The sequence below is a fragment of the Xenopus laevis genome, chromosome 3L (assembly GCF_017654675.1).
Source record: "Xenopus laevis strain J_2021 chromosome 3L, Xenopus_laevis_v10.1, whole genome shotgun sequence".
Taxonomy (NCBI): Eukaryota; Metazoa; Chordata; class Amphibia; order Anura; family Pipidae; genus Xenopus; species Xenopus laevis.
Window position 1 is genome coordinate 15779325 of NC_054375.1, and position 72089 is coordinate 15851413.

Consider the following 72089-nt stretch of genomic DNA (forward strand, 5'->3'; position numbering starts at 1 on the left):
TGCCCATGTGGTTTGGCTTATTTAAAAACAATGTACACATGTTTAAGCAGTTTTATGTGTAACTGAATGCAAACAATATGAAGACAGAGAGCTATACAAGGGGGCATAGCAGGAGGGCAAATTAGAGACCTAAAGAAAGAAGAAAGCTCATATGACTGGAGGACAAGTTAGCCATAGAGAAAAAAGGAAAGGTATTTACAAACATTTAAGTGGACAGATGTATGTGTTACTGAGGGCAAACAGACAAAAGACAAGTGGGAGAGTGGGAGACAAAGAGGCATGGCTAAAAAGGCAAGTTAAAGACAGAGAAAGTAGAAAAGCCACTTGATAGGGGGACAAGTTAGATACTTAGAGGATAAATTGCAAGGTATAAAATGGCAGAGGAGAGATATGACTTACGCTTCCTCCTGTTGGTCTGTTTCTGGCCGTCTTTTGGTTTGTGGCCAGGATGTCTGGGGTTCCTCAGTTCTTTAAGAACAATGTACAAATATTTAAGCAGGCTGTTTAATGTTCCTGTGTGTACACAATCATAGTGCAGACAGAAAAAAAAGTCAAAGGGGCATGACCATGACTAGAGGGCAAAATAGAGAGCATGGGAGAAGAAAAGTCACAAAGCAAGGAGGAGGATAGAAATAGGATGGATCAAAAAAAAAACATGCACGTACAAAGGACGAGACAGAGAAACAAAACATAAAAAAATAAACTTACTCTCCCTCCTGTTGGTGTCTTTCTGAATGGCTTCTGGTGGTGCGTGGTTCTTCAGCTCTTTTTTAAAAAGATAAAAGACATCTGAGCTGCCTTGTCTCACTGAGAATGTATGCAAAAAGAAAAAACAAAACAAAAACAAAACAAATAGAAGGAAGAGAAGCCAAGAGCGAGGAAGCAGAATAACAGGTAAAATTGAAATGGCAGAGAGAAGAGAACACTTACACTGATTCCATTCTGCATGTCTCCGCTAGTCTTCTTCTACTTGAATGGGAGGTGTACGGCTCATCACTACTACAAAAAGTTTCCTTCTCCTACAGACCTCACTACCTCTTGAAGGGTCCAGACTCCCTTTCTTCCCCACCTTGACCCACTCACCAAGGGTAGTCTTCACACTCCTTTCCACTCTCCTAATTCTCTCCTTGCTTGACAAACCACCAGTCACTGGAAAGGAGCCAGTCTTACCTACAACCTTTTTCTTTATCCTATTTGTGTCAGGCTGAGAGGATCCTGATCTCAAAGGACCCTGAGACCCTCTTTTCCACTGAGGAGTAGGCCTCCCTCTCTGACATCCTCCTCCTCTTCCTCTTTGAGGCACCCCGATAGGGTCCCGGCCTGAAAAAGAAGAAAATAGGGGAGAAAGAAGGGGTACAGGGGAGACAAAAGCCGGCCCTAGATCTTCCTCATCTGCCTCTGAGCCTGACTCCTTAGACAACTGTGTTTCTTCAACAACCTCAACTACCCCTGCTGATAGAACAACTTCTTCCACTTGAGCTTCATCCCCTTGAGCACGAAACTCCTTATCTTGTGCCAAGATGAGGGGCAAGAGCCGTAAGCATGGCCAAGTTCTCTGCACAAATTACAACGTATACTCTTGGGACAAGTCTTAGCCACATGGCCTACATCAAGGCACACTTAAGCACATCACAACTAATGCTTAAATGTTTGGTTGACCCGCATTTCCAGAACTCCAATGGCTGGCCTGGGTAAGAGCAACAGATCAAATCTCTGCCAATGTACGCAGAATTGGGGATATGCTGAGTTACATGTCCTACCACCTTAAGGCGCATTCGCGTCCACCATCCTCCAGTCCACACACCCTTATACCGTATGTATTTTTCAAGATCTTCTACCACTTTCCCATATCTACTTAGCCAAACCTTAAGGTCTGAGGGAGGGATCGACTCATTTTCTAAGATTATGTTGACCTTAACCACCGAGGGGCTAGACACTATCACTGCCTCAAACCCTTTAAAAGAACCGACTAACTCCATTTGCTTAAAAATGAACCAAAATTTATCTAACTCCTGTGGTCTAACAAAACTTATGGAGTAATCTCTAAATACACTGTTATGGACAAAGCCGTTGAGATCTTCGGCTGTAAAACCCATTTCCAGTACATTATCCATAACTACCATTGTATCAGGAGGCAAGCCTTCCCCTACCCACCTAAGCCGTACCGCATTCCTGTGCCTGCCAGGGTCAACTGGGTACACTCTACTTCTTCTCTGGGAACCAATTTGACCCACGCGACCATGATGAACTGTTGCGGAAGTCCCACATTCGCCCCCACATCATGGACTCCCACGATCCACATTCCCTATTACAGCCCCAGCATAGTCTAAATGCTGTACTTTATCTCTAGATACAGAGCCTGCTACCCTTCCGGGCAGAACTTCCACACCATCCACATTCTCTTTAATAGCATTCCCTTCTGCCAAGGCAGCAGCAGCATCTAAGGGGACTCCCCACACACTTTCTTGAGGCGCTTTTATACGGGACACTCTCACATCCACATCGCCCTCTCTACCACCACTGGCACATTCCTCATTCCCAGCAATTTTCAGCTGCGCACCAGCATTACCTCCTGCATTCTCCCCCCCCAAAGGATTCATAGCCACAGGCTGTTCAGACATAACCAAATTTACTCCAGAAACATAATTTACCAATCTCATATGAACTACAGTGTCCTCCAATGGACCACCCCCCTGATGCGTCTGAAATTCAACCTCCATACCCGCAAGCATACCCCCTTCCTACGCACTTGCCTCAGGCAAACATTCTATAACTTTAGGGAGCACATCCCCCCCCTTCCCACTTTCAAAAGACAATATTATTTCTGAATCAGGGGTTACAATATTAGCAACATTAACTACCACTTGATCAGCAGCATGCTCGGTAACATATGTCTTACCCGCCATATCGTTAGATGAAACAACAGTTTTAGACTTAGTGGGCTTAACAATCGGACTCTCAGATCTTCACAGACCCTCCTGCTCCTTAGCCTGCAACTCCTTATACTCCTCCGGACCCATATATGGCCTTCGCGGGCTCCCCTCTCCACATACCCACCTCTCCTTATACTCCGACCGACCCTGCAAAGAAAAAGATTCCTCCGCACCCTGAGCCGCGGCCGCGTCCACCACTGATGACGTCACTTCTGCCTTACTGCCGTTCTACCTCTCTCTGGTTCCGGTCGCGGAGGATGACAAGAATACTGAGCACCCATCATACTCTGACCCGCGACGAGTTTGCTTGACATGCAGGGGGCTGAGACGCACGCTGCATGATGCAATCTTGGAGGCTTCCCTTGCTCCAGACGCTTTGATCTCCTGCATCCCACTCTTTGCAATCACTTCACCATGAACAAACCTCAAACTGCCAGCCAACTTCTGCTGCTTTACTATCTTCTTTTCTTTGCATTTCTCTGCAGGATTAATTGCTTCAACCTCATCCATAGATAAGACCATCCTATCACCTCTAATAGAAGTCGGGGACTCCGCCTCACGGATCTCACGCAGAAGACCAGGACAGACCCGATGGCGTCGCATCCGAGTCTATCTCCTGCCAATCATTAGGCTCTCCCGACTCGCCTGAGGACACAGAAATCCAACATTCATCCGCACCTGTCCTGCTTCTCAACACATTTTCTTTCTCCCTTTTCCTTTTTTCTAGCAGAGAGAAGTGATCTGCATTAATATATCACTCGCGAATAGCCCCGACTCCTTAGCTTAGTACTTCCAAATCTTCCTCTTGTTCTTTTAGGTCGGCCTGGAGGTCAAGGATTTCCTGCTTTTTCCCAAGAATTTCCCGACTATTAAGGCGAGATATCACTTTTTTCTTGCTTTTAATAAAAGCTTTAAGTTTATCGATTTCTTTTCTTTTTTTATCCAACATTGTGATGCCTTTTGCCAGGTTATGAGCAAAACCCTACTCCCCTGGTTTTAAATCAGGAATAAAGACACTCATGGAGTTAATGGAATCCATAGGCCCCTTAGATGGAAAATGGGCCCCTTTGCTAGTTTCAACCAATGCCTCAGATGAAGGCAAATCCTCCTCCAGGCCTCCAGCCAAGGCCCCAGGCATATTTTCTGGGGGCCTCCCCAAGCTCGCACCCCGAGGAGGTACCCCCCCTCCTGGGCTACTCAGGCTCATTCCACCGCTCTGTCAAAAATAGGCCAGAAAGAGCACACTGCAGACACAACCTCAAACCGCGGCTGCTGGCACCAGACTTGCCCTACAATAGATCCTTGTTAAAGGATTTAAAGTGTACTCATTCCAATTACAGGGCTTCAAAAGAGTCCTGTATTGTTATTTTTAGTCACTACCTCCCCTCGTCGGGAGTGGGTAATTTGCGCGCCTGCTGCCTTCCTTGGATGTGGTAGCCGTTTCTCAGGCTCCCTCTCTGGAATCGAACCCTGATTCCCCGTTACCCGTGGTCACCATGGTAGGCACAGAAAGTACCATCGAAAGTTGATAGGGCAGACATCCGAATGTATTGTCGCCATCACGGGGACGTGCGATTGGCCCGAGGCTATCTAGAGTCACCAAAGCCCCGGGGCGCAGGGGCCACCGGATTGGTTTTGGTCTGATAAATGCACGCATCCCTGGGGGTCAGCGCTCGTTGGCATGTATTAGCTCTAGAATTACCACAGTTATCCAAGTAACAGATGGAGCAATCAAAGGAACTATAACTGATTTAATGAGCCATTCACAGGCACACAGGGAATGGTATAGAGTCTTTCAACTCTGCTAACTCAAAAGGAACATGGTGAATATGCACTTAAACATGTCCTCTCTTACAGTGCTCCAATAGGCCCTTCCATCCACTGCTTCTTTTGGTCCTAGTATTTCCCACAAGTTAAGGCCCTAACTAAGTACTTGGCCTCTCTGTGCTGGACATGCCAAGACCTTTACCAAGTGCCCTGTGTAGGCATCTATCTACTGAGAATAAGAAGACATAGGTATTAACATAAATATTTAATAGACACATATACCCATGCTCCAAAAAGTTAAAAATATAATCAAAATTTATTCCATGAAAATTAAACTGTAAACAAATAATTATTTTAGCAACAAATAAATAGTTCAGTTTTAAAATATCACTGTAAAGATGAGTGTTACTTAGGAATGGAACTGTTGTAAAGAGTGTAAAGTCTGTTTAGATACTTGAATGATGTGCCAAAAGTGCAAAGTTCGTGCACATGTACAAAGTTTTAACTTCAGAGGATCTACTCATCAATCCAGGGAAGATCTGCCCCCTCACCAGAGAATGACTTTCTGGTGACTCCGTAATCGAACAGGAGTTCTGTTCCAGCATCAATGTCCTCGTTTGCAGAAAACAATATGTACGGTCTGTCATCATTTGAGAAATATTTGACTGGTGGGTCTGAGGTTTGGCCTTTTACGGGAATGGTTAATTTTCCTCCCGTAAGTTGTCGGTAGGTCACTGTGACAGGAGCAAGGGACATTCTGGGCATAGATACAGAGTCTTTTATTCCCTCTGTCCAAGAAGAAATATAAGTATCCCATTTCATTCTGCTCCATCGACCTCATCAGCCGATCCCCTTCCTTTGCAGAAATGACCGGCCCATGGTAGTCACAAATGTAGTCACCTTTTTTAAAGTCCTGGAGAGTCACAACTTTTTCTCCTTTGACTGGGTCATCCACAACAGCCACTGCTGAGTGTTGATAAGACGTTGTATTCTTCTGTCTGTGGCATCACTTTTCGGCTTTTCACTGGCCTCCCAGTGCAGCAGGATGTCCTCCACAGTTGGGGTTTGTTTAAGCCACCTTTGCTGATTCAGGTAGCTCTGGACTTGGCTGGGGGTTGGCTTTTCATACTTCTAATGTGCTGAAATAAAATTAAAGAAAAAAGTTTAGTACCATTGCAGCAAAAAGACTCTTAGAAAATGACACAAAGACACTTGAATGAATCTTACCAATAATGACATCCATATGGATCTGTTTCTGCTGCCTCCTCCATCTGTTGTAGCAGTATCTCCCGTGTAATTCTGAAAATGCCTGGCATTGTTTCAGTGTTGGGCCATTGGTGTCAGGGCCCACTGGAAATTTGTCCTCTATGTACTTGTATGATAATTCTTTTTCTGATGGCTTGTTTTGGTGTGTTGGATGTTCTCCCTCTCTGAAAAGCAAAATCAAGTTTACGTTATAGAAGAATTATTATTATTATTATTAACATGTATTTCTATAGTGCCAACATATTTTGTAGCGCTGTAACGTAAATGTGATTATACAACTAAATCACATGAATTACATACATAGAACATATGGAGTAACATACATCACAATAAATACTGGCACAGAAGGTGTGGAAGGCTCTGTGCAGAAAGAGCTTTCAATATAAAGGGAAGGGAATGATACACAAGGTGTGGGAGTGGGCAAGATCAGAGTTAAGTGGGTGAGAGATGTGGTACTGTATGTGGTATTGCATTGGGTAGTTAATAGTGAAGATAGGCTTCTCTAAATATGTGCATTTTAAGAGGTTTCTTGAAAGCAGAAAGGTTGGGAGAGATTTGGACAGACCATGGGAGAGAATTCCCGAGGATGGGTGCAGCCCTTGAAAAGTCTTGAATGTGAGCTTGTGTAGAGGTAATGAGAGAAAAGTTGAGTAATAAGAACATCAACTTAACAAGTAAAAGAAGAAAACTGAAAAAAAATCTTCAATCCTCCAATTGTTTTTTGGGGGGGTCCCCATCACCCCAAAACCATGCCTGTCACAAAAGACCTGAAGTGGGCCCCCACACTTGTAGAATTTTGCCCACTTTCCTCCCTGGGTCTAGGGATGTAAAGTTAAAGGGATACTGTCATGGGAAAAAAAAAATTTTTTCAAAATGCATCAGTTAATAGTGCTGCTCCAGCAGAATTCTGCACTGAAATCCCTTTCTCAAAAGAGCAAACAGATTTTTTTATATTCAATTTTGAAATCTGACATGGGGCTAGACATATTGTCAATTTCCCAGCTGCCCCAAGTCATGTGACTTGTGCTCTGATAAACTTCAATCACTCTTTACTACTGTACTGCAAGTTAGAGTGATATCACCCCCCTCCCCAGCAGCCAAACAAAAGAACAATGGGAAGTTAACCAGATAGCAGCTCCCTAACACAAGATAACAGCTGCCTGGTAGATCTAAGAACAGCACTCAATAGTAAAAACCCATGTCCCACTGAGACACATTCAATTACATTGAGAAGGAAAAACAGCAGCCTGCCAGAAAGCATTTCTCTCCTGAAGTGCAGGCACACGTCACATGACTTGGGGCAGCTGGGAAATTGACAAAATGTCTAGCCCCATGTCAGATTTTAAAATGAAATATAAAAAAATCTGTTTGCTCTTTCGAGAAATGGATTTCAGCGCAGAATTCTGCTGGAACAGCACTATTAACTGATTCATTTTGAAAAAAATTTTTTTTCCCATGACAGTATCCCTTTAACATTGAAAATCCCATAGGCAGCCTCTCTGCTTTTAGCCATAGGAATACATTGTCCACTTTCCTCCCTGGGTCTAGGGATGAAAAGTTAACATTGAAAATCCCATAGGGAAGCCTGGTTGATGCAGCATTAGAAACCATTGAAGCCCATTGACATCCTATCCTTAACACTGAAAATCTCATCCCCTCATCAGAAACCTTCCCCCCACCAACCCCCCAGGTGAGCAGTTAGGAGGTGTACAGTCTATAAACTGTTTGACCATTGTGGAAAGCTACAGGTAAACTACAACTACCATGATGCCCACTGTCTTCATTATATCATGAATACTGCTGGCAGATACAGGCCAGCACCTCCAGAAAGCATGATGGGAGTTGTATTCTTTCAGATGGTTAATTGGGATAGAGCTGTGAAGGAATGGGTCTTTCAATTGCTAATGAGCTAAGCACAAGTCATTGTTCAGCTGTTGTCAGCAAGCAAGCCAGCCAGCCAGCCCCCTTCCCCCCCACCCACCCTCCAGGTGAGCAGCTAGGAGGTGTACATTCTGTGGACTGCTAACCACTGTTTATCTTGGTGTGGCAGTACCAGCCACACTGTTGTGACTGACTCAATATACTACCTATATTATGGCATGACAATTGCTAGCAGTAACAGACTGGCACCATGGAAAGTAGAACTCCCAGTGTGACTGGAGCTTGAGGCAGCCTATCTTGCTGCTTGTATAGGCCCTGGACCATATGTAATTTATGTAAATGGACCAATTTAGTAAAAAGGTTACGATCTGCCTGTTTGGTTATTTCCTATACCATAACACCTACAGTTAACAAAACTCACCTTCCCACAGATTTTTCCTTATTGAATGTTGACTTCTGGACCTCCGTCATACTCTTCGAGAATGATTTAATTGGCCCAAAGAGATGGATCCTCTTCCAACAGTTGAAGGTCTGAGGCGACTTATAACTTATAAATTTCTTGACTCCACCTATGTTATGTATGCAACTGACCAAAGCTTCGTTTGGGTTGACAAAATGCAGCCATCTTGATACATTATCAAGCTGAAAGTAGAAGGTTAAAATAAGGTTATTTTTCTGTGAATTCATCTGTCATTTAAAGCTAAAATCAGTAACAACATTTCAGTATTAATCAGAACCTCGTGTTTGGTTCCGGATTTTGCATATTTTTTCTCCAGGTACCCTCTGAATGCCTGGAGCAGTGGAGAATCAGTTGAATGTTTCTTGTGTATTCCTGCCTCCTTCATAATCTTTTTTGATGACATCTTGCTGGCAGATGTGCTATGAGAAAAAAAGAAAGAGGGAGCCATGTAAATGTGGAAGAATGCATGACCCTGACTAACTGCAAGAAAGAAGAACTGTTACAAACAGAGTCCACTAAGCCCTCTTACCTCAGCATAAGAAGTGGGTCCTCTATATCCATATCATCCTCATAATGATCCTCTTCATTCTCTTCACCATCAGGCACTGGGTTATCAATGTGATCCTCTGCTTCAACAGGCTTGTCACAAATCAAACAACCGTTGGACTCAAGAAAATTGATGAAAAAATGTAGTGACTTCTGTGAATCGGCTCCAGCCTTCAGCTGCTCATAATGGATGACGTTGAGGTTCTTCACCAACATCTTCATTTTGGACCTCGATTACTCTACAAGGGCCATGATCTCTGCATCACTTGCTCCTTTCCTGCAGACTTTGCGAAGATGTACAGACAGTTGGTCAGTGGTCTTGAAGCAATATTTGCAGGCCATAGGAATTCTGTTCTTTCTGAAAAAAAAGAGAATGTGATATGAGCAAAGGTGTTCATTGTTGTGCTTGAGAACAATTTAAAACTTGCCAACTGACTAGTCAGATACTGTAGTGACTTACTCGTCAGATGCCATGGCAAAAGTTTTTTCCTTTTCTGTTCTGTCCTAAAGAAATAAAAAACAACTGTTAATTTGCAACACAGGAGAAAACAAGGCAACAGTAAATAGTAGCAACAAGTATCCACAGTCACTGGAAAAGGAAATTATATACAAAACCAAAAGCAAGAAATGGCAGGGAAAGTATAGAAGTCAAAGGTCCCAAATCAGGCTTGCTCCAGCAGCTAGCACAACAAGTGAGTTCTAATTTGAATGTGAGCAAGGTCGTGATTTTATACTCAACTCCATATAATTCTAGCACCTTTGGCATCAAAGGTCTAGCCAATCAGTGGGTGGAGCTATGTCATAAGGTATTAAGTTTGTGAGCCCAACTTTACACAATAGCACTAGGTGTGAAGGAATTCCAAACAACTAACACCTTGGCATCAAAGTACATGATTCAGGTGACAAAATAAACTAGGCCAATTTGCTAAATTCCCTTTATTCCTGACTAAATATCAATCTATACATCTATCACCTATCTCAGATCTTAAAAAGTAAATATATATATATATATATATATATATATATATATATATATATATATATATATATATATATATAGTACCTGCACTCTTTCCTTTGCTTTACTTCGTGGGTGCTAAGATCAAAGTAATGTGTATCCTTCAAAATGGACCAGCACACCAAGTTTTCAAGTGTTCAAATTTCCTTTATTGCCATAACACTCGTGCATCCAATTGCAAGAGAGGTAGGGGTCATATAAATACAAAAAACTTTCAAAAAAAGGCACCAGGATGACATCACTAATTACATGATTGATGTGATTGGTGAAAAAAACAGCATTATGTGAACTTAAGAACATGTCATATTAAAATTTATCCACTAGATGTGTATCATAGTGTATATTATAAAAGTGCTTGTAATAAAATGGTTATCTTAACCTCCACAGTGAATAAAAAATACATATTCGTACAAAACATTAACATTCACATTTAAAAGTTCTGGTTGTTGCTTACTTTATCTTGAAAAACGACAGATACATTGTATTGTCTCCTAGAGAGAAAAAAATATATTATATGTTACTGTATGTTATAAACAATGTTTCTATTTATTCTTAAACACATTTATTACTTTGTTGTATTGTAAATACTCGTCTAGGTACTTTGCTGTCAAAAAAAGAGAAGAGGAAATCTTTAATTAAGAAACAGTTAAGCACTAACTGGCCATTGAGTCCTTTGGGTGCCACACAGTCTAATTTGTGAATCCAATATGCCTCCTTTTTCAATAGCATACTATCATAGTTTCCCCCTCTCGCTCTCTTGGGGATCTGATCTATGGGCATACATCTAAATGTTGCTGGACTGTGTTTGGCTTCCGCCCAATGTTTGGCCACTAACTGTTGAGAGAGATCTTGTTTTTTCTGCCTGCTTTTTTGCAATCTGTCTGGATCTAAAGCTGCCCTTATGCTCGATCAGTGCATAGCAATCCGTTCTTTTAATTGTCTGATGGTCTTCCCACAGTATACCACAAGGGCACTTGATTATGTATACCACCATCGAACTGTTACAAGTCAACCTCTGTCGGATGTCATATCTCTTGCCTGTGTGTGGATGTGTGAAACTAGTACCTTGTATTAACGTCCCACACATAACACAACCGGAGCATCTATAGAGCCCCGGCCGTTCTGATAGAAAGTGTGGTGTATTAACTTTTTGATACTTATTTACTGGATCAGAGGGACTTAGTATTTCTTTTAAATTTCTACCCCTTTTATAGCTGAATACAGGCTTTTTGGGGAGTTTTTTGGAAATGGACTCATCACTGGTTATTATGGGCCAATGCTGTATTACACTTTTCCTGACTTTCGAGCTATCTGGTCCATATTGACTTATGTAATAAAGATTATTTTCATTATTTTTGTTTTTGTTCGATCGCTCGGTTATGACCTGTTGCCTGTCTAGGGAAAGTGCCCATTCTTTTGTATCCGCCAGTAGTTTCTTAGGGTAACCTCTCTCTAAAAATGTATTTTGCATCCTAGTGAGATCCTGTTCCCTCTGAGTTGTGTCGCTATTTATTCTCACCACCCGTAACATTTGTGATTTAGGCAAAGAGTTCAATAAATGTCTGGGATGGTTGCTATGGTAATTTACAAGTGTATTCCTGTCTGTGGGTTTTGTATAAATACTGGTCTGTAATATCTCTTTATCCTTATACACTTTTACATCTAAGAACTCCATACTTTGTATATCGTGTTTCTCAGTAAACTTTACTGGACTCTCTAAGCCATTTAGATATTTTACAAAATCTTCCAGGCTGCTAGCTGGACCCAACCACAGGAAGAATACATCATCGATGTATCTCCTGTAGAAGGCCCCATTTCGCCTGAAGAGTTCATTGCTGAAAATATGGTATTTTTCAAATTTGTGCATAAATGCATTTGCGTATACTGGGGCCACTTTTGATCCCATGGCTGTTCCAGTATTCTGCACGTAATATTGTGTCTCAAACTTTAAATAATTCTTATACAGAATAAATTCAAGTAAGGTAAGTGCAAATTCAATGGGGGGACCTTCGTATAATGGATTATTGGTGACCAATTCGCGCACCGCCTCCACACCTGCATCATGTGGTATGCAGGTGTAGAGGCTCTGCGCATCCATAGTCACCAAGATTACATCAGTCAATTCAATATCAATGCTTTGTATTAATTCCAAAAAAATCCCCAGAATCCTTTAAGTACCCATAAATGTTCTGTACACAAGGCTGTAGTATAAAGTCCACATATTCTGCAATGCCTTCGTTAAGGGAGCCATTTGAAGATATTATGGGCCGTCCTGGCGTTCTCTGGGCATTCTTATGTATCTTAGGTAGCGTGTAAATTACTGGCCGGATCGGGTGATTTGGCATAAAATAGCGATACATATCCTTCGAGATCCACCCATTATTCATAGAAGTCATAAGAATTATATTCAATTCTTCGCCAAATTTGTTAGTCGGGTCATAGGTCAGTTTGTCATATTTAGAAAAATCCGCTAATTGTGACATAAGCTCTTGTTTATAATAGCTGTAGTCCATAATGACAATCCCCCCGCCTTTATCAGCGGACTTAATTATGATGTCCCTGTTTTGCTTCAAAGATTTAATGGCTTCTTTCTCTGCTGTTGTAAGGTTGCCCCTCCAAGTGTTGTCACTATTTTATCGAGCAGACATATCCATGTTCAACATACGATTAAAGGTTCTTATTGATGGGTTGGTGCTCACGGGGTCATATGTACTTTTTAATTTAAATCTGCCTGGAGTTGTGGTGATATCCTGTATATGCGTCCCAGGGGTACTAGCAGCAGGTTCATTTCTGACAGGATTCAAATTTCAAAGGAAAACCGGCGCTCACAGCACAAGGTCAGATCCACGGAAAACAGAGAAAAAAGGAATAAAAAGAGAAAAGAGAGATTTCCGCCAATATGGTGCAGTATTTTCCAAATGTGTACAAACACCTTTATGTGATTAGCATATATACTAAATAAATAAATAAAGTAAAAGTGTCCCTTGTATCCACTCCAACGTATTATCCCAGACTTTATCTCATACGAATTTGTATAGAGGGGTACTCACGAACGTTTAAGAAATACTGTGCAGAAAAGAGGCGTAGATATCAACAGCGGATTTTACATGCGGCTCCAAAGCTTCGTCCCACTATGGAAATTCATTGACATAGTGTAAACTTGTAAACATCTTTAATAAACAAATGTTAAAAATTGCACTCACAATGTTCCAGTAATAAAATCGCATTAAATATTTTTGTCTCCCACAATCACCACTTCAGCATCCCCAAGAGTCCACAAGTTGTTGGATTTTTGGTACGAAAATTCGCCGTCGTCTTTTCCCACTGCGTGTAAACCTCAGGCGCTTAACTGTGGCGTATTAGCCTTGACGCGTTTCGTCCTCCGACTTTTTCAAAAGGCTTCCTCCACAAGTTGTTGGATTTTCGGGGGGGAAAATTCGCCGGCGTCTTTTCCCACCGCGTGTAAACCTCAGGCGCTTAACCGTGGCGTATTAGCCTTGACGCATTTCGTCCTCCGACTTTTTCAAAAGGCTTCCTCCACAAGTTGTTGGATTTTCGGTGCGAAAATTCGCCGGCGTCTTTTCCCACCGTGTGTAAACCTCAGGCGATTAACTGTGTCATTTCTAACAGGGTCTGTATTATCAAATGAGAAGGGTGCCTCTGTTACCGTTTCCACGGTTTCTCCAATTATGCACTGACCATTCGCGCCCTCATTTGTGCCCATGTTTATGTGCCCCTGTGTATTCCCGAACACATGGGGCACATAAACAGACAAATATAGACAAATACAAGAGGTCCTCATTATCAATATATTTAAGACAGAGACATTTTGTGCATGCTGCTACTGAAAAATGCCTTACCCTTTAAACAAAACAGGGATTGTTTGTCCATATATTGCAATATATTCAAGCTGGCCAACTACGTCAAAGTCATCCGATATCTGGCCAGTCCTATGCTCAATTTTCATCTGATTCATTAAGAATTCAATTGCTTAATTATACATTTTACAAAGTTAAAAGTTAATGTTTTTAAAAAATTAGTGGTGAGCACAACTTTCCCTTGTTTGTTATAGTTATACAGGAGCAGTGACCAGCTCCTTGGTGTAGCTCCCACCCTTCACAGCTATAGTCAGTTGATCCCACTGGTGTCTAATAAAAGGGCAGCCAAGTTTGGGAGTTTTAATTTGAAAGCAGCTAGTAAGTTGCAGGTAAAACTTAGTCCCTTTGTAAAATGTATAATTTAGCAATTGAATTCTTAATGAATCAGATCAAAATTGAGCGTAGGACTGGCCAGATATGGGATGACTTTGACGTAGTTGGCCATCTTAAATATATTGCAAAATATGGACAATAATCCCGGTTTTGTTTAAAGGGTAAGGCATTTTTTAGTAGCAGTATGCACAAAATGTCTCTGTCTTAAATATATTGATAATGGGTTTAGTGCAGAGGACCTCTTCTATTTGTCTACACAACAACAAATCGTAATGTACCAGGTGCTGCTGCAGATCGAATATCTAGCAATCCACAGGTAGTTAGCAGCACACACTGGAATTTAAAAAATACTTAAATAAATTAAGTATTTTAAAATTCCAGTGTGTGCTGCTAACTACCTGTGGATTGCAATATATATATATATATATATATATATATATATATATATATTTTGTGGGGGAATGGCTCTTTAGGTAGTAGCAGCAGCAACTCCTTTCACACAGACAGTAGACAATAACACAGGTTTCCAGCTGATCTCACATGTGTATTTATTAACACAGCAGCTTAAACACCAATATAACAGTTCATACCCTTTGGGAAGGCAGTAAACAAAATAGTCCAACTGTACTGATAAATGAAAATGTCCTTTTACCAAAGGTCCCACAGTCTCCCACTTGGGCAATATAAGTCCAGCAAACAAAATTAACTGTTAACTCACAGTCCTTTGGAGATTCCTTGTGCTCTTCTCCTGGAAGCAGCCGCTCCCCAAACACTTAAGGCAGTAGCGGGTAGCCAATCCTTGCTACCAGATAACTTGTCTCTTTCTGTAAACTTGTGCCCAGCAATAAAAGTCCTTATGCTTTTGTAAGAAATAAGCCTCACAAGGAAGATTTTATATGTATATAATATTTTATGTGTGAATATAATGTCAAATGTTAATGCCAAAGAGACAGGTAAAAGGACACATGCTGGGACAGGGCGTTGCCAAAACAGTTATCTGATAAAACTGCAGTCTCTAGGATCAAAAGTATAGTCATAGACAAAGACAGACCCAGAGAAGAGCCTGAGGCGTCAGGGTATTCAACATAAACAGTTGGCCCTGAGGTGGTGATATGTGACTTAACAGTTTCGTCATAATGTGTAAATGAAGGCTAACTACAAATTCTTGTAATAGTATGCAAAGAGCCTGTCGTAAAAACCTGTTGTGAGATCAAGCGATTACAGGATCTCAAAAGCCTTCCTTTACATATGGTGCGGGAAAGTTATGTCATCTAACAAGAAACAAGAGTCCATCTGAGCTTCTGTTTAGCCAGTTGTCTTGTGGGGGGTGAGGCTCTAAAAACAGTATAAAAGATGTGTCCATAGTACATTCTGGAGTTCTGTTTTGGGGAACAGACCTCTGTGTACAGGGGTCCACCTCTGAACAGAAACTCTGCAGGCCCAGAGACTGACGTGCTGTCCAAGGACTGGTAACTATCTCAGTGTCTCTTTGTCATTGACAGTTATTACTTATGTGTATGTGGTTATAGGTGTAAGAGGGTTTAGAGCATATTGTTTGAATTAGTTGTTGTAACCTTTTTCTCCTTGTTTACATACTGTAGATATTGATTATTGTTTGTTAGAGTTGTTGATTTGTCTCACTGGTTGTTTTTATATGCATTGCAAATATCATTCTGAATTATAGATTATTGGTTTTTCCTTGTACCTTTCCTTATGTGCATATTATGGCTTATTATTTTCTGTAATTGTGTTAGTGTGTTTTGATTTCATACATAAATCTTCTTTTCAGTAATACAGTTGGTTGAATGTCATTTCTTTGCCAAACCTCCCCGTTAGAACCTACAGTTATTGTATTATTATGGACTAATATTAATATTTCATATTAATATTGATATTGTCCATATGAATATCTTACATATTTGGCGAGCCAGGTAGGAGGGGCAAGGCGTTGGTGGAAAGGATATTTCATTTAACTGCATAACTGTGCATCAAATCACATACTTTCCATTTACTGAAAATCTTGTTGTTACTAGCTGTTGTAGTGTTGTTAGTATAGTGTTGTTATTACAATAGCTATAATGGAAGCTTTGTTGAAAAAGATTGCTAAAGTAAAAAACACTGATGTTGTTGTTAAAATAATGCAGGGATCTACAGATCCATGGGTGCAGGCTCAAGACTATGTGAAAAATCAAATGAAAGCAAAATCAATGCAAGAAATGAGCGCCGATAAGAAATTTGCTGTGTCTCCAAGGTCAGTCACTCAGCATCTGAACTGTTTGGAGAGTTGACACAATCTGAGTTTTGGACTCCACCCTCATTCTTCACAGGGAATAATCCCATTGGCTAGAGTATATTTGACTTTATCCTACACAGCTAAACTGCCAATCATGCTGCAGCTTGCTGCAAGAAATAGTGTGAATTGAAACTGGAACAAGTCAGTAGTTAAACAAGCCCTGCTCTGCACCTCCGAACTGAAGTGTTGGGGGGTGGGAGTGACAAAAAACATTTTCAATTCTCTGAGATGCCTATACTATAGGAATAAGTGGCAGTGTGCAAAAACTCTACATATGACTTCCCCAACAGCACTGGCTCAAAGAGTTTGTTGCAGCCACACTTGGAGAGAGTTGCAATTGAAACGCTACAACTTTGCTGTCTGCTGCTTCCCCCTGCCAAAACACAAAAGCTCCAACTGTTAATGCGCATGATCTCCCGCATGAGTCAGAATATGCAGGATAGGCCACTGCATCATGATGCCATGAGAACTAGATACTTGATCCAGTGCTTCCAGGACTTGCCGGCCCGCGCCACTCAATTCTCTGAGATGCCTATACTATAGTAATAAGTGGCAGGGGACAGAGCACAGATTAGATTTACGCAAGAACTCTCAGCTATATATTAACTATTCACTACCATACTCTGTTCTTGTAAATATAACTCAGCCCAATATTCTTCCCAATAAGACCCTGGCAGTATAGTTGAGAAATATTGTGAAATATCCACCATGAAAATGACCAAGATAGGGGGTTTCTTGTTGTGGCCTATTTGTTTTAGTTGATTCAAGATCTGTTTTTTTCAAGCCAGCTGCAAATTAGTCAGATTACACAGCCTATCTACTTGTTTATTTTAGTTCAGAAATGTGTCCTGTGGGGCAGACCAATAGATTGCCACAGTATCTGATGCAGAGGTCCCCAACCTTTTTTTTTATCCATGAGCCACACATAAGGTGGACATAAACGGATAGATAAAGCTGTGTTTAAACCAATTTAGACCAAAGACTAGCAGTTCTGGCAATCTAAGGCTGTCCTCTATGCACTGGAGTGATAGAGCCTACAGAAGTCCTCAAAGGGGCAGCTATATGCTTTGTAAGTGCCTATTGAAGCAGTGAGAGGGAACACTAAGTACTAGGGCTCAGATAGCTGAGTTTAGCTCCTCTGTGGCTGTCCTAAGGCTGAATACCTCCTAGCAGATCCTCTAACTAGTTAGGGCCTACAGAAGCCTTCAAAGAGGAAATCATATGCTTTGGAAGTGCCTATTGAAGCAGTGTGAAGAAACAGTAAGTACTAGGGTTCAGATAGCTGTGTTTAGCTCCTCTTTGGCTGCCCTGAATACCTCCTAGTGGCTCCTCTGACTAGCGTGTGCCTGCCTCATTAGCAAATGAAGGACACAGACCTGTTGAACTCTTAAAGGACAAGGAAAGGCAAAAAAATTAAATCCAATTTTTACTTTCTTTAATGAAAAAGAAACCTATCTCCAATATACTTTAATTAAAAAATGTGTACCGTTTTTATAAGAAACCTGACTGTATGCAGTGAAATTCTCCCTTCATTTATTGCTGTGGATAGGAATTGTCAGACGGTCCCTAACTGCTGAGCAGGGAAACAATCCTACTAATGAACAGCAGGGGGAGCCCCCGCCTTACTTACCAGCCATGCAGAATTCAAACAGCTTTGTTTATGACGATCCCTAAGCAGCCCAGACCACACTGAGCATGTGCAGGGTCAGGCAAAGATGTTTAACAAAGTTACAAGATGACAGCCCCCTGTGGCCAACGTTGAAAGCACAAATCATTTGTTTGATTAGGCTTTGTGGTGCAGTAAGTTCATGCTTATGTTTAGTATACAAAATACAGCATTTCTAGCCTTATTCTATTTTAGACTTTCCTTGTCCTTTAATAAATACAATTTATTAGGTATAACTCCAGTGCAACGCAAATAAAAACAGTTTCAAGATTTAAAGATTGCAGCATAGAAGCATATACCAATGTAAGTCCATATCAATAAGAAAAGTGTATTCGTAGGGGAACTATTCATCAATCCAGGGTAGTTCTGTCCCCTCCCCGGATAATATTTTCCTTGTGACCCCATAGTCAAACAAAAGTTCTGTAACCATGTCGATGTTCTTGTTTGCTAAAAACAGTATGTGAGGCCTGGAGTCACTGCCAAAATACTTCATTGTGGGTTTAAGGTTTGGCCTTTTACGGGAATGGTTAGTTTTCCTCACATAAGTGGTTGCTAGTTCACTGTGGCAGGGAACATTCTGGGCATCGATGCAGAATCTTTTATTCTTCCTGTCCATGAAGAAATACAGGTACCCCATTTCACACTGCTCCACGGACCTCATTAGCTGTTCCCCTTCCTTTGCAGAAATAACCTGGCCATGATAGTCACCCTTTTGAAAAGCCTTGAGGGTCACCACTTTTTGCCCTTTGTCTGGGTCATCTATAATGGCTAATCCTGGCCACTGCTGTGTTTTGATCAAACTTTGATTTTTTCCATCATTGACCTATCTTCTTGGCTGTTCCCAAACCTCCTAGTGCAGCAGGATCTCCTCCATGCTTGGAACATTCTTAACCCACCCTTGTAGGTAGTTGTGGACTTGGCTCAGGGTGGGTTTTTCGTGCTTGTAATGTGCCGATTTTTTAAAAAAAAAATGTTTGTACCGCTGCAGAAAAAAAAACCAATTAGAAAATGACACAAAAGATGCATGTGTGATCTCTCTCTCTCTCAATAAAGGAGGAGGCATTGTCATTATGGACTATAAGGATTATTGCAGCGAAGTTGAGAGACAATTGCATGATAAATCTGTATATTTGAAATTAGATAACAACCCTGTAACTAAGTATAAGATTGAAATTGAACAAGTCCTGAAGTATGCTTTAAACCAAAAATGGATTACTGAAAAAGAACTACGTTTTCTTGTACAGGATTATCCACTATGTCCGGTTTTGTATTGCCTTCCAAAGGTCCATAAGGATGTAAACAACCCCCCTGGTAGACCTATAGTCTCCTCTAGGGGTGGTTTGTTACATCCGATAGGTCTTTTTCTGGATTATCATTTACAAGACACAGTACAATCATTGCCCTGTTACCTAAAAGATACACAACATTTACTTAAAATCTTATCTGATTTGGTTTTACCCGATGAGCCTATTGTTTTAGCTACACTTGATGTTTGTAGTTTGTACACCATAATCCCTCATCAGGAGGGTATTGAAGCAGTACATTGGGCGTTACTGAATTCTGCTGTTTATGATGGTCCTCCCATTGATTTTATATGCCAGTTACTTGAATTAACTTTGAAATTCAATTATTTTCGGTTTGAAAACCAATATTATCTACAGAAGACAGGCACATCAATGGGTGCTTTGATGGCTCCGGCCTATGCCAATTGCTTTATGGCCCATTACGAACAGCAGAATATTGTGACTAAATACAGTGATTCTCTTTTAATGTATAAACGTTTCATAGACGATATACTGATAGTGTGGCGAGGGAATGAATCTGGATTGATAGACATGGTTGAAAATCTTAACAAGCTTGCGTGTCCCGTTAGATTGACATTCACACACAGTACAAAACAGATCCAATTTCTTGATGTAGAAATATACAGAAGGGATAGAGGATTGGTCTTTAGATTATATCGTAAGCCTACTGATAGAAAAACCTTGTTGTATTCAACTAGCTTTCATCCACCCAGTGCTAAGGCATCTGTTCCATTTTCACAATTTCTCCGTACTATGCGGAATAATTCTGATGGTGACACATGTGAAATCCAATTGCAAGAAACCTTTGAACGCTTTAAACAGTGAGGTTATGACCACTCTGTTCTATCTAGGCACCCAGCTTAATAAAAATGATTCTTCTACACAAAATCGTTTTATTTTGACTTCACGTTATACTTCAGGTTCAACTGTAATTAAAACCATTGTGGACAAACATTGGCCCACTATACAGAGCGATAAAAAGTTGTCCAAGTCCCTGACAGGGAGACCAATGTGGGGTTTTAATCGGGGCCCTAACTTAAGGGATCTTTTAATGAAGACAGATCCAGTTAAATGTTATGAATCAAATAACAGTGTTTGGAACACACTTAAGAAGGGCTGCTATAAATGCGCAGGGTGCACCACATGTAGAAACATGACACCAGGGAAATCTTTTCGTCATCCTCATTCTGGTAAAGAATTTCACATAAAACATCGAATCACCTGTACAACCACACGTCATTTATATTATAACTTGTCCTTGTGGTTTAACATATGTTGGTAAAACTCAGAATACTTTGAGAGAGAGAATGGGAAATCATAGGTCCTCTATCAAAAGAGCATTCGAGTTAGGTAACTCAGACCTTCCCCTATCCAAACACTTTTTGTTGAAAGGCCATAGATTGCCCACTTTGAGATTTATGGGCATCGATTCAGTACCTGAACCAAGTAGGGGAGGTGACTGGGACCGAATGTTATTACAAAAAGAAGTTTATTGGATAAAAACATTGGACACTGTGGCCCCACGAGGATGAAATGAATACTGCTCTTTTACTCCTTTCCTTGATAACAGATAGAAACAGCTATTACGAAATTTATGTCTTATATTATAGCATTCTTTGGATATTTATTGTCACCGTGATTGTTTTTTAACATTTATATGACATGCTTTATAGGTTTTTTAACATTTTACCAGTTTTATATATATAGCACTTTAAATTATGTATACAACATTGTGTATTTTGTATTTTCTTACAGACCAAACATTTTTTTTGGAAATTACATGCCAGTTGATTGAAGGTTCACTTAATGAATAATTTACACACCTGCAACAGGGGCGTGGTTTGGTGGTGGGTGTATGGTGGGTGAGTGTCTTGCTACAAGTTCCCTTGGCAGACTTATCACAAACTAAATGTCTAACTGAGCACTTCCCCCAGTAGACTTATCAAATATAGGGGTGGAAATAAAACACACACACATTGATCATCATTAAACCAGAATAATATATTGTAAGAAAAGTAATACAATACCGATTGAAGACAATGCAACATCTAGCCTAGCTTCCCTTGGCAGACTTCTGAGAGGAACATCAGCTGGGGGACCCCGGGCCCAAATCAAATACAGCGACTCCCAGAGCACATCAATCGGCCAATGGTCCTTACAAGACCAATTATTCTACACAACACGTCTGCTTGTAGATGAAGTCCCGAAGCCCCCCCAGCTGAGCTCCTTTTTATATTGGTACAATAACAAAGTAATAGATCATTACACATAGACATATATAATAATAATAATAATAATAATAATAATAATAATAATAATAATGGCTACATGCCCAGGACATGGCCATGAGAATGACCATGAAAATGGAAATAACCATGTGAATGAAAATAATTGCTGTGTATAATTGCTGTGTATTTTGATCATAACTATGTGAATAAGATATGAGCTTCCTCCTTAATAAACATACCTATATGTTTATGAGTCTATTACCTTAACTCCTACTATTCCCTGTTCTCCTGCTAATGACTGAATAACTCAACTCCAGTTGTTCCCTGGTCTCCTATTAATACTACTCCGGCTGTTCTTTGGTCTCCTGTGTAGCGTTCACAACGGGGAACCGTTGTGACCGAGGATAGCCACTCCAAGGGGAGTGGATATGGTGGGAGCCCAGGGGTGTAGCCATAGGTAATGGTAGGCAAAGACATGATGATGATGAAGTAACCGTAGGTTTATTGCAGTCGGAACACAGAAACACAAAAGGCAGGAACAGGTGAAAAGGCTAATCGAGGCATCAAGATGGTGAGGGGAAAATGGGGAACACAGGAACAAAGGTACTCACTCAGGAAACAAGGTAACAAGGTTTTCAGGAACTAGGCATACAAGGTTTTCAAGGTTCAGGTTCAGGTTCAGATACAGATTCGCAGGTCAGGAACAAACAGAATACAATCAATGACTCAGCCCTGAGCAAAGCTCAGGGCGGGGTTTATAAAGGGAAGGTGATTAGGAAATGGGAAACACATGAGGGTAAACGAGGTGGGTGGAAAACACTGAATAGGCATATAACAGAAACAATAGACACAATAGTTCAGGACCAGTCCCGAGAGCCCCCAGTGGCTCATGAGGTAAGTGCTACAATGAGCAGAACAGCACCACCAGAGTTCAAGTCCCGGGCTGATCCTGACATCCTGCTAATATCAGTACATCCATTTTACAACTAAGGAGCTATATTGAATGCACTTGATCACACTCACATTCATACATGGCCTGCCATGTCACATTTGTATCACATTCTACCCTTGATCAATTGCATTCAATAGAATCTCACACGACCCTCGGTTGTTTGCAATACAAGCAAGAGACTTCACAACATATGAAAATCAATGATATCAATATTGGATGTACCAAATAATTTTTCCTACTTTCCTACTATCGAAGATTATGGTAACTGTAACTATACCACTAAATAATTGGGTTATATAGTATATCTATAAGTATATTTTTAAAAAGTTATACTTCTTTGTTGCTTTGGGGTACACATAGATATTAGTGAGGGTAAGCATTGAATTATGATCAGACAAAATATCACAACCAAAACTACTTCTATAACTGTTTGAACCCAACATAAGGGATCCAACTAGTAAGCCAGTCCCACCAACCTTCATCCTTATGTTCAGTGATGTTAGTGACTAAACTATGTAGAATACCTAATTGTTGGTTAATGGCATGAGAATGGTCAGAAAGGTTAAAACAACACATACCCTTAAAATATTGACAACCATGGTTATACTTAAAAAGCAATTAATCAATGGCAGCCTTATTTTGTAGTACTGCATTTCTAATATCTGCTAAGAGACTAGCAATAGCTTTACTGGTAGCATTTATACTCTTGACCATAATACAAGCAATCTTATTAATTTGACAGCCTTGGTATATGGTCAACCCAGGTATTGCAACCAGTGAAGCACTTAAAGCTATAATTTCTGATTTATCAAACAAATGTCTGATTCACAATCAGATGGGAGTTGCTCATATGATGCCTTTCTTTTATAGCGATGTATGGTCTGATCTTGTAATATATGGCTTGTAGGAATAGTTAAACTAAGTCTGGTAAGTGCACAAGGCCCTCCAGAAATATTGGCTGGAATATGTAAGGATCAGCCCGGGACTCGAACCTTTATTTCCCAGATTCTGGACAATGTGTGTTCTTTTGAGCCACTGGGGGCTCTTTGAGGCTGATCCTTAGCCTTGTGTGTCTTGTGTTTCATGTACCTGTCAGTTTCTAGTGTGTTCCTCCCCATTCTCCACCCACCTCGTTTACCCTCATGTGTTTCCCAATTACCGTCCCTTTATTAACCCCGCCCTGAGCTTTGCTCAGGGCTGAGTCATTAATTGTAATCGTATCCTGTATTTGGTCACTGTATCTTGTTCCTGTGATTCCTTACCTGTATCCCAAGCTCCTGGATTCCAAGCTCCTGTGTTGCCTTGTTCCAGCATTGTTTCCTTATCCTCACCTTCCTGGTAATTACCTTATTTTGAACTGTTCCTGTGTTATTTGCAAGCTCCAAGTAAACCTGCTTTATTTTCACCATGTCTGCCTCCCCTATCATCTATGGGTACACCCCTGGGCTTCCGCCATATCCTCTCCCAATGGAATGGCTATCCACTATCACAGCGGTTCCACACTGTAACCCTTACAGAATATAAGTAAAGGAAATGTTTCCACAATAAAAGAACCATCCTTTTGGCAATGGGACATGCCTATCTAGACTGGGAGAGGGGATCGTATAATTACACAACATATTAGTAGTAATGTTATTACATTCCTTTATAGTTCTAGAACATACTGGTGGTTTGGGTCTTTTAGTATCAATCTTTGCTTGAATACATGCAGGAATCTTTTCACTATCACAAGTCATATTTTAACACACATCTGCTGCAGTTATATGGTGAGTGATCAAAGAAAGGAAACTTTTTTTCATTTTTCTTGTAGCATTCTGATCTGCAACATATGCATACACAGGTATATAAGTTTCAGTATCTGAGTCCTCAACATTTGAGTCATTATATTTCCTTTGAAATGTTGCTGTCAAAACTGTTGTGGGTGTGGGGATGGCAATAAAACAAGTCTCAATTAGTTCACCAGCACTTAGGACATCCTTTAAGCACATGTAGCTAGTGTTCAATACATCTTTAGCCATATACTCCCACAAATTGTCCCCTTGCAAAGACAGTGCCTTTTTAGATCTCTCTCTGCTCCCATTGAGTTGATCGGATGATTGTGCACACCATGGCAAATCCTGCGGTTGATACACACAGGTAGTAGTCAGCATGACAATCAGGAACACAAGTCCTGCCAAAATAAGAACTTGACAAACCCGACCTCCATTTCCTGGAGCAAAGATTGGGTAGGGCCACAAGATAGTTGATCGTCCTGGGAATCCAACCACCATTTTGGGAAAGAGTTTTTCAGTCCTCATAGGTAAGACTTCTTTTTCCTTTAATGTTGATCTATAAAGAGATACAGTTTATTATTCTCATAAATAACATTTTTCTATTGGGACATAATCCCATTTCTCTTGACCTGGTCTGATTACTAATACAACATTATCTTTTCCTGCTGCAATTACTTCAGCAGGTTCTGGTTGTTTATTTGGGTGCTGTATCCAAATTTTTGCACCGCTTTGAATTCCCATAGCTCCAAAACCTTTATCACCTCTTATTGTTAACACAGTTGGAGGATTTCCTTTATTTATTGGCCCATAAATAATGATTATTTGAGCAATACGGTCTTTTGCTTGTATTTTTAAATCAGTATCACTTGAATTCAGTAAAATAACTTTGATTTCTCCTTGATAATCTGCATCAATAACTCCTTCTAATACTTGAATACCATTAATAGCTAATCCTGATCTGGCACAAATTAATCCAAAATGTTTTTGAGGAATTTGAATTCCTATTCCTTCCCACTTGTTGTGGAGCAACTGTATTTGCTGCATAAGCATGCAAATCTAAACCTGCAGCATCTGGCGTTGCTCTGTAAGGGGCCATGCTAATCTATTTGCCATATTTGACCAGGTAATTTACCCCTTGCAATCTGTCCTTTCATAGTATGTGGTATTGGTCTATGCTGTGTATGTTGGCATATGGGACATTCTGAAATCACTGTTCTAATGATATCATATGGGATACGTCCAAATGTAAACTTCGCAAGGATCGACCGAGACTGCAGGTTAACTGCTCAAACTTAGTGTTTATTGTTTAACACAACATGTTTCGAGTCTCATAGGACTCTTTGTCAAGTGTATAACAAAATGTGAAAAAGCATAATATATAGTGTTTCACAGGAAATGACATCATCAAGTGAGTGCCCACCCTCCAACAAAAAGAAAGGGAAAAGAGCAACAAAAAAGCATCTATTTGGAAACAATGTTTAAACGGCAATTTGTTACAACGTAAGTCAATGTCCATATTCAATAAAGTTCATTTTCCGAAAAAGGGAAGAATTTGTGGTTTCTTTCGTGAGATGGTTTCTGCTGTCACCGAAGTGCTGTAAAAACATATATACTGTGAAAGAGTAAAACATTCGACCAATGGGCGAAAAACTAGCACTGCCTAATACGGCCTACTTGCCCAATCTGTCTCAGGAAAATTAGACAAACTGACTCAGAGTCCCATCGGACTTAAACATAATTTCTACATGGAAATTTAACATATTCACTATACGTTACCATAAATGGAAATTCTGAAACTTTCTTACTGCGTGGCTAAGGCAAGGGGTCAGAATCTGGAAGAGAGGTTAAACATGGAGTTAGCATTAACATATGAATCACAGAAAACTTTTCACACTCCATGATTCGTTTAGCCCTTTAGGATTTACAGTATTTAACTTTTTAATCCAATACATCTCTCTCTGTGATAGTTTTGATTTCAAATCTCCACCTCTTGGGGGGGTATGTACGACCTCCAAGACTAGCCATTTTAATTGGTTAACGTTGTGATTCATAGCCGAAAAATGTCTAGCTACGGTTGTATCCGTATATGTATCCTTTTTAAAGTTTCTAATATAACCTCGATGTTCCTTGATACGGGATTTAACCTGCCTCACTGTCTGCCCCACATATGCCATCCCGCATGGGCATTTAAGTAAATACACAACATTACCAGTGTCGCAGGTGGCATAATGATGTAAGCGTATAGGATTCCCGTCACACGGATGGTTGATGGTATCACCTTTGATAATGGATGTACAACAAACACAATTTAGACATGCAAACGTGCCCTTCTTTGGTTTGCCGATAAATCTTTGGGTGCGCGGGCCCGGGGGATTAACTTCTGATGGACAAAGGATATCCCTTAGGTTACTACCCCTTTTATAACTGAATAAAGGGAAACTAGGGAAACATTTACCTAACCTATACAAAATCGGGAGTCCATATTAATCAAACCAAGCCCACGGGACTTGCCCCAGTTCAAAAGGGCCATCAACTATAGAAAAATTTATATCAAAAAATGATATAAGTCCCAAAGCTTTCTTCAAGTAAAAAATATTAATTTATTGAAGTACATTTTAAAAGAATTAAAGCTGGTACATACTACCCCCCATATCCCACCTTACGCGTTTCGCACCCTCCGGCGCTTAGTCATAGGTGTGTCCACAAATTCTGTGAATGACCCCCTACTGATAGACACACCTATGACTAAGCGCCGGAGGGTGCGAAACGCGTAAGGTGGGATATGGGGGGTAGTATGTACCAGCTTTAATTCTTTTAAAATGTACTTCAATAAATTAATATTTTTTACTTGAAGAAAGCTTTGGGACTTATATCATTTTTTGATATAAATTTTTCTAAACATTTACCTAAAGCGTTATCTTGTTGGACTATGGGCCAGTATTTTCGGATGGTTTTTTCAATAGCCTTACTATTAATACTGAAGGTAGATACAAACGGTAGTACCCTATTTTCTTTTTTAGGTTTGTATGTAAGGAGTTCTTTCCTGTCAATCTTGTGAGTCTCTTCAATACAGTTATTAATGGACTTACGGTTGTAACCCCTATCTATAAATCTTTTTTTCAAGTTCTCAGTAGCACACTCATATTTATCTATATCGGACGAAATCCTACGAGCCCGTAGGAACTGCCCTTTTGGGATTGCTTTAATTACGTTAGGGGCATGGAAACTCGTGGCATGTAGAACATTATTTCTATCAGTATCCTTTCTATACAAGCTAGTATGTACTCGGCCTTCAGTAATGGTGAGGTGCACATCCAGGAAATTCAATGAGAGTCCACCAACCTCAGATGTGAACTTGATGGTCCTATGGGCTTTATTAGCCTCTATGACCATATTCTCAAAGGTTTGGACAGAGCCCTTCCAAAAGATGAGGATATCGTCCACATATCTAAAGTACTGGATGATATGTTGTTTAAATGCCCTTCCCTAGTTCCCCTTTATTCAGTTATAAAAGGGGTAGTAACCTAAGGGATATCCTTTGTCCATCAGAAGTTAATCCCCCGGGCCCACGCACCCAAAGATTTATCGGCAAACCAAAGAAGGGCACGTTTGCATGTCTAAATTGTGTTTGTTGTACATCCATTATCAAAGGTGATACCATCAACCATCCGTGTGACGGGAATCCTATACGCTTACATCATTATGCCACCTGCGACACTGGTAATGTTGTGTATTTACTTAAATGCCCATGCGGGATGGCATATGTGGGGCAGACAGTGAGGCAGGTTAAATCCCGTATCAAGGAACATCGAGGTTATATTAGAAACTTTAAAAAGGATACATATACGGATACAACCGTAGCTAGACATTTTTCGGCTATGAATCACAACGTTAACCAATTAAAATGGCTAGTCTTGGAGGTCGTACATACCCCCCCAAGAGGTGGAGATTTGAAATCAAAACTATCACAGAGAGAGATGTATTGGATTAAAAAGTTAAATACTGTAAATCCTAAAGGGCTAAACGAATCATGGAGTGTGAAAAGTTTTCTGTGATTCATATGTTAATGCTAACTCCATGTTTAACCTCTCTTCCAGATTCTGACCCCTTGCCTTAGCCACGCAGTAAGAAAGTTTCAGAATTTCCATTTATGGTAACGTATAGTGAATATGTTAAATTTCCATGTAGAAATTATGTTTAAGTCCGATGGGACTCTGAGTCAGTTTGTCTAATTTTCCTGAGACAGATTGGGCAAGTAGGCCGTATTAGGCAGTGCTAGTTTTTCGCCCATTGGTCGAATGTTTTACTCTTTCACAGTATATATGTTTTTACAGCACTTCGGTGACAGCAGAAACCATCTCACGAAAGAAACCACAAATTCTTCCCTTTTTCGGAAAATGAACTTTATTGAATATGGACATTGACTTACATTGTAACAAATTGCCGTTTAAACATTGTTTCCAAATAGATGCTTTTTTGTTGCTCTTTTCCCTTTCTTTTTGTTGGAGGGTGGGCACTCACTTGATGATGTCATTTCCTGTGAAACACTATATATTATGCTTTTTCACATTTTGTTATACACTTGACAAAGAGTCCTATGAGACTCGAAACATGTTGTGTTAAACAATAAACACTAAGTTTGAGCAGTTAACCTGCAGTCTCGGTCGATCCTTGCGAAGTTTACATTTGGACCTATTCAGCAGCACACAAGGCGGATGTGCATTACAGGGTTTCGACTTTAAAGTGGTTTTGCAGTTGGTTTGAGGTAACAGCACCATTTATTTTTATCATATGGGATACCTATTCCCCGTGATTGCGCCCATCTATACGTGGCTTTTTCTCCTAAGTATCCACCTTTCTGATGTGCCCAGGAAGCCAAACCTTTAAGGTCTATATCATCAATGGGCTGGGTCTCTGCTTCAGCAACTTTTGCTTTTTCATCTGTAATAGAGTTGAATAAACATTCTAATGAATCAATAGGACAATGCGCATCAACATGAAATACAGTAACATTTGTTTTAAATACAATATCCCATATCTCCTGCCATAAATCCTTACCCCAGATTTCTTTTGCGTGAACTTTCCATTGATGTTTTTGCCAAGTAGGCAACAAGGTAGTTAACCCATTAGCTACCGACCACGAGTCTGTGTATAGATAACACTCTTCTAAATTTTCTTGCTTTAAAGTTTGAAAAACAGCATATAATTCTGCATACTGACTGCTTTGACTAACTCTTGTATTGTATCAGTTATCTCTTTATGCCCTCCCGGAATTCAGCATTGTTTCATTCTCACAGTTTTAACAGCTGGAGGTAACTCCACGGGAGGCATTTTTAACCGACCAACTATAACAGTATTTACATATTTATAATTACGAACACCAAACTGGTATCGGCCATCAGGCAAATCTAATTGCATTCCTTTTAAAATATCTATACCTATTATGTGTTCTTTAATAGGTACAATCAACAATTTTTAATTCAACCATAGCCTGTACACCAAGGGTCTGTTTTCCCCCCAATCCAGTAATAGTGACTTGTTGCCCTTTATAATATTTTGGATTCCCAGCAATTATAGTGGCCTCCGCTCCTGTATCAACTAGGGCTTGTACTTTTTGTATATTTCCATTTTTCCAATATATATCTAAATTAACGTACGGGCGGTCATCTACATGCTGTATACGCCCTATTACTGGAGCTTGACCTGATCCCTCATCTGATTTAAATCGCTGAGCCTGAGACAGACCAGCCCAGGAATATATCCCTTTTGACTCTTCACTCAACTCTTGTGCTTTTAATCCAGTAGAGGTCGTAACATCCTCTTTATTTTGTTTTTCCACACTTTAATTTTGATTTTTATGCAAGCCCCGTTTTTTGTACAATCTCCACATTTCCAAAGTATCTATTCCATCTATCTCGTCTATTGGGACTCCATCTCTCATTAGGGCATTAAACATGTCCCTTCTGGGGACTCTATCACCAAAATTTCCCTTCTGATTGTTATCCTTTTTATTATCCCTGTCCTTGTACTTATCCTTGGGACCCCAATCTCCTAGATCTCCAAGCTCTCGAATGGACTCAATAACATGCTTTAAAGGCTGCCCTGTCTCATTAACGAGCAGTGTCAAAATAACATTTTTATATGCTGGCGGAGCAAGCTTAATCATTTTGTTTCTAATTTGTACAGTTAAGGGAGTATCCAGTACTTGATCTGCTTGCCCAACAAATACTGCAGTTTTCATACCTTCCTCTTTTATTCGCTGTACACAATCCCTCAAAGTATACCAAGATTTATCATTAGCCAGCCAGTCTGACTCCATCTGATAATGCCTGGATGCACCACGAGCAGCCAATGCTAACATTGAGGACATATTTGCACCCTGAAAATTACGAAACTCATCCTGCACAGTTGCCTCATTAGACAATAAACAGAACTTACGTGAGTCTCCATTATCCAAATTAACTCCAGCAGCCCCTCCCTCATATAACTGCACTAGCCAGGATATAAGGGGCTCTGATGATCTTTGTTTAAACCTATCATGTAAATCTGTTACTTCTTGCTGTGTAAAATCTTCTAAGGTGGTATTATTTACAACCCCACCTGGCGCATTTACTGCTTTTCTCCGCTCAATTGGTTTGGCTACAGCATGAAACTCATTTGAGTACTGTTGTCGGTTTTCACACAGGGTTTCCCTATCATCCTCTGATTCATCACTAGTATCCCAAATATTGCCATCCCACTCATCTGGATCCCAATCAACTCCTGCCTTAGCAATTAGTTTGGATACTTTCTTCATATTAATTTTTCCTTTACGCTTTCGATATTTATATTTTGCACATCGCACAGCGGCCGTTTCGGCAACTTGCTGATACGTGTCAGCTTTATCCATTATTAATCTATTTTGGCACTGCAACACTGTAACCCGACTCTGTAAGTCAAGTATTTATTTTTCAAACTGAGAAATACGTGCTTTTAACTCTGAACAATCACTATGCTGCTTGCGATACGCAGACAGCAAAATCCACCCCCGTCTTCCTAAAGCACACAACTCCTGTCCTTTTTCAAAGGGTACTTTCTCTAAACATGTAACTACGTTAATTGGACTAACATCTTTCAATTGATGCACCCAATCCTCACACAATCCTGCACCTTTAGACCACTCAGTGGCAATAATTTTACATGAAGTATCATCCCAACCAGGGATATCTACAATATTTACAGCTTTCCCCACAATGCTATTATTCTTTCTCTTAAACATTTTATCTTATTCTCGAACCCCGCTCCTGGTACCAAAATGTCTTGCTACAAGTTCCCTTGGCAGACTTATCACAAACTAAATGCCTAACTGAGCACTTCCCCCAGTAGACTTATCAAATATAGGGGTGGAAATAAAACACACACACATTGATCATCATTAAACCAGAATAATATATTGTAAGAAAAGTAATACAATACCGATTGAAGACAACGCAACGTCTAGCCGAGCTTCCCTTGGCAGACTTCTGAGAGGAACATCAGCTGGGGGACCCCGGGCCCAAATCAAATACAGCGACTCCCAGAGCACATCAATCGGCCAATGGTTCTTAAAAGACCAATTATTCTACACAACACGTCTGCTTGTAGATGAAGTCCCGAAGCCCCCCCAGCTGAGCTCCTTTTTATATTGGTACAATAACAAAGTAATAGATCATTACACATAGACATATATAATAATAATAATGGCTACATGCCCAAGACATGGCCATGAGAATGACCATGAAAATGGAAATAACCATGTGAATGAAAATAATTGCTGTGTATAATTGCTGTGTATTTTGATCATAACTATGTGAATAAGATATGAGCTTCCTCCTTAATAAACATACCTATATGTTTATGAGTCTATTACCTTAACTCCTACTATTCCCTGTTCTCCTGCTAATGACTGAATAACTCAACTCCAGTTGTTCCCTGGTCTCCTATTAATACTACTCCGGCTGTTCCTTGGTCTCCTGCTAATATCAGTACATCCATTCTACAACTAAGGAGCCATATTGAATGCACTTGATCACACTCACATTCATACATGGCCTGCGATGTCACATTTGTATCACAGTGAGTCTATAAATTATTTTCACTTGTCTTTTGATGCATCTTGATAAAGGTCCATGGTGAGGACCGAAACGTCGATCAAATAAAGGATTAACTTTTTTCACAAAATCCTGGTGTGCAGCAGCATTTTTCGAGTGTGTGTATCTATCTATCTATCTATCTTCCAATGGTTCCAGCACGCCGACGCTGAGGTATAATATACCCAGGTGCTATTCCATGCCAAATATTTAGTAATCCGTAGAATCAGGAATGCACACTGGGAATTTAAAATATCTTCATCTTTATTAAATCATCTTAAAAAGAACAGGTCAACGTTTCGGTCCCCTGCTTGGACCTTTATCAAGACTTGTCTTGATAAAGGTCCAAGCAGGGGACCGAAACGTTGACCTGTTCTTTTTAAGATGATTTAATAAAGATGAAGATATTTTAAATTCCCAGTGTGCATTCCTGATTCTACGGATTACTATCTATATATATATATCTATATATATATCTATATCTATCTATATCTATATCTATCTATATCTATCTATATCTATCTATATCTATCTATCTATATCTATCTCTATCTATCTATATCTATCTATATCTATCTATATCTATCTATCTATATCTATCTATCTATCTATCTATCTATCTATCTATCTATCTATCTATCTATCTATCTATCTATCTATCTATCTCTATCTATCTCTATCTATCTCTATCTATCTCTATCTATCTCTATCTATCTCTATCTATCTCTATCTATCTCTATCTATCTCTATCTATCTCTATCTATCTCTATCTATCTCTATCTATCTCTATCTATCTATCTATCTATCTATCTATCTATCTCTATCTATATCTTATTTACTTACATACTTACAATCTAAAAAAGTAAAATATACACACACCCTAATATATGAACATGTATAAACCATATATATTTGTACAAAGAACTACTCTGTTCTTTTCTATTGAAATAATCATTTACCAAACTAAAGCTCGAAAAGAAAAGTACAGATTTTATACAAAACTCAGATCAATTCTAACTTCTTGTCATAAAAGATGTAATACATATCTACAGTTGAGCCATTCCCAGACAAAAATGCTATACTGTAAGGTATGCAATATTGTCCCTTTGTCTGGAGGCACATGGATTATGATTTGGCACACTTAATTCCCTGATAAGTGAATACTAATGAGTGACAAATGTGAAAAGGTGTTTAGCTGTGGCAGAAACTGTAACACACGTAACTGTAATCCCTAAAAAGAATGAATGTTGATTAATACTGTACATACATAAAGTTGTTAAAGTGTATGCAGGTATTAATTATCCAAAGTACTAGCCTAATATTAGAAGTTGTCTTGTCATAATACTGGTGTTGAGGCAACCAGCATGCAGACAATTGTGTGGATTGGGCAAATAGTTCTGTCTTCACTGTGGCTCTTACTGCACACATGAATTTGTACTAAAAAGAAAGGAACTGCAAAGAAGAGCTAATGAGGTCACACAGCCTTATTAATAATATAATTAGATTGTGTGTGTAACTTGGAAACCTGAAAGGAATAATTATTGCCTTAAAGGATGTTTTTGATCAGTGCAAATAAATTCATTCAAAATAAATGCATTGTGTCCACACTTTGATGTGTTGTATTTATTATATCTTGTGATAAACAATAAAGAGTTAATAAAGTGCAATAGTGTAAGGGGTGCTAATTACATAAGAAACAGTTTGCATTCCACTAGTCTGTAGAAGAAGGAATCACAAAATAAAACATAACATTTAATAGTTCATTTAAAATCAAAAGAGGGATTTAATTAAATCTAAAAACACTTAAAAATATGATGTATCCCGATCTGGTTTCACAGTTATAAGGATTGCAGTATATCTGAGTAATGATTATAGCGGTCCCACCTAGATCATTACATCAGCCTATATGCCCTCTGATAGTAGTATGAGTTGGGGTGGGGAGCAGGAGGGTGTCTATAGTAAAAGAAATTTGGTAGCTCCCATTGTGGGAAAAACACCGGACAAACCAACACCTTGTATGCTGGACCTTAAAGTATCGAACAAGTGTTAATTCCAAAATGGTATGCAAGGAGAGTAAACTGACACTTTGTCCTCTCAGAGGCACCTAAGTAGGTATGGCCTATTCAAAAGGGGGGTTGTGGGAGCAGGCCCGGACTGGCAATCTGTGGATTCCGGCAAATGCCAGAGGAGCTGCTGTATGGTTGTAAAGAAAGTTACTATATAGTGAGCTGGTAGGGGGCTGTATGGGCCTCTGTGTACTTGGAATGGCATGGCCTATTTTGACTCCCAGTCCAGGCCTGTGTGGGAGCAAGTAGAAATGTGTATAAGTGCCTCTCTGCATAATAGCATTAGTTAAAGTAGAAGTCTGCTGAACCTTGGTTTCTGTGTGAGGGCTTAATCCTCCTCCGCTGCTGACTTGCAGCTTATAAGAGAGAGCGATTGCCCAAACTTTTAAAAAAGTGTATTAATATGGTGCTGTTAAAAACATAGGGCCACAATTAATTGATAGGGGTGGGTATGGGGGATGCTACAAACCACAGGAAGCTTAGCAAAAGCTTCAAGCTATAAGAGCAAATACAAAAGGGGGGTTGTGGGAGCACCCACATTGCTAAGTAGAAATGTATACAAGTATAAGGGAAGTGCCACTGACATAACCAAATGGGTCAGTGCACATTCCCTGGGCCCCTGTCTATGTAATATAGTAGATATGCAAATGCATGTGTTCACAAAGACAGGGGTTTTTAGTTACAAAGTTATGATCATAAAGTTGAAAAGTCACCATACCACATCAAGGTAAACCCCATATGGCGGTCCCTAACTTGTTTAACTCCAGTCATAGTATTGAGGATCCTGTGCCTCTCTGCATAATAGCATTAGTTAAAGTAAAAGTCTGCTGAACCATGGTTTCTGTGTGAGGGCTTAATCCTCCCCCGCTGCCGACTTGTAGCTTTTAAGAGAGAGTGATTGCCCAAACCAACGCCCATTGTTTTTTAAAAAAAGTGTATTAATATGGTGCAGTTAAAAACATAGGGCCACAATTAATTGATAGGGGTGGGTATGGGGATTGCTACAAACCACAGGAAGCTTAGCCAAAGCTTTAGGCTATACGAGCAAATACAAAAGGGGGGTTGTGGGAGCACCCGCATTGCTAAGTAGAAATGTATATAAGTATAAGGGAAGTGCCACTGACATAACCAAACGGGTCAGTGCACATTCCCTGGGCCCCTGTCTAAGTAATTTAGTAGATATGCAAATGCATGTGTTCACAAAGACAGGGGTTTTTAGTTACAAAGTTATGATCATAAAGTTGAAAAGCCACCATACCACGTCAAGGTGGACCCCATATGGTGGTCCCTAACTTGTTTACCTCCAGTCATAGTATTGAGGATCCTGTGCCTCTCTGCATAATAGCATTAGTTTAAGTAGAAGATATAGCCTATTCCCTACGTCTTGTGTTAAAGCAACACCAAAAGTTTGGACATGAACACAATAGGTTAAATAACCAAAGGTAGTGCATATAAACAGAGAACAGAATCAGTGTACTGTACCTTGCAGTATTATACAGACATATGTTTCCAATACGGTGTGCATAGAGTGACTGGCGCTTTGTCCTCTCAGAGGCACCTAAGTAAGTGTGGCCTATACCCTATCACTAGTGCAAATGCAACACCAAAAATTGGAAACTGGCAAAGCCCAAAATTAAGTCTGTGCGAGTGCTGGTAATAACATCACTGGGAATTTAGCAAATTGGCCTAATTTACTTTGTCATATGTATCATGCACTTTGATGCTAAGGTGTTAGAGTTGTTTGGAATTCCTTCACACCATATGACATAGCACCTAGTGCTATTGTGTAAAGTTGGGCTCACAAACTTAATACCTTATGACATAGCTCCACCCACTGATTGGCTAGACCTTTGATGCCAAGGTGCTAGAATTGTATGGAGTTGAGTATAAAATCAGGAGCTTGCTCACATTCAAGTTAGAACTCACTTGATTGTGCTAGCACAATATGCTCACATTTCAACTCTCACTAACTCCCTCCTCACCCCCTGCTATTCCCCAAACACGTACTTACCGTGACTTGCAAGCTGTAGACGTGTCACATCTCTCTTCTTCCTTTGACTCTCTTCACTCTAATATCTCAGCCATCTCATGTCCTAATGTGGCTACCTCTGTCTACTATAGTACTCTCACCACTGCCCTAAATGAGCTTGCTCCTATAAAAACTAAACGTTCTAGACCCAAACCACTTCAACCTTGGCATACTGCTCATACAAAAGCGCTCCAAAGACACTAACGTGCACTCGAGCGTCGCTGGCGCAAATCCCGTTCAGAATCAGACTTTTGGAGCTACAAATCTGCCCTGCGCTCCTTTAACACCAGCCTCTTCCAAGCCAAACAAACATACTTTACTTCACTCATTAACTCCCTTTCTAAAAAAACCAGCACAACTTTTCTCCACCTTTAACACTCTCCTTTCCCCTTCTCCACCCTCTCCATGCACATCTGTCTCTGCTCAAGATATTGCTGAGCACTTCAAAAACAAAATTGACACTATCAGAAGGGACATTACACTACTCAACCCCCTAGACTTCCACCACCCTCCCTCCACACTCCCCAGTCCCTCCTGTGCTCCTTCACCCCTGTCACTGATGAGGAAGTCTCAAAGCTTCTGGCCTCTTCTCACCTTACCACCTGCCCGCTTGATCCAATTCCCTCAAAACTTCTCCGCAATACCAATCCTTGTCTAATCAAAGCCTTAACTCACCTATTTAATCTTTCCCTCTCAACTGGACTGTTTCCTTCTCAACTAAAACATGCTCTTGTCACCCCCATTCTGAAAAAACCCTCTCTTGATCCCTCCAATCTTGACAACCTCCGACCTATCTCTCTGCTACCTTTCATCTCTAAACTACTTGAGCGCCTAGTCTACAACCGACTTACCTCATTCCTCTCTGACAATAACCTGCTGGACCCCCTACAATCTGGTTTTAAGCCACAACACTCCACGGAAACTGCCCTGACTCGACTGACTAATGACCTTTTAACCGCTAAAGCCAACAATCACTTCTCACTACTAATACTGCTTGATCTCTCAGCCGCATTTGACACTGTAGATCACCCTCTCCTCCTCCAGTCCCTCCAGTCACTTGGCCTTCGTGACACAGCCCTGTCCTGGTTCTCTTCTTACATCACCAATCGTTCCTTCAGTGTCTCCTACAATGGAGTAGCATCTTCTCCCCTACCTCTTTCTGTTGGAGTTCCCCAAGGCTCTGTCCTGGGACCATTACTATTCTCCCTCTATACTTCCTCCCTTGGCAAATTAATAAATTCTTATGGTTTCCACTACCACCTCTATGCTGACGATACTCAGATCTATCTCTCATCTCCTGATCTCAACCCAGAACTCCTAACTCGCGTCTCCTCCTGCCTGTCCGCTATCTCTACCTGGATGTCACAACGCTACCTTAAATTAAACCTCTCTAAAACTGAAATGGTTCTCTTTCCTCCAACTAACACCAGTAGCATCCCCGAAGTATCCATCATAGTTAACAATTCCACTATCACCCCCTCTCCCCAGGCCCGGTGCCTTGGGGTTATCCTGGATTCTGCCCTGTCATTCACTCCTCATATCCAGTCACTTATTAAATCTTGTCACTTCCACCTAAGGAACATATCCAAAATACGATCATTTATCACCCAAGACGCTGCCAAAATTCTTATTCACTCATCATATCGCGTCTAGACTACTGTAACTCTCTTTTAATTGGCCTCCCCCTCCAGAGACTGTCACCTCTCCAGTCCATAATGAACACTGCTGCGAGGCTCATACACCTCAGCAACCGCTCCTCCTCTGCCTCGCCATTCTGTCAATCCCTGCACTGGCTTCCGTTACCTTTCAGAATCAAATTCAAATTAATGACACTGACTTTCAAAGCACTTCATAACTCTGCCCCACCCTACATCTCTGAACTCATCTCTATATACTCACCCACTCGCTTACTACGCTCCTCTACTGACCTGCTACTCAACTCTTCTCTCATTACCTCCTCACATGCTCGCATTCAAGACTTTGCAAGGGCTGCACCCCTCCTCTGGAACGCTCTCCCACGGTCTGTCCGACTTTCTCCCAACCTTTCTACTTTCAAGAAATCTCTGAAAACGCACTTCTTTCGAGAAGCCTACCCTCACTCTGCTTAACTACCAAACGCAATACCACATTTCTCACCCACTTAATTCGATCTTGCCCACTCCCACACCTTGTGTATTACTCCCTTCCCTTTAGACTGTATGCCTATGCATAGGGCCTTCCTCACCTTTTTGTACCTGTATTGATTGTGATGTTTGTTACTCCATATATTCTATGTATGTAATTCATGTGATGTAGTTGTATAATCACATTTACTTTACAGTGCTACGCAATATGTTGGCGCTATATAAATACATGTTAATAATAATAATAAATAGCTGCTGGAGCAAGCCTGTTTTGGGACCTTCGACTTCTATACTTTCATTGCCATTTCTTGCTTTTGGTTTTGTATATAATTTCTTTTTCCAGTGACTGTGGATACTTGTTGCTTCTATTTACTGTGGCCTTGTTTTCTCCTGTGTTGCAAATTAACAGTTTGTTTTTGTTTTTTCCAAAAAAGGAAAAAACAAGTTTTAAATTGTTCTCAAACACAACAGTGAACACCTTTGCTCATATCACATTCTCTTTTTTTCAGAGAGAACAGAATTCCTTTGGCCTGCAAATTTTGCTTCAAGACCACAGACCGACTTTCTGTACATCTTCGCAAAGTCTGCAGGAAAGGAGCAAGTGATGCAGAGATCATGGCCCTTGTAGAGGATTCAAGGTCCAAAATGAAGATGCTGGTAAAGAACCTCAGCGTCATCAATTATGAGCACCTGAAGGCTGGAGCCGATTCACAGAAGTCACTAGATTTTTTTCGTCAATTTTCTTGAGTCCAACGGTTGTTTTATTTCTGACAAGCCTGTTGAAGCAGAGGATCCCATTGATAACCCAGTGCCTGATGGTGAAGAGAATGAAGAGGATCATTATGAAGATGATATGGATATAGAGGAACCACTTCTTATGCTGAGGTAAGAGGGCTTAGTGGACTCTGTTTGTAACAGTTCTTCTTTCTTGCAGTTAGTCAGGGTCATGCATTCTACCATATTTACATGGCACTTGATAAAGGACGAGCAGCCTGAAACATGTTGTGAAAAAATAAATCATAGCAGTTAATCTGCATTGCATGCTTTCTCTCAGTTCCTCTGAGTTTTCATATTTACATGGCTCCCTTTTTCTTTTTTTCTCATAGCACATCTGCCATCAACATGTCATCAAAAAAGATTATGGAGGAGGCAGGACTACACAAGAAGCATTCAACTGATTCTCCACTGCTCCAGGCATTCAGAGGGTACTTGGAGAAAAAATATGCAAAATCCGGAATCAAACATGAGGTACTGATTAATACTGAAATGTTGTTACTGATTTTAACTTTAAATCACAGATGAATTCACAGATAAATAACCTTATTATAACCTTCTACTTTCAGCTTGATAACGTATCAAGATGGCTGCATTTTGTCAACCCAAACGAAGCTTTGGTCAGTTGCATCCATAACATTGAGAGGAGCATGCAGTTTTTTCAAGAGATTCAAGCTTCGGCAGCCAGCAAGGCGACAGATCATAACTATATAGGTGGAGTCAAGAAATTTATAAGTTATGTTGCCTCAGACCTTCAACTGTTGGAAGAGGATCCATCTCTGCGTGGGTCAATTCAATCATTCTTGAAGAGTCTGACGGAGGTCCAGAAGTCAACATACAATAAGGAAAAATCTGTGGAAAGGTGAGTCTCGTTAACCGTAGGTGTTATGGTATAGGAAATGACCAAACAGGCAGATTGTAAACCTGTTAACTAAATTTACCTTTTGTACTTCTCTTTTTCAGAAAGGCGACAAATCCAATGGAGTGCCAGGAAGTTATAAACAAAGCACACCAATATTTTGTGGAGATTATTGATCGGGCCAATGTCAAGATTGATTTAGAAGAGAAGGATATGACATCAATGCTGTTCTACTTAGAGGCGCTCTTGACTTTGCAGCACCTACAGAGACCAAGTGTCATTCAGAACATGACCGTAAGTACTATTATCTGCAAAAGTTATTAAAATATTATCTCACACTAGGGCAGATGTGTACTGGTTTGAACAAATTGGTTTAAACTAATTTTCTTCAACAGGTTAAACAGTGGCTGGAGAGGACACACTACCAGAATCAGTCTTCAGGCAGTGTAGCAGCTGTCATAAAGGTGAAGGCTGCAAGACAGTACATCGTTGTCCTCCAAGAAGCTGAAGGGATGTGGTTTGACACCTTTTTTAGAAGAGTCCGACCACTTTTTGTCAAGAGGAGCTTGAAAGGAGAAAATGGATATTTTTTTGTCTCCAGTAAAGGACATAAAATCCAGAACCCAACAACCGATGTCCGCAGATTCCAAGAAAAGTAAGTTATTTTTTTACTGGCAATATAGTCTTTAATGCCCATTATCATTTGATAACATTTTTATGGTTATACAAATGTAACACACTAATATGTTCTTTACCCTGTAGGTTTGATGCTTGTTTGGCCAGCGGGCAGGAAACACAGGAAATTTTTATAAAATTCATCTGTGACAGCAGCTTGAGTGACCAGGAGCTCATTGAAAGATATCTGAAGGCAGATTCAAATCTGAATGAGAGCAACATCAACGAGCATATATGTGCTGCCATAAGAGTGAGTGAGCTGCAGAGGTCATGGGCCAAACCTTCACACTCAAGGTTAGTTTAGCTAATGCAGTACGCATCATTGGCAGTAGCCTTTATAGTTGTCGATGTCTTGTTAAGTTGTTATTCTTATTACTTAACTTTTCTCTCATTACCTCTACACATGCTCACATTCAAGACTTTGCAAGGGCTGCACCCTTCCTCTGGAATTCTCTCCCATGGTCTGTCCAAATTTCTCCCAACCTTTCTGCTTTCAAGAAATCTCTTAAAATGCACATATTTAGAGAAGCCTACCTTCACTATTAACTACCCAATGCAATAGAACATATACAGTACCACATCTCTCACCCACTTAACTCTGATCTTGCCCACTCCCACACCTTGTGTATCATTCCCTTCCCTTTAGATTGAAAGATCTTTCTGCACAGAGCCTTCCTCACCTTCTGTACCAGTATTTATTGTGATGTATGTAACTCCATATGTGTAAGAAATTGCCATCTTGATTTGTTATTTAATATGAAAGCGGTTGTTCAGGGAACTTACATGAAGCCCTGATTATCATAACAAAGGTTTTCCTGTGACTACTAAGGTCTATGTCTGCTGTGGGGACCATAAAACTGATTTTGTATGCGAGAAAACTTGCTCAACAGGATGTAGGCAAGTTGGGGGTTTATCACAGCATCTTGGCAGTTGGGAAGGTTTCTATGGGGGCAGGTGAGAACCCAGGATAAAAGAACACGAGCAGACATGTGAAGGGGTGGGCAGGAGAGAGGGAGCTGGGCAGCTGAGAGGAGGCAGCTAGAGAGCTGAAGAAGCCAGAGGAGCCTGGGACAAGACATGTGAGGAATGAAGACCAGAGGGGAAGGCAGAGATAAAGCCGAACTCTATTCCCCTGCCTTTTTGGTAACAACTATGTAGACTTGTGTAATGTGTAACTGTAAATATTGTAATTTTTGTTTAGTCTAAGTGTAATCATTTATGTAGAACAATCAATTGATTTATTTTACAATACATCACTTTACTATACGCTCATTGGTGTGGATTCATTGTCTGCTTGCTCAAAAGAACCAGAAACCCTAGTAAGTGGGTTGAGGTATATTGATATTATTATTAATGATATAATATACATAGAAACTAACATATGTTCTATGTATGTAATTCATGTGATTTAGTTGTATAATCCCATTTACTTTACAGCGCTACAAAATATGTTGGCACTATAGAAATACATGTTGTTAATAATAATAATATTAATAATAATAATTCTATAATGTAAACTTGATTTTGCTTTTCAGAGAGGGAGAACATCCAACACAACAAAGCAATCCATCAATAAAAGAATTATCGTAGAAATACTTAGAGGACAAATTTCCAGTGGGCCCTGACACCAATGGCCCAACACTGAAACAATGTCAGGCAGTTTCAGAATTACATGGGAGATACTGCTACGACAGATGGAGGAGGCAGCAGAAACAGATCCGTATGGATGTCATCATCGGTAAGATCCATTCAAGTGTCTTTGTGTCATTTTCTAAGAGTCTTTTTTTCTGCAATGGTACTAACGTTTTTTCTTTAATTTTATTTCAGCACATTACAAGCATGAAAAGCCAACCCCCAGCCAAGTCCAGAGCTACCTGAATCGGCAAGGGTGGCTTAAACAAGTCCCAACCGTGGAGGACATCCTGCTGTATTGGGAGGCCAGTGAAAAGCCAAAAAGTGATGCCACAGACAGAAGAATACAACATCTTACCAACACTCAGCAGTGGCCAGGATTGGCTGTTGTAGATGATCCAGTCAAAGGAGAAAAAGTTGTGACTCTCCAGGACTTTAAAAAAGGTGACTACATTTGTGACTACCATGGGCCGGTCATTTCTGCAAAGGAAGGGGATCGGCTGATGAGGTCGATGGAGCAGAATGAAATGGGATACTTATATTTCTTCTTGGACAGAGGGAATAAAAGACTCTGTATCTATGCCCAGAATGTCCCTTGCTCCTGTCACAGTGACCTACCGACAACTTACGGGAGGAAAATTAACCATTCCCGTAAAAGGCCAAACCTCAGACCCACCAGTCAAATATTTCTCAAATGACGACAGACCGTACATATTGTTTTCTGCAAACGAGGACATTGATGCTGGAACAGAACTCCTGTTCGATTACGGAGCCACAAGAAAGTCATTCTCTGGTGAGGGGGCAGATCTTCCCTGGATTGATGAGTAGATCCTCTGAAGTTAAAACTTTGTACATGTGCACGAACTTTGGCATGCAGGACTTTGCACTTTTGGCACATCATTCAAGTATCTAAACAGACTTTACACTCTTTACAACAGTTCCATTCCTAAGTAATACTCATCTTTACAGTGACATTTTAAAACTGAACTTTTTATTTGTTGCTAAAATAATTATTTGTTTACAGTTTAATTTTCATGGAATAAATTTTGATTATATTTTTAACTTTTTGGAGCATGGGTATATGTGTCTATTAAATATTTATGTAAATACCTATGTCTTCTTATTCTCAGTAGATAGATGCCTACACAGGGCACTTGGTAAAGGTCTTGGCATGTCCAGCACAGAGAGGCCAAGTACTTAGTTAGGGCCTTAACTTGTGGGAAATACTAGAACCAAAAGAAGCAGTGGATGGAAGGGCCTATTGGAGCACTGTAAGAGAGGACATGTTTAAGTGCATATTCACCATGTTCCTTTTGAGTTAGCAGAGTTGAAAGACTCTATACCATTCCCTGTGTGCCTGTGAATGGCTCATTAAATCAGTTATAGTTCCTTTGATTGCTCCATCTGTTACTTGGATAACTGTGGTAATTCTAGAGCTAATACATGCCGACGAGTGCTGACCCCCAGGGATGTGTGCATTTATCAGGCCAAAACCAATCCGGGGCCCCCTTTGGCCGCTTTGGTGACTCTAGATAACCTCAGGCAGATCGCACGTCCCCGCGACGGCAACCATACATTCGGATGTCTGCCCTATCAACTTTCGATGGTACTTTCTGCACCTACCATGGTGACCATGGGTAACGGGGAATCAGGGTTCGATTCCGGAGAGGGAGCCTGAGAAACGGCTACCACATCCAAGGAAGGCGGAGGTAGTGACTAAAAATAACAATACAGGACTCTTTTGAAGCCCTGTAATTGGAATGAGTACACTTTAAATCCTTTAACGAGGATCTATTGGAGGGCAAGTCTGGTGCCAGCAGCCGCGGTGTGTAGAGGTGTTTGAGCGAGCTCTTGAGTACCTAAGCTCTTTTTGCACCATTTACCCCTGCGATGAGCGGTGAAAGCCCGGGGAGGGGGAGGCCTTCTGGGGGTGAGAGCCCTGGAAGGTGGCCTACCCTGCAGCCTTCATCTGAGGCAAACCCTTCCCAGACCCCATCTACAGCTAGGGGGTCTGATGCTTTCTTTGACCCAGCAAAACACCCTGGGGATGAGGGGTTTGCCTCAAGCCTTGCTAAAGGCTTGAATATGCTAGAAAGAAAGAGACGTGAAATTTCGAAATTGAAGTCTTTATTGAAAAGCAATATTTCAACTTGTTCCAGGCTTAACAGTCTGGCTCGCCCAAAAAGAAAAGCTGAGATCCAGCGCCAGCAGCAGGAGCTCCGTGACCTGGAGGCTGAGTTGGCCCTCTTAAGCGAAGGTGTGGGGGCAATGCAGGAGCGATATACAAACTTGGATCGATTTTCTCTGGAAAAGAAAGAGAGAAAGGAGACAACAAAAACAGTCGCTGGCAGTACAGTTTCCGCCAGGGAGGAGGCTGTAGGAGTTGTCCCGAGGTCCAGCGCTTCTGGAGAGTCGATGCTGGCGGGTGGGCAGCGAGGTGGCCAGAGCCAGAGCCGTGAGTCATCGCCAAGGTCTGCGTCACAACAGATTTCCGGTATGCTCAAAGAGATCCGAGCGGTGGAATCCCCGGAACACCTGCGCGCAGACTTAATGGTATTCTCGGCGGAGGAGATCGAGGCCATCGACCCAAAAGAAGTTATCCCTAAAAAGAAAAAGGGGAAGAAAAAGGAAAGACAAGAAAGCCGTTTTGTTTTTTTCCAGGAGTCAAGTGAAAGCGGGGTTGAGGAGGCAACTGCCGGCAAGATGGCGCCCATACAAGATCCCTTGGCGTCCGCGCGTATGCTAACACGGTGCAGAGTGCACCTCAGCCCCGTCAAACCTGGATCGTCCCAATGGCGCGTACAGGAAGGTCGCGGTTCTGTGACGTCAACGGAAGAGGAGGAGTTTCCGCCATTGCCGGGACCCGGATGTGCGACGGAGAAGTCAAGAGGCGGAAGTCCGCGCCCGTCCGGCCTTTCCGTTTTCGATGAGATGAGTGAGGAGCAGCGGGAGAGTGGCAGGGAGTTCCCGCGAAGAAGGTTGGCCCAGCAGAGTGAGGAGAAGGGGGCCAAGTCGGGATTGGAGGGCCCGAAGACTACTTCCGCTTCTGTGAATCCAGTCGGCGTCTGCCTCAAGCCGCCAATCCTGCGGTTCCTGCCACAAGCCGCTCAGGGCTCTGAGCCATCCGCAGATGTGTCGGGGACTGTAAAGTCGGGTACAGTATTACATCCTCTGCCTGTTATAAGTACCCCTTCCTAATGTATGCATGCAGCCAAATGTTTCTGTTGTTCTATCTCCCCTTATATCAACGCCTGTTTTGGATGGGCAGAAGGAATGTGTTTTTTCTCCTGAGGCGAGGGGGGGGGGCGTTCTGAATGATGGTTCCTCTCTTTCCAAGGTTAAAATTTCTCTGCCCTCTATAGCTGGGGACATTGTTTCTGTGTCTCAACCTGCTCCACCTGTTCCCCCTGTTTCTGGGGTTTCTGTCCCGAGTTCAGTAGTTCCTATCCCTGCTGCTCCAGTTCCCACCCCTCTGCCTGGGTCAGGTAAGAACATCATACCCACTTGTGTAAACGAGGGTGGATCAGTGGGACCTGGCCCCTCGGAGGCAGGGGTAAATTATGCAGCGGCTCTGAAGAGCTCTATCAAATCTAAGGGTCTTCAGGCTAGAGGTCCCCAAGATAGGGGTGGGGCATGCTCCAGTGAGGGTCCCCCTAGAAGAGGCCGGGTTTCAGACCCGGGTAAGCGCCAAAATGTGGTTAGACTCCAGCGGAAGGGGGAGTGCCCTTCTCCCAGTACTGCCATCGTGGTTGACAAGATCCTGGCTATGGGATTTGGGGCAGAGCACCTCAATTGTTTTGTCCACAATACCATTTTTCAGAAGTATACAATTAGTTTTGTCCGACCACAAGAGTTGGATGAGTTTTGGGTGCTTTACCGGAGGGGGCAAAAGAGAGGCTCTTTCCAGGCTTTGAGGCAAGGGCGGTCACCAGACCATTGGTGGTGGAAATCAACATCATCCTGGAGAATGAGTCCATTCCTCCAGCCGACCTCAAGGTCTGGTTAAGCCGATACGGCAAGGTGATGGGGGAGTTAGAGTTAGAGAAAGAACTTGGATACAAGGGTATCTGGATGGGGGGACGGAAGGTTAAGCTTCAGTTGCATTCCCGGGGTCAGATCACGCAGCACATCCCTAATTCCGCGTACATAGGGAAAGATTTGATCTGCTGCTCCTATCCAGGCCAACCCAGACATTTTTGGAAGTGTGGGTCGACAAGGCACTTGAGCATCTCTTGTGATGTTCTTAAGTGCGCCATGTGCCTTGGTGTAGGCCATGTGGCTAAAGTCTGCCCACAGAGTATACGGTGCAATCTGTGCGGAACGCTTGGTCATGCTTATAGCAATTGTCCCTCTTCATGGCACAAAATCGATGAAGAGTTTCAAGCGCAAAATAGGGATGTGATTGCTGCTAGAGAGGGAGTGGAGGTAGGGGTGAGAATCCAGGACCCCCCCGAGGACCCCCCCCGGGAACCCACTCAGGAATCCCCCCAGGTGGTCAAGGGTCCCCCGTCACCCTCTGTAAAAGCTTCTGCGGGCATGCCCCCTAATGATGGTATTGTGTCTGATTCTTTTTTTGTTTCTCCTTTGCCTCTTGTCTCCCCTCTTTCTTCTTCTTCAGGAAAGCTCCCCGAATCAAGATCTTTTCCAGGGAGCAATACAAGTAGAGGAGGTAAGGTGAGCCGTGGGAGATGGGTACTGGCTCGTGGTAGGGCCCCTCCTGGATCCACTATGCTCGGAATGGTCTCTTGTTCAGAGGGCGAACAGGCAGAGATCATGGGCAAGGGAAATCCTCCTGCTAGGCGAAATCGCCCGCAACGCCCTAAAGGGAAAAATAAGAAAGAGGATGTCGGACCGAGTGAGTGGATCCAGGTAGGGGATAAGGTAAAATCTCCCAGGGTGGTTCAGACTTCCCCAGAGTCCCACTGTATCTCAACTTCCAACAAATTTTCTCCTCTGTCCTGGGGTGAAAGGGTGGAGAGGGAGAAGGAAATCAATATGGAACTAGAGCGCATGAGGCCAGATGATTGCGACGCGGACCTCAGCTCTGACGGGTGTTCAGGGTTAGAAGAGATAAATATGGAAGAGGCTGAGCGTCTCCCTCTGGGCCTTTCGGCAAAGAGGGAATGTTCGGACGATGACAGAAAGATAAAGAAGAGGGCGGAAACTGCCGCATCTTAAACACTCTGTAAATGGCTGTCCCCCCACCAATTAGCCTTGCAACTATTAATGTTGCAAGTGTGAAGTCTATAAGTGCAAGGAATTCGGCCTTCTTTTTGCTCTCCCGAATTGAGGCGGATGTTTTATTTTTGCAGGAGACCAGGCTCAACCACCTCCCTGAATTACACAGGGCCAAAAAGGAGTGGTTGTGTGGGCCTTCTTTTTGGTCTCTTGCGGCCGAGTCTTATAGTGGTGTGGCAATCTTGTTTAAAACCACAGGAGTGACAGTCAAACGAGTGGTTGAGGTAGAGCTGGGGAGATGTATGGTCTTGGACGCCTGTTGGGTGGGTTCAATCTTTGCCTCATTAACATCTATGGGCCACAGTCCAAGGGGGCGAGGAAAGAACTCTTCACCAGGGTCAAGCCCTTTCTTTTATGTGCCCAACCGGTTATTTTTGTCAGTGAATTTAACACCGTGACTAGGCCAAAAGACAGGAGGGGCATAGCGGGCCGGTTGGGCTATGATAGCATTTCCCTTAATAGTATAGTGAAGCAGGCAGGGTTGGTAGACGTGCATATTCAGCATAGTCCCGACCACACTGGGTACACCTTTTTTAGGGGTAGTTGTAGGAGTAGGATAGACAGATTTTTTGTTAAGGAGGGCTCGGCGGTGTCGCCTCCGGAGGTGATCCCTGTTGAGTTCTCTGATCACTGTATGGTGCGGATGTCACTGAATGTCTCAAAGGTCACTCCGAGAGGTAAGGGTCTTTGGCGCCTAAATTCGACCCTCCTGGGGGAGGATTCTGTTAAACAATCCTTTTTGGACTTTTTTCAGGGCCAGGAGACTTTAATAGGATTCTGCAACACCAGGATGGAGTGGTGGGAGATGGTCAAGAAGAGGGACGCAAAACTCTTTCGAGGCCAAGCGAACAACATTCAGATTGATAGAGAATACGTCTATCAGTCTCTCAGGAGAAAATTAAAACAGGTTGGTTTCCGATGGGGATCCTAGTGGGGAGGTGTCCAGAGTTCGTGCACTAATGAGGGATTATCAGTATGACAGATTCTCTTCTTTGGTTCTGGAGAGGGACTACGGGAAGTACCACTCGCCCAACCCTTTACAGAATTGTCAGGAGGCTTCTGCCCGCAGGTCCATAGGTGGCCTGTGCAATGAGATCGGGGACCTGGAGACTTCGGCCTCTGGGATCCTCAATATTGTTAGAAATTTTTTTGCTGATCTCTTAGAGGAGCGCGAACTCTCCCGGGCTGACCTGGATTCTTTTCTGGGGGAGACCCAGATCCATAGGGATGAGGATATCTCTTTTGAGGGATTGGACGATGGGATAACGGTGGATGAAGTCAGAGAGGCAATTAATGGCTTGGGCCTAAAAAAATCTCCAGGACCAGACGGCTTAACAGCCGAATTTTACAAAACCTTTGTGGATCTCCTGGCCCCTCATCTCATGGAGGTGTTCAATTCCGCCCTGGATGAGGGTTTACTCCCTCACTCCATGAGATGCTCAGCCCTTATCTTATTCTCCAAAGGTCTTGATCAGACGCGTATTGAGAATTGGCGCCCCATCGCTCTTCTTAATACGGATAGAAAGATTTTGGCAAAGATACTGTTCAATCGTCTTTTCTCTTTTTCAGAAAAGCTGTTGTCCCATTCTCAGCATTGCACTGTGAAGGGCCGGAGCACATTTTCTGCCGTCCTTGGCATCCGGGAGGTCCTGGAATGGTGTAAGGTGAATCCAAGGCCTTTGATAGGGTCAATCACGAGTACCTCTGGTTGATCCTGAGTAAGTACGGCCTTCCTGATAAATTCATTTATTGGCTGCAGACTTTGTATCGCAGGGCAGAGAGCTTCCCACTTGTGAATGGTTGGTCTGGTAAGCCCTTTGAGGTCTCTTCTGGGGTGCGACAGGGGTGTCCTTTAAGTCCTCTGCTATACGCTTTTGCCATCGATCCTCTCATAAGGAGGTTAGATGGAGGAGTGTTGGCGGGGGTCCCTCTGTCTCCTGGACAGGCCTTGAAGGTTACTGCCTACGGAGACGATGTCACGGCAGTCATCTCCAGTAAAGTGGAAGCTGAGGCTGTGGCTAGTCTGTTGGAGGACTATTCAAGGGCCTCAGGGTCCTTGTTTAACAGGAGGAAGTGTGAAGCTTTCTGGATGGGGGAGGGAGCTCCAGCCTATGAGCTCCCGGATGTCTTCCCAAACCCAAATTAAAATCTTGGGGATTACTTTTTTTCTGGGCGATTCTACAACTCTAAATTGGGAGGATAAGCTGAAGGTCGCAACTGCTTTGGTCAATCGGGGGAAAGGTTTTAAGTACTCCTTAAGGGAAAGGGTTGATTTAATCAAAACCTACTTGGTTCCAATTTTCCTTTACGTCAGTTATGTCTGTTTCTTGCCAGAGTCTCTCTATGGTCGGATTAACAACTTGTTTTTCCAGCTCTTATGGGGAAATAGAACGAACCTCATAAAGCGGAATATCACCTACTTACAGAGGAAGGAGGGGGGTTTAGATATGATAAACCCCGTGGTATTCTTCGTGAATGCCTTTATTAAGTACAACTTTTCCAACCTCCTTTTGGAGAAGCCTCCTCTGTGGGTAGAGATCTTTAGGGTCTGGGTCTCCCCTTACCTGACAGGCTGGTTTGATGGTGGCTTGGCAAAAGGTGTGCGGGCACCTCATGGCGCTCTCCCGTCCTATGTTGTGCTGGGTCTGAAGGTTATTAGGAAGTGGTGTGTGACGGTGGGAGAAATCAGGTCTGCTCCTCGGAGGGAGTTGGACAGGAGGGTCCTGACCTCCTATTTTCATGCATCGCTTGCCTTAAAGGATTGCCCAAACGAGGTTTTGAGAACAGGGCTCTCGTTAGTCAACTCCCCGAGGGTCCCCAACAAGTTAAGGGATATCGTTTGGCGGTCTTTCCATGGGAAGCTCTACGTCAATGGGAATCTGAAATACAGGCGTTCTGATGATCGTGGTTGCCCGCGAGAGGAATGCGGTGGTGCATTGGAAACAATGGATCACTTCCTGCTTCAGTGCCCCTTTAACGTGGATATATACAAACAGGTCTCAGTGGCGCTGAAGATCCCTTGCCTCTCTGGTTGGAATTACCAGGAGTGGTCTTACGGGGCATTCAGGTGGCAGGGGAATTATGATTTACACACACTGTTTTTAGTTAGTACTGTCGTCCGCTTTTTCACTTGGAATGCACGGTGCAAGGTTTCTCTTAGGCGCGAGATTTCCCCTCCTCAGGTGGTGGTGAACATGATTCTGGGTGAACTTGGGAAGTTAAGATCTTTTGAGAAACAGGGGATGGAAGAGGCAACTTGGAGGTCCAAATGGAGGGGCCTCTGTTTCGATCCTCCTTGATTTATACTGCCTGTCACTGATGTTTTCTCGGTTACAGGGTGAGCCTATCCCTTTCTTGCTTTTTCACTCCCGTAGATTTTTTGTAAATATTCTATTTTTATGATTGGGCTCATACTTGGTACAGTGAGTAGTGTGCCTAAGTAAAATAGGCAAAGCAGGAAATGCAGGGAGACTTTTTCTCCTTTTTTCTTTCTCTTGGGGAAATCCCTTGTAAAAATTTTCGTTTGTATGCAAATTTGTCATGTGTTGCATGCTATGTACCATGATATGTCTTGTTTTCTGAAGAAATTTCTTTGTCTCCTATATGCTAATGTCATGTTTTAAATTATGTTGATCTTTTTCTTTAGTTTTAAAATCCTTTTTTTGGATTATATCTCAGTTTCTGATTTATTATGCTGGTATAATGTTAATGTTAATGTGTTTTTTGCAATGTTTTTGTTATGATGGATGCAAGTCTAAAAATAAAAAATTTCCAGGAGCATGTTTGTCCCCTGCCCCGTAGGTCCCCAGGACCCTTTTTCGCAAAGTGTGGTGCTCCAGGCGACTAGCGTCCCGCGGAGGCCCCGGTGAGGATGGATTCGCCCGCCCCACCCCGGGAGCCTCGACCCCGCACGGCGCCTCCATGCTACGCTTTTTTGGCATGTGCGGGCAGGAAGGTAGGGAGAGACCAGCTCTTGGCGGCCGAAAAAAAGAACCGGGGCTCGCGAGCCCCCGGTCCAGTCTCGGAAGACTCCGCGGTCGAGTCTCGCTCCCAGGCCCGATCTATCTGGCAACCCGCGCCCGGGCAGGGAGGGCCCTCTGCCCGGCCAACCCCCCGGCGGGGCGGCCGCTTCACGGGCAGGGAGGCTTCCTCCCACCTCACCCTGGGCGCGACCCCCGCCCCAGGGAGTTCCCCCCGCACCGTCGGACCCCGGCAGGCGCCCGAAGACAGCCAGGACAGGTAGGGAGGCCGAGCAACCCCGTTTCGCCCGCCTTTGCGAGAGACATGGAAAGAGGAGTGGGCCACGGGCCCTTCCCGCCGCGTCACCCCCCCGTCCCAGGGGGATCGGCCGGCGAGGCGGTGAGGGTGCCACTGAGGGGACCCAGGGTCTGAACAACCTGCGGTGATAGCTCTTTTAGGGGGATGGAAAACAGCGGGTGGTGCTGACAAGCAGTTAACCGCTGGGAAGGAAATATGTGTTGGGGCAGAGAAGGAGGGGGAGAAAAAGAAGGGGGTTGTGGAGTTGATTGTGCCTCGCGCAGGAGTGCCCCAAGAGAGTGTATGGGGAGTTCCCCTTGACGCTGTTGTACAGAAAGAGGGAAATGCAGTAAACAGTAATGTGGAGGGGATGGAAGTTGGGGCGGCTCAGCCTCGGAGGGAAGATGATCCTGTACCTAGGGACAAGGTGCAACCCCTGAATTATGCTAAGGCTGTAAAGAGCAATGCTGGAAATCAAGTGGAGAGTTAGGGCATAGGGGTGGGTGCATGCCCAGGGACCTCTGCGGGTGGTTTTGGTGGCCGTGTGGGTCAGGGAGGCCCTCAGAGGAGGAGCAGGGTATACCCGATTGATCCTGGCAGGCGCAGGAATGCTGTGCGCCTTAGGTGGGTAGGGGAGGGCTTACCCCCAGACACAAGAGTGGTAATGGATAAGGTTTTGGAGATGGGGTTCACTGCAGATGACCTAAATTGCTTCATTCACAACAGCGTATTTAGGGACTATTCAATAAGTTTCATCAGGCCGCAGGAACTAGACAAGTTTTAGTTTGTATTCAAGCAAATGGAGCAGGTGGGCTATTTCAAAGGTTTCGAGGCTGTAGTGGTGTCCAGGCCCTCAGTGGTTAAAATTAATATCATCCGGGAAAATGAATCTATTCCCCCCTCGGACCTAAAAGTCTGGCTTAACAGGTATGGAAAAGTGGTGGAGGAGCTTGAGAAGGGTATTGGATACAAGGGCGTGTGGGCGGGTGGTTGGTGGGTGTGGATGCGTCTGAAAGTGGTAGGGCATGTTACTCAGCACATCCCCAATTCCGCATACATTGGCAGAGACTTTGTCTGCTGTTCGTACCCGGGCCAGCCAAGAGAATGTTGGAAAATGTTGGAAATGTGGGTCAACGAGACATTTAAGCATTAGCTGTGATGTGCTTAAGTGTGCCATGTGCCTTGACATAGGTCATGTGGCTAAGACTTGTCCCAAGAGCATACGTTGCAATCTGTGCGGAGAGCTTGGCCATGCTTATGGCTCCTGCCCCTCATCATGGCATGAGATTGATGAGGAGTTTCAAGGGGATGATGCCCAGGTAGACAATGATGCTATGTCAAGTGAGGGTGGTTGAGGAAACACAATTGTCCACAGAGTCAGGTTCTGAGGGAGGAGAGTAAGTTTCTGAACCGCTTTTTGTCTCCCTTGTGCCCCTTCTTTCTCCCCTAATCTCTTCTCTTTCAGGCAAGCAGGACCCTGTTGGTCCATTAATGTCGCGAGTGTGAAGTCTAAATGGTAGGCCAGACTGTGCCATCTGCCCAAGCTCCATCAGTCGAAAAAACAGTGGGTCTGTGGGCCTTCTTTCTGGTCTCTTGCGGCCGAGCCTTATAGTGGAATGGCGGTCCTTTTTAAGACCAATAATGTTACTGTCAAACGGGTGGTTGAGGTAGAGCAGGGGAGATGTATGGTTTTAGATGTCCTGTTGAATGAGCAAAATCTTTGCCTCATAAATGTGTATGGTCCACAGACCAAAGAGGCGAGGAAAGAGCTCTTTAACAGGATTAAGCCCTTTCTTTTTACAGCCCAGCCGGTTATTTTTGGCAGTGATTTCAACACCGTGTCTAGGCCTATGGACAGGGGAGGAGCAGCCAGCCGGTTGGGTTACGATAGTATCTCCCTGAATAGTATAGTTAAGGAAGCAGGGTTGGAGGATGTGCACATTCGACACAGACCTAACCACACTGGTTTCACCTTTTTTAGGGGTAGTTGTAGAAGCAGAATAGATAGGTTTTTTGTTAAAGAGGGCTCTGTGGTATCGCCTCCTGAGGTGATTCCGGTAGAGTTCTCTGATCACTGTATGTTGAGGGTGTTTCTAAATGTCTCTCAGGCGGCTCAGAGAGGTAAAGGGCTTTGGCGCCTAAATTCGGCCCTCCTGGGAAAGGAATCTGTCAAGCAATCCTTTTTAGACTTCTTTCAAGCCCAGGAGTCTTTAGTGGGGTTTTGCAACACTAGAGCTGAGTGGTGGGAGATGGTCACAAAGAGGGCAGTAAAACTCTTTTGAGGCCTAGCAAATAAGATCCAGATTGATAAAGAACATGTCTATCAGTCTCTGAGGAGAAAATTGGACAGATTAGTATCTGATGGAGTCCCAGGTGGGGAGGTTGCCAAAGTTCGGGCCTTGATGAGAGAATATCAGTATGACAATTTGTCTTCCTTGGTTCAGGAAAGGGACTACGGTAAACACCACTCGCCCGACCATTTTCAGAATTGCCAGGAGGCTTCTGCGCGCAGGTCTGTACATGGCCTGCGAAATAAGGATGGGGTGCTGGTGACTTCGGCCACTGGCATCCTCGGAATTGTTAAAGATTATTATACTGTTCTCTTAAAGGGGCAAGAACTTTCCGGATACGAAATGTCTTCTTTTCTAGATGGAACCCCAGGAATTGGAGATGTGAGCGGTACCCTTGATGAGCTGGACAGTGAGATAACGGTGGATGAGGTCAGGAAGGCTGTTGATTGTCTAAATTTGAAGAAGACCCCAGGGCCTGACGGCTTAACAGCTGAATTTTATAAGGAGTTTGTAGACCTCTTGGCGCCTCATCTCATAGAGGTATTCAATAGTTCCCTGGGCGAGGGTTTACTCCCTCCCTCTATGAGATGCTCTGCCCTTATCTTGTTGTCAAAGGGCCTGGATCAGACTAAGGTTGAGAACTGGCGCCCCATAGCCCTTCTCAATACAGATAGGAAGATTTTGGCAAAGGTCATGTTTAATCGCCTTTTTTCCTTTTCAGAGAGGCTACTGTCCCCCTCGCAGCATTGCACGGTTGAAGGCCGAAGCTGTTTTTCAGCTGTCCTTGGCATCCGGGAGGTCTTAGAGTGGTGTAAGGCTTGCAAATGTGGTAAGTACTTGCTGGCATTGGATCAGTCTAAGGCTTTTGATAAGGTCAACCACAAGTACACAACTCTGGTTACTCCTTGAGAAATACGGCCTCCCGGGCAAATTCATAAATTTGCTTAAGATCTTGTACAAGGGGGCCATAAGCTTCCCCCTTGTGAATGGCTGGTCTGGGCAATCCTTTGGAGTCTTGTCGGGGGTGAGGCAGGGGTGTCCTTTAAGCCCTCTGCTATATTCGTTTGCTATTGACCCCCTCTTGAGGAGGTTGGATGGTGGTGGGGGTACCCTTGTCTCCTGGCAGGGCACTGAAGATTGCTGCCTACGCGGATGTCACGGTAATCGTCTCCTGTGAGAGGGAAGCCGAGACTGTGGCTCATGTGCTAGAGGACTATTCAAGGGCCTCAGGGTCCTTGATTAACAGGAACAAATGTGAAGCTTTTTGGTTGGGGAAGGGGGACCCTGCTTTTGTCCTCCCGGATGTTTTCCTCGAGGCCCAATCCCAAATTAAAATCTTAGGAATCACATTCGCTCATGGTGATTATGCCAAACTAAATTGGGAGAAATGTATGGGAAAAGCTTCGTACTTGGTTATCCACTGTAAGTGGTTGAAATATACCTTGAGAGAAAAGGTTCACCTTATTAAAACTTACCTGGTCCTGTTCTTTCTTAATGTCAGCTATATATGTCTTTTGCCTGAGTCTCTCTATGGAAAGATCAATGGTCTGTTTTTTTTAACTGTTATGGGGAAACAGGACCAACCTCATCAAACGTAATGTTACTTATCTGCAAAGGAGCGAGGGGGGTCTTAGTATGATTAACCCCGTGGTGTTTTTTGTAAACACCTTTGTTAAGTACAATTTTTCTAACCTCTTAAATGAGAAGGCTCCTTTGTGGGTAGAGATCTTCAAGGTCTGGGTTTCTCCTTTCCTTAAAAATTGGTTAGATGGTGGCTTGGTAACGAGTGTACGTGTTCCTAGTGGCACTCTCCCGCTTTATGTTGCGGTGGGCTTGAAAATCCTAAGGAGGTGGTGTGTGACTTTTGGGGAGATTAGAACTGCTCATAGGAGGGAGATAGACCGGAGAGTTTTGCTTCCTACTTTCATGCACCACTACCCTTAAAGGATTGTCCAAACGAGATGGTAAGATCAGGGCTCTCTTTAGTTAATTCCCAGAGGGTCCGTAATAAGTTCAGGGATATCGTTTGGCATTCCTTTCACGGAAAGCTCTATGTTAATTGGAATCTAAAGTACAGGCATTCTAATGATCGCGGTTGTCCGCGTGAGGAATGTGTGTGAATGGTGGAGACTATGGACCACTTCCTGCTTCAGTGCCCTTTTAATGTAGATGTATATAAACAGGTATCTCAGGTGCTGGGAATCCCATGCCTCTTTGGTTGGAATTACCAAGAGTGGGCCTATGGGGCATTTAAGAGACATGTGGGTCTGGATGTGGGAACACTCTTTTTAGTTAGTGCTGTTACCTGCTTTTTCACATGGAACGCACAGTGTAAAGTTTCTCTTAGGTGAGAAATCCTCCCCTCGTTAGTGGTGTTGGGTATGATTCTGGGTGAGCTTGGGAAAATCAGGTGCTTGGAGAGACAAAGGATGGAGGAAGCAATATGGAGGGCAAGGTGGCGTGGTTTTCGCTTTGAACCTCCGTGATACATCTTGCTTCCCTCTGATGTTTCTATGGTAAAGGGCTAACTTTCGGTCACTCCCTTAGATTTTTTATGTATAGTTATTTTTATGATTGAGCTCATATGGTTTTCAGTGAGTAGTCCAATCCTTTTTCCTCTTGTGGGTTTTTTTTTTCTTTTCTGTCCTTCTTTTTTTCTTTTCTCCTCTGAGCTAAAGTATGGGTGGGTCTATTCTTCTTGTGAAAGAATCCCGTAAAAGAGACTTTATTGTTGCTTCTATATTGCCTGTAAAAATGGCAATGCACAAATTTTCTTTTACTTCTGGTGTCTGAAAGGCCCGTAAAAATGGCAGAAAAGTGTATCTGTGTTAAAATCTAAACCTGGCCTGTAAAGATGGTAGGGGAATGTGTAAGTTTATATAGTATATTATATCATTAATAATAATAATATCAATATACCTCAACCCACTTACTAGGGTTTTGGTTCTTTTGAGCAAGCAGACAATGAATCCACACCAATAAGTGTATAGTAAAGGGATATATTGTAAATTAAATCAATTGATTGCTATACATAAATGATTACACTTAGACTAAACAATAATTACAATATTTACAGCTACACATCGCACAAGTCTACATGGTTGTTACCAAAAAGGTAGAGGAAGAGAGTTCAGCTTCATCTCTGCCTTCCCCTCTGGCCTTCATTCCTCACATGTTGGCTTGTCCCAGGCTCCTCTGGCTTCTCCAGCTCTCTAGCTGCCTCCTCTCAGCTGCCCAGCTCCCTTTCACATTTGTCCAGAGTTCTTTTATCCTGGGTTCTCACCTTCCCCCACAGAAACCCTCCCAACTGTCAAGATGCTGTGATAAACCCCCAACTTGCCTACATCCTGTTTTCTGAACAAGAGCTTTCATATTAAATAACAAAATCAAAATGGCAATTTCTTACACTAATCCTCAGGAATTCCCCTATTGGTATGGCCTTCTTTACATTAAATGGCTGGAGAAATGTAATGTGGAGTTGTTTGCCGTTTCCTTTCTGTATATATGTTTGTAAGAAACCACTTTTATCCTTTATTTTCTTTTTAAAGGTAAACTTTATTTCTTTTAATTTGTAACAATACAAGTAATTAACATTTGCACTTAAAATTACATTTACATTTGTCTCTGGTTTTTTTTACTCAGTGAAAACAACAGGGAGTATAGGTTAATTTGTTTGGGTAAATGACATAGATTTGTATGTGCAATCCATCACACTCAACTCTCAGTATCCCTTGGTTCTGCCCCAGGACCCGACTCCCACCAGGGACTCCATATTTTATCAAATTTGGTTTGCGCTACCTCTGGCTTCATAGGTAAGATTAATTTTAGGTATCGTCTGGTTGATTAGATTAATCCAGGAGTCCCTTGTGGGTGTGTTAGACCCCATCCAATGCAATGCATTATTACACATTTTTTAGCGTAAAAGAGCAATACCGGGAATCGTAATCTTGCATATACCATAGGTACCAATTCGTCCACTACTCCCAATAGACATACCATGGGGGAAAGTACTTGTGGATAGTCTAGTGTGTTTGCTAGGGTTGCCATTACTTGCGACCAGAATTCAGCTATAGCCAAGCATTCCCAGATCATATGTAAGAAATTGGCCATATATTCTCCACACCTGGGGCAGGCATCATCTTCTCTTTTACCCATCTTCTTTAGCTTTAGGGGGGTTATGTAGAGTTGATGAAAGACCTTATATTGTATTAATCTATCTCGTATTGCTATCAAGCTAGTGTACATATTGTCAGTGGCCTCATCCCAGTCGTCTCGGGAAAGCTCATTGATATGCGTTTGCCATTTCGCCAGTGCTAGGTTAAAAGAGGGAGGGACAGAGGTAAGCAAGTTACAATATAACTTAGACACAAGTTTATTAGGTAGTTTAACTAATAGAGTTTATTCCACCGCCAAGTTAGTCAGGTTGGGGGAAAGATTACCGAATTGCACCTTAAATATATGTCGGATCTGGAAATATCTGAACAGTGGTATATTCGGTGTGGAGCATTTGTCTGGAGTGCTTCATAGGTAAGAAAGGTGCCGTTTTGTAACAGATCTCCCAGGTATTTAATGCCCTGTTTCGGCCAATAAAGGAAGTCTTCTAGGTTACGGAAGTGGGTGAGGTGGGAATTACCCCATAGTGGGAGGTTCCAGGTAAGTCTAACAGGGCTCTTTTGGAGAATTTTCAGGGTTTGAGTCCAGGCTCTATGCGGGGTGGTAATGGTAGGTGGGAGAGTACCCACGTCAGCAAGCTTTCGATGGGGTAGGTTTTTAAGGCCTTCTAGTGATCCCACCAATGTGGCTTGTAGCGCCATATTGGGGTTGTATGGGTCAGGGTTGTACCACCAGTGTAGGTAGTATAGTTGAGCTGCTAAGTAGTATAGCTGAAAATTTGGCATGGCTAAGCCTCCATCTTCTTTTTCCGCCGTTAATTTTACCCAGGCATTTCTAGGGACTTTTTGGTTCCAGATAAATGGGAGAACCAGGCTGTTAATCTTTTGGAAGAGAGACTGAGGAATATGGATTGGGGTGTTGTGTAGATGATATAAGAATTTGGGGAGGTAGATCATCTTTATAAGATTAATTCTCCCCCATAAGGTTAGTGGGAGGTTTGTCCAGGCTTGTAGGTCATTAGCTAGTTTTGTGATTATAGGTTTTTTTGTATGTGTTGTGTAAGATTTAGATGTACATTCATGCCAAGCTATTTAAACTCATTCACCCATTTAAGTTGGGCATTGGGTGGGAGATTTTGGGGGGCTTTCGATCTAGTGGGAATAATAGGGATTTGTCCCAATTTATCTTGAGGCCAGATATTGATCCAAACTGCTCTACTACCTCAAGGAGTGTAACTAGAGATTTTTGGGTGTCCGCTAGGTAGATGAGCATATCATCGGCGTATAGGGATATTTTTTCCATGATAGGCCCTTTTTTGAGGCCAAGTATTTGGTCCGATGTTCGGATTGCAATCGCTAGGGGTCCTATTGCTAGCGCGAAGAGAAAAGGGGAGAGGGAACAACCCTTGCGGGTGCCTCTGCCTAGGCGAAAAGGATCTGATATTAGACTTTACTTTGATTCTTGCCATTGGCTGGTGATACAGCATCTGAAGCCATTTAATAAATTGGCTGCCCAGTTCAAACCTGCGGAGGGTTTCCCAGAGATAGGGCCATTCTATGGAGTCGAATGCCTTTGCAGCATCTAGCAAGGCCACTGCTCTATTTCCCATTTTTTCATGTTGGATAGATAAATTGGTGTAGAGCCTCCTAATGTTAATGTTTGTGGATCTACCCGGCATGAAGCCCGATTGGTCTGGGTGGATGAGATCTATTATATATCTTTGTAGTCTTGTAGCCAGTATTTTAGCAAGGATTTTTGCGTCCGTATTTATGAGGGAGATTGGGCGATAAGAGCTGCACAGACTGGGGTCCTTTCCCGGTTTCGGAATCACTACAATAAGGGCTTCTCCAAATGAGGGGGGAAGGGCTCCTACATCAAATGATTTTTGTAGTGTATTTAATAGGTGAGGGGCTAGTTGCTCTGCTAGAGCCTTATACCAATTGGATGGAAGACCATCTATACCTGGTATTTTGTTGGCAGGAAGAGATGCTATGGCTGATTTTACTTCTTCTATAGTTATTGGTTGATTTAGGGAAATTCTATCTTGGACGTGCATTTTGGGAATTGTTATGTTGTCTAAGAATCGAGTATGCACGGTGTTTTGCGTGTGGTATAGTAGATTGATATAAATTCTGGTAATAGGTTGCAAATTCTTCCACTATGTGTGTAGGATCTGTAGCTAATGTTCCATCTGTCCTTCTTATATTTGATACGGCTGTCGTAGGACTTTGGGTCTTCGCAAAGTATGCCAATAATCTCCCATTTTTGTCCCCATGTTCAAACATTCTTTGGGCTTGGTATAGTAGTGCTTTCTTTGTTAAGAGGGTATTGTGGCGTTCAAGGGTGTTACATTTTGTTTGTAATAGTGCATAGGTCTGTGGTGTTGGATTTGTAGTGTGGTCATTTTCTGCTTGTTCCACTTCTTGTTCTGCGTGTTCTATTATGTCTTGTGTTTGTCGGCGTGCTTGTGACATGGCTCCCTTCAGTACTCCCCTCATTACCGCCTTACTCGCGTCCCATAGAATTGCCTCGGGGGCAGTGTCTGCATTTTGTACCCAATAGTCTGAATATCCTTCAGAGTTAGCTTCTTGCACTGTATCATTATTCAGCCATAGGGGACTTAGTCTGCATAATCTGGATTCCGTAGGGGTGGACCAGCGAAGGGAGAGCAGGAGTGGAGAATGGTCAGAGAGGATACGTGGAAGGAACTGCGTCTTCTCAACTAGGGGGAGAATGTCGTTAGTTACAAGTGCTAGCTCTATTCTAGAGAAGGTGTGGTGGGTGGTTGAATGGCAAGAGTATTCCTTTGCCCCGGGGTGCTTCCACCTCCAGATATCTACTAGATTAAAGGCTTCTGCCCATTGTGCTAGTTTAGTTGGGCCAGGTTCCTGAGAATGAACACGATCTTCCAGGGGGTGTATTGTGGAATTAAAATCGCCCATGATACATAGTGGGGATGGTGGCAAGGCTGCTATCTTGGTATTGATCAGGTCTAACAGGGCCCCATTGAATGGTGGGGGCATATATATATTGACAATAGTTATAGGTTTATTACACAGTAAGCCTTAATGTAACGACAGTAATGGTCTGTAACGACTTGGGTTAGCGAGAAGTTAACATTAATCCTGATTAAAATTGACACACCCCTAGCATGTGTGGAGAATGTAGCATGGTAGGACCATCCCACCCAGGGTCTTTTAAGTGAAATAATTTTTTGTCCAGTAAGATGCGTTTCTTGCAGAAGAAGAATGGGGGGTTTGTGCTTTTTGAGGTAGTTGTGCATCAGGCTACGCTTAAATTTACAGTTAAGACCCCTGATATTCCATGAAATTATGTTATAGATTGACATATTTAAAGAGGTATGCTTGAGTGAGCAATATGGGCACCAAGGATTGCTGTAAAGGTCGGACCAGAGACATTAGTTGACAATATAATATAGTAGTTAAGACAGAAGTTAAACAACAATTTAACATTTCCCCGAATCCCTCCCTACCCACCCCCCAAACTTGGGTGGGTCTAATACCCATAACTGTAGACCTTGGAAGCAGTCAGTGGTGGGGCGTGTGCCCTCTTAAACCCGGAACTTGTGTATCCTTGATCCCCCCCGGCCCGGTTAGAGTGTAGGATGATGATCTGCCAGGATAAAGATTAGTTCTGGTAATGTACTCCTCACCCTATACGAATGTTCAGTTTCCATCCAAAGAACTATTTAAACCAATGTCATTGATAACTATACAGGTGGGTGAGGGGATGTATCTAGGTAGTGGGGTACAATATGTGCGAGTCTTACCCATTACGTTACGATGGATCAGTTGTTGGTTTCTGGGTCGCCAGTATCCGTTGAAGAATGGAGGGTTATATAAGTAGACGATCTTAGATAGGTCTTGAGGAAAAGTGGTTATTCTCTTCTTGGGCTGTTCCTTGGCCCTTCGCATCAAGCCAGTTATTGGCTTCAACTGGGGTTGCAAAAATGTGGGCTCGATCGCTGTCCAGGATTCTCAATTTGGCAGGGAACAGCATGCTGTACTGGATCTGTGCCTCCTGCAGGCACTTTTTAACTCCTTGGAAGGTTGCTCTTTGCTTTTGTACTGCTGTGGAGAAGTCTGGATAGAAGGAGGTGCGGTTGCCGTTGTATTTAATTTTGCCTTTTTGGCGGGCTGCTTTGAGGATAGCGTCTCTGTCTCTATAGTTAAGGACTTTTATCAGAAAAGGCCGTGGTGGTGCTCCTGATGGTGGGGCTCTAGTGGGGACCCTATGGGCTCTCTCCACTATAAACACCTCAGAGAAAATATTAGCTCCGAACAAGTCTTTCAGCCAGTTTTCGGTGAAGTGTTCAGGGGTTTGTCCCTCTGCTTTTTCTGGCAAGCCGATGATCCAGACATTGTTGCGCCTATTCCAGTTCTCAAGATCATTCGATTTGTCCAGTGCAGTTTGGAGTTGTTGTTGTAGTCCTCTTATGGTAATTTGTAGGGGAGACACTTGGGGGCAAATTCACTAAGCCGCGAAGTGCCGAACGCTAGCGTTAATTCGCTAGCGTTTGGCATTTTCGCTACAAATTCACTAACGAACGCTGGCGTAGTTTCGCTAGTGTTACTTCGCAACCTTACTCCAGGCGAATTTTCGCTAGCGACGAAACTACGCAAATTCACTTGCGCAGTGTACTGAACGCTACCTTTTATGCTAGACTTCCTTCGCCACCTCAGACCTGGCGAAGCGCAATAGAGTAGATAGGGATTGTTTAAAAAGAAAGTCAATTTTTTTTTCTAAGTCCCAAAAAACGCTGGCGTGTTTTCTACATGATGGCTGATAGGCTGAAAAAGATCGAAAAATTTTTGGGGCTCCCCTTCCTCCCCCCTACATTTCCTGACTCATGGCAACTTACCTAGACAGTGGGCACATGTGAAGGGCAAAATAAAATTTTTATTTGCTGATTTGAAGGTTTTCTAGGCATTTGTAGTGCAGATACGTGTTCCTCCATTGAAATTTGAATTTCGCGCCGTATGCAAATTAGCCATCGCTAGCGTAACTTCGCTTTAAGTAGCGAATCAATGCTAGCGCAACTTCGCAACCTTACGCTACCCCTGTGCGCAACTTCGGATTTTAGTGAATTTGCGGAGCCCTGGCGAAACTACGCCTGGCGAAGTGCGGCGAAGTTGCGCCTAGCTCAACTTCGCATCTTAGTGAATTTGCCCCTCGGTCTTCCAGGGATGAGACTCTGTGTTCAACCTCTGTTGTTCTTTCCCTTACATTTTGCAAGTCTTGTCTCGGAAGTGAAATATCAATTTTAAGTTCTTCAAGCTGTGCCGTGGCTGTTGTGCGGTTTTCCAATATCGCCCCTAATACTTCGCTCAAGGTTGGTTCATGGGGTGTTTGGTCATCTTGTGGAGAGGCTGGTGGCGAAGTGCTATTTCCTTCTTTGTCCGGCTCTTTTTGAGAGCTATGTGCATAACGTTCCAGACGAGATGCCGGATCAGTCTTAGGTTTAGGTCCATATTTGCCAATTTTTCCCCTTTGGTCACAGCGTGGCACTGTTAAGATGTTACAGGAACAGTCAAGTAAAGTTTAAAGTCCAACAAAATTTACGGATCAATAGACCGGGCACGGTTAGGTAGGGATCAATGGCTGGTATTCACATTTATTCCATTGAACAAATGGCCTAGCTCCGTTAGGCCCTGTAACCAGTCCCTTGGAGGTGTTACCGGATGACAGTGATGTGAATATTACTCTGTATGTGCTTCGGGAGTATTACAGAGCAAAAGTGCTCCTGCGTTAATCCTGTGACTGGGTCTCCAGTTGACAAGGTGTCTGCTACTCAGTAGTGTTACAGGAGGGTGCTGCTTCCAATGTAATCCCCCTGTGACTGTGCTGCCCTTAATATGTAGTCTTTGGGGCAGGTAGGGTAGTTAGCAGGTTGGTAACCAGAGTTTTGTACTCAAACTCAGTCTCCCAAGTTAGGGTTCTTGCCCACTTTGTGGATCAGGATAACACTGGCAGGGCCCAGTGGGAGTTAGTTGTGCAAGATTCCCTCTGCAGGCAGAAGCTTTATTATGTTCCTCAATGGTTGTTATGGGCTGCAGAAGGGTCTCCCAGGGCTTCAATACCACTCACCCCCACTGTTGGTACTACACAGCTGCGCCCTCTCTGGCTTCCGCAATGTCCCCCAGATGTTCTTTGGAGGACCGCGCTTCCGGTCAGGCCTCAGCCGGGTCCGCAACTACCCGAGGCCGCGGCTTCACGCACGCCACTAGGCCTCAACCTGTACTGCGCGTCGGTTCACTGCAGGAGATCTCTGTTCTCCTGGAATGGTTGGCGGGTAGTTCCCTTGCCTGAGCGGTGTACCTCCACAGGTAAATAGAGGTCTTTGTGGGTTTATTATGAGCCCTGGGAGAGCTCGAAAGTGTGTGTTTCCAGTCCTCTGCCAGGCCACGCCCCACTTTTATCCTTTATTATAGTAATGTCCAAAAAGTCATTTTGGTGCAGATCAGCTACAAAGGTTAATTTGAGATTCAATTTATTGTCATTCAAAAAAGTGATGAACTGCTGTAGAGATTCATGTGATCCGTCACATATGATAAGCAGATCATCAATATAGCGTTGATTGATGTTACAGGTCTATTGGTTTGTCTTTTCTGAGAAAACATAATACTGTTCCCACCATCCCAAAAATAAATTGACATAGGTGAGCGCAAAGGCCGGTCCCCTGTGTTTGTAAGTAGTATCTGTCATTGAAGACAAAATAATTGTGTGTAAGACAGAAATGTAATAAGTCTGAAAGAAAAGTTCTCAAGTCTATGTCAAAATCACTTTCACGAAAAGCATTAACTGCTTTGATACCTATTTTGTGGTCGATACATGTATATAGCAATGTAACATCGCAAGTTGCCAATATAGTTTCTTTGCCTACTCTGATGTCTTTTAGTTTTCGCAGGACATCTCCTGTGTCTTTGACATAGGAGGGCAGTGATGAAACGAAGGGACGTAATTTTGTATCGATGAATTGGCTGGCAACTTCACATAAGTTGCCATTACCAGATATAATTGGTCGGCCTGGAGGTTTATCTTTGTTTTTATGTATTTCTGGCAACATGTAGAAAGTTGGTATCCTCGGGTTCAAATTAGTTAGTGCTTTGTGCTCCTGTGGCGATAGCACTCCAGAATCTTTAGCATCTTTTAAAAATTTGTGTTTTTTTTTTGCTAAATACATCTGTAGGGTCGTAATGAAGTTTCTCATAGCAGATATTGTCACTTAGTTGTTTTAAGTCCTCAGCCATATACATGGTTTTTGGCCATATGACTATATTTCCCCCTTTGTCAGCGGCCTTTATAACAACATCATCCCATTTACTGATTTGGTTGATGGCACATCTCTCCGCATGAGATAAGTTATTATCAATACCTTTATCGGGTAAAAGGCTGAAGTCTTTCATTACCAATTCCCCAAATATTTGTACAGCAGGACATATTTGGCCAGTGGAAGTAAAGGTGCTTTGTGCTTTAAACTGTCTCTGGGGTACTCTGTCCTCATTAAGTAAGGAGCATAGATCTTGTAAGGCACGATCAAACATCATGTCTTATTCATTGAGTATTTGTTGTGCAGTATGAGTATCAAATGGGATGTCCCATCTTGATAATTGTTATATGGGATTGAATTCATTGGTTCTAGAATTATTACTGGAGGAGAAATGTTTCTTTAGCAGTAATTTTCTGCAAAATAGAAATAAGTCTTTGTATAGTGTAAACGGTGATAAAGACAGACCTTTTTGAAGAAGCTCCTTTTGTGTGTCTGTCAATACATGTTCACTTAAATTAATAACACTTAGTTCTGATGTCTCTTGTATTTCCAATGATCCCTCCCTCTGTTTCTCTCCCACATATTCTGTCTGGGATAACCCCATCTGTCTCTGTTTCTCAACCTTCTTATATCCCCTTCTAGTCCGCTTGTGTCTCCTAGGCCTAAAAAAATGTTTGTGTTAGAAGTAGAATCATTGGTGGATTGGGAATCAATTGGATGGTCAGAATTAGCCTTAATGTTTTCATTTAGATAAGATATCCTCCCATCTTTGTTTGAAAGTGGGTGCATTGGTAATGAAGGCCGGGAATAATCGGATCCTCCAGGTATTTCATATAGGTGGATTTATTCCACTAAGCCTTTAGTAATTTAACATTATCTCCCCGATATTCATTTAACAATGTCATTAGTGTCTGATCAGATTGTAATTGGGAATCAGTTTTATCCCGAGAAAAGGTTTCTAACATTTTACCCTCCCATTTTCCAATGCGAGATTGTAAAGAGGACATGTTTATCTGGTCTAGATGGATATAGTAAGATAATAGTGGTGATGAGGAGCTATGTGCTGGAAATGAAGGTTTATCCCTGTTCAGGGTTTTGTTAAACCTAAAAGGAAAATTACAAATTGGGTTTCTTGGTTTTTCCGAACCTTCTAACCACCCATCACCACTGTTTAGAAGTCCTTTAATATTAGACGTGCAGACAGCTCTTAAAAATGAACATGAATTTGTACCAAAAAGAAAGGAACTGCAAAGAAGAGGTAACGAGGTCGCACAGTCTTATTAATACTATAATTAGATTGTGTGTGTAACTTGGAAACCTGAAAGGACCTGAGCTAGAGCTGGACCTGTAAGTATAGTTGACATATGTAATGCTAATCTAAACTACACATGTCTACATCTTAATATGTTTGCATTTTTCAATCTACACTTTGGTTGATTTTTATTATAGCCCCAATGAATCAGATAAGGAGACAAATTCAGGCCCCATTGATGAACATGATGAAAATGATGAAGAGATGGACCAGTAAGTTTGTTTACATTAGCATATTTAAGGTTCTCCTGTCTGCGCTGTAATAATTGTACATATTTTAATAATTTCTAAATGTATTTTTCTTTGGACTAGGAACGAGACTGATTCAGATATCGTTAAGCTTAAGAAAAGAATGAAAGCTGCAGTAATGTATAAAAAAACATTCATTTGACTGCGAAATTCTGTCCGCTTTCCAAAAATATCTGCATCTTGAAATAAGAGTTAAAAGATGGTCACAACAGGTAAGATTCACACCTATGTATGTAGTGATTGTTGTTTTACTAATTTTAGGTTGGCAATGTTGCCAGATTCCTATACTTTGCAGACCCCTCCAAGGCATCATTCTCATTCCTGAGTGATACGAAGATTACCGTGAATTACCGTTTCCTTTATTACCTGGAAGCCCTGATTGTTCTAAAGCACCTCCAGCGACCAGGAGTTGTTGTGAATATGTCTGTGAGTATCCACTTTGCATTCTTCCACTGCCATGCTTTTTGTGTTCTGTTTCTCACTGTTATATTGCACTGTTTGGCATTTTACCAATCGTGGTGTCTTATTTGTTATAGGTTGAAGAGTGGTGCAGGAGGACACCATCTGTGACCAAAAAGTTTATGGTCATAGGAGTAAAGAAACACAAGACTTCTACGCATCAAGTTGCCAGATCCTCGAAGAAGAAGAGGTATATGTCTGAAATTAACATTCATCCCCTGAATTATGCTAGGCTGTAAAGAGCAATGCTGGAAATCAGGTGGAGAGGAAGGGCATAGGGGCAGGTGCATGCCCAGGGACCTCTGCAGGTGGTTTTGGTGGCCGTGTGGGTCAGTGAGGCCCTCAGAGGAGGCGCAGGAATGCTGTGCACCTTAGGTGGGTAGGGGAGGGCTTTCCCCCAGACACAAGAGTGGTAATGGATAAGGTTTTGGAGATGGAGTTCACTGCAGATGACCTAAATTGCTTAGTTCACAACAGCGTATTTAGGGACTATTCAATAAGTTTCATCAGGCCGCAGGAACTAGAGAAGTTTTGGTTTGTATTCAAGCAAATGGAGCTGGTGGGCTCTTTCAAACGTTTTGAGGCTGTAGCGGTTTCCATGCCCTCAGTGGTTAAAATTAATATCATCCTGGAAAATGAATCAATTCCCCGCTTGGACCTAAAAGTCTGGCTTAACAGGTATGGAAAAGTGGTGGAGGAGCTTGAGAAGGATATTGGATATAAGGGCGTGTGGACGGATTGTTGGTGAGCGCGGATGCGTCTGAAAGTGGTAGGGCATGTTACTCAGCACATTCCCAATCCCGCGTACATTGGCAGAGACTTGGTCTGCTGTTCATACCCGGGCCATCCAAGAGAATGTTGGAAATGTGGGTCAACGAGACATTTAAGCATTAGCTGCGATGTGCTTAAGTGTGCCATGTGCCTTGACGTAGGTCATGTGGCTAAGACTTGTCCCAAGAGCATACGTTGCAATCTGTGCAGAGAGCTTGGCCATGCTTATGGCTCCTGCCCCATATCATGGCATAAGATTGATGAGGAGTTTCGCACTCAAGGGGATGATGCCCAGGTAGACGATGATGCTATGTCAGTGGGGGTGGTTGAGGAAACACAATTGTCCACAGAGTCAGGTTCTGAGGGAGGAGAGGAAGTTTCTGAACTGCTTTTTGTCTCCCCTGTGCCCCTTCTTTCTTCCCTAATCTCTTCTCTTTCAGGCAAGCGGGACCGTGTTGGGGTGCCCCAGAGGGGGAGAGGAGGAGGGAGGCCTATACCCCAATGGAACAGAGGGCCTCAGGGTCCTTCAAGAACAGGACCGAAAAAGGTCACAGGTAAATCTGGTTACGTTTCAGCGGCAGGCCTCCAGTTCAAAGAGAGAGTTAGGAGGGTAGAAAGCAGTGCAAAAATCCCTTTTGGTGAAAGGTGGGTCAAGGTAGGAAAAAAGGGGGGCCTGGACCCCTTAAAAGGTGATGAGGTGTGTAGGAAGAAAGAGGCGGCCTTATCGATTGACACCTCAAACAGGTATGGGCCCTTATCATGGGGTGAGAGGGTGGAGATTGAGGAAGGGGGTCAAGGTGAAATTCAGGAGGAACTTCGGCGCATAGGTGCAGAGGACGTAGATTCCTGTTCGCCTGTTTCCTCTGAGTCTGAGTTCGAGGACATTGATCTGGAGGTGGCAGAGGGTATGCCTTCGGGCATGTCTGCAAAAAGGGAGTGCTCAGAGGATGACAGGAGGATAAAGAGGAGGGCGGAAGCTGCTGCATCTTAAACACCCTGTTAAAGGCAGTAACCCCTCCAATTAGCCTCGCGACCATTAATGTCGCGAGTGTGAAGTCGCTAGAGATGCGGCCTTCTTTTTTCCCTCCCGAATTGAGGCGGATGTTTTATTTTTGCAGGAGACCAGACTGTGCCATCTGCCCGAGCTTCATCAGGCCAAAAAAAAGTGGGTCTGTGGGTCTTCTTTCTGGTCTCTTCGACACAGTCCCAACCACACAGGTTTTTTTAGGGGTACTTGTAGAAGTAGGATAGATGTCCCATCTGGTGATATGGTGGGTAAGATAGGTGTTGTCCCATCTGGTGATATGGTGGGTAAAATAGGTGTTGTCCCATCTGGTGATATGGTGGGTAAGATATGTGTTGATCAAAATACTGCTGTTTAATATGGATACTAATATCGCTAATATTGCAACCCCTGATTCAGAAATAATTTTGTCCTTTGAGAGTGGGAAAGGGGGGGAAATGCACTCAAATGCTGTGGAGCGGTTGACTGATGTTGGTGTGCTTGAGGGTGTGGAATTTGAAGTTCTGATGCATCAAGGGAGTGGTCCATCGGAGGATACTGTGGGTCATATGAATGAGGTAAATGAAGTACCTAGAATAAATGTGGTCGGGTCTGAGCAACCTGCGGTTATAATTCCTTTGGGGGGAGAGAATGCAGGGGGCAGTGGTGGTATACAGTTGTAAGAGGGAATGCTGGACATGAGAATCATGTGGAGAGACAAGGCGTTGGGGCAGGTGTATGCTCAGGGACTTCTGCAGTAGGTGATGGTGGCCGTATGGGTCAGGGTGGTCCTCAGAGATGAAGTAGGGTGTACCCAGTTGATCCTGGCAGGCGCAGGAATGCGATGCGCCTTAAGTGGGTAGGGGAAGGCTTGCCTCCTGAAACAAGAGTAGTCATGGACAAGGTATTGGAAATGGGTTTCACTGCTGAGGATCTGAATTGTTTTGTCCATAATAGCGTGTTTAGAGATTACTCTAAAAGCTTTATTAGGCCACAAGAACTGGATAAATTTTGGTCTATCTTTAAACAAATGGAGCTGGTGGGCTCTTTTAAAGGTTTTGAGGCAGTAACTATGTCTAGACCCTCGGTGGTAAAAGTTAACATAATCCTAGAGAATGAGTCTATTCCTCCCTCAGCTTAGCAGATATGGGAAAGTAGTAGAAGAACTTGAGAAAGACATTGGGTATAAGGGTGTGTGGACAGGAGGATGGTGGGTGCGGATGCGCCTTAAAGGACAAGGAAAGGCAAAAAATAAAATCCCATATATACTTTCTTTAATGAAAAAGAAACCTATCTCCAAAATACTTTAATTAAAAAATGTGTACCGTTTTTATAAGAAACATAACTGTATGCAGTGAAATTCTCCGTTCATTTACTGCTGTGGATAGGAATTGTCAGACGGTCCCTAACTGCTGAGCAGGGAAACAATCATACTTATGAACAGTAGGGGGAGTCCCCGCCTTACTTACCAGCCATGCAGAACTCAAGCAGCTTTGTTTATGACGATCCCTAAGCAGCCCAGACCATACTGAGCATGTGCAGGGTCGGGGTCAGGCAAAGATGTTTAACAAAGTTACAAGATGACAGCCCCCTGTGGCCAATTTTGAAAGCATAAATCCTTTGTTTGATTAGGCTTTGTGGTGCAGTAAGTTCATTCTTATGTTTAGCATACAAAATACAGCACTTCTAGCCTTATTCTATTTTAGACTTTCCTTGTCCTTTAAGGTAGTAGGACATGTTACTCAGCATATCCCCAATTCCGCATACATTGGCAGAGACTTGGTCTGCTGTTCTTACCCAGGCCAGCCGAGGGAATGATGGAAATGTGGGTCAACTAGACATTTAAGCGTTAGTTGTGATGTGCTTAAGTGTGCCATGTGCCTTGATGTAGGTCATGTGGCTAAGACTTGTCCCAAGAGTATATGTTGTAACTTGTGTGGAGAGCTTGGCCATGCTTATGGCTCTTGCCCCTCATCATGGCACAAGATTGATGAGTACTTTCGTGCTCAAGGGGATGATGCCCAGGTGGAGGATGTTGTTTTGCCAGTGGAGGTTGTTGAAGAGATATAGTTGTCCATGGAGTTGGGTTCTGAGGGAGGTGAGGAAGATTTAGAGCCGACCTTTGTCTCCCCTGTGCCCCTTCTTTCTCCCCTACTTTCTTCTCTTTCAGGCCGGGACCCTGTTGGGGTACCTCAGAGGGGAAGAGGAGGAGGATGTCAGAGAGGGAGGCCTGTACCTCTATGGAAAAGAGGGCCTTCAGGATCAGGACCCTCTCAGTTTGATGTAAATAGGATAAAGAAAAAGGTCACAGGTAAACCTGGCTCCTTTCCAACGGCAAGTGTTCTGTCTAAGGAAAGAGTTAGGAGGGTGGAAAGGAGTACGAAAACCCCCTTTGGTGAGTGGGTCAAGGTGGGAAAGAAGGGGAGTCTGGACCCTTTAAAAGGTAGTGAGGTTTGTAGGAGAAAGGATGCAACTTTATCAATCGATACCTCAAATAGGTAGGGGCCCTTGTCATGGGGGGAGAGGGTGGAGCTAGAGGAAGG

The 72089-nt window shown here is 42.7% G+C and overlaps 3 protein-coding genes across 3 annotated transcripts; 2 read left to right on the forward strand and 1 right to left on the reverse strand.

Annotated features, from left to right (window-relative positions):
• Nucleotides 1–5024: 5024 nt before the first annotated feature.
• Nucleotides 5025–9525, reverse strand: LOC108705880. Its single transcript, XM_041585996.1, has 6 exons — nucleotides 9314–9525; nucleotides 8837–9211; nucleotides 8585–8726; nucleotides 8269–8489; nucleotides 5928–6130; nucleotides 5025–5839 (listed from the first exon to the last, which is right to left on the reverse strand). Exons 2-6 carry the CDS (start codon nucleotides 9073–9075, stop codon nucleotides 5832–5834), a joined length of 813 nt encoding a protein of 270 aa, XP_041441930.1. The 5' UTR covers nucleotides 9076–9211; nucleotides 9314–9525; the 3' UTR covers nucleotides 5025–5831.
• A 25780-nt stretch (nucleotides 9526–35305) lies between these two features.
• On the forward strand, nucleotides 35306–41456 carry LOC121401212. The gene is made up of 8 exons (XM_041585543.1): nucleotides 35306–35316; nucleotides 39133–39280; nucleotides 39399–39508; nucleotides 39730–39871; nucleotides 39967–40259; nucleotides 40361–40550; nucleotides 40652–40911; nucleotides 41019–41456. The coding sequence occupies exons 1-8, from the start codon at nucleotides 35306–35308 to the stop codon at nucleotides 41233–41235; spliced, it is 1371 nt and encodes a 456-aa protein (XP_041441477.1). The 3' UTR covers nucleotides 41236–41456.
• Nucleotides 41457–41782: 326 nt separating this feature from the next.
• On the forward strand, nucleotides 41783–43634 carry LOC108705949 (histone-lysine N-methyltransferase set-1-like). The gene is made up of 3 exons (XM_041586000.1): nucleotides 41783–42074; nucleotides 42467–42669; nucleotides 42759–43634. The coding sequence occupies exons 2-3, from the start codon at nucleotides 42654–42656 to the stop codon at nucleotides 43259–43261; spliced, it is 519 nt and encodes a 172-aa protein (XP_041441934.1). The 5' UTR covers nucleotides 41783–42074; nucleotides 42467–42653; the 3' UTR covers nucleotides 43262–43634.
• The last annotated feature ends 28455 nt before the right edge of the window (nucleotides 43635–72089 follow it).

Coding starts and splice junctions, on each gene's coding strand:
- LOC108705880 (XM_041585996.1), bottom strand. CDS start 9,075: ATGAAGATGTTGGTGAAGAACCTCAACGTCATCCATTATGAGCAGCTG. Junction 8,727..8,836: donor GACCCACTTCTTATGCTGAG/GTAAGAGGGCTT, acceptor TTTTTCTCATAG/CACATCTGCCAGCAAGATGT. Junction 6,131..8,268: donor AAGGAAAAATCTGTGGGAAG/GTGAGTTTTGTT, acceptor TTTGCTTTTCAG/AGAGGGAGAACATCCAACAC.
- LOC121401212 (XM_041585543.1), top strand. Junction 39,509..39,729: donor GAACCACTTCTTATGCTGAG/GTAAGAGGGCTT, acceptor TTTTTCTCATAG/CACATCTGCCATCAACATGT. Junction 39,872..39,966: donor AATCCGGAATCAAACATGAG/GTACTGATTAAT, acceptor TTCTACTTTCAG/CTTGATAACGTATCAAGATG.